This window comes from Leptopilina heterotoma, unplaced genomic scaffold (assembly GCF_015476425.1).
Source record: "Leptopilina heterotoma isolate Lh14 unplaced genomic scaffold, ASM1547642v1 Lhet_769, whole genome shotgun sequence".
Lineage (NCBI taxonomy): Eukaryota > Metazoa > Arthropoda > Insecta > Hymenoptera > Figitidae > Leptopilina > Leptopilina heterotoma.
The window spans coordinates 170,962-243,050 of NW_025111176.1; the positions used below are offsets into that span (position 1 = coordinate 170,962).

Consider the following 72,089-nt stretch of genomic DNA (forward strand, 5'->3'; position numbering starts at 1 on the left):
CTGCAAAAATTTCAACAATTTTAAGACCGAAAACAACCTTTAATGACTTCCATCATGAAAGAGCGGCAAACAATTCAAATTTAAAATTAAATATAGCTCTTGAAGTATGAAAGACAAACACAAAGCTATATAATATTAACCATACTGGCAATAAATCTCTAATTAACGCCTTAACAATTAATACTAATCAATTAATTACATTGCAATTTGATAAACAATATTAATAATAAAATTATACCGATTATATTATTTATATTAAATAAATAATATTGTAAAATAGCATTTCATACATTAATAATGATACACATATATATGAATAAACAATATGCTTTGATTAATAATTAACAATTAAATTATTTAAAAACTGCTAAATTAACAATAATATATAAATAAATTACTAAAAATTATATAACTTTTAAATAAAATTGTTTATATTGTGTTTATACAAACAATTTTATTTGACAAAAATTAAGGTCCTGAAAACATTACGTTATAACTTTTAAACAAATAATATGCTTAAACAATTAATTAACTAAAAATTGCTTCCTTAATATTAGTAAATAGCAACTAACCATACTATTTAAGCTATAACAATGCTTTAATGCAATTATGCTGAAATTTTTATTAGAATTTTAATGAACTTAGATTTTGAAACATAAATTAATAATTAAAAGTGAAAGAAGCTATCAATTTTAACAAATAAATTAAATATCTTAAATAAATCTATAAGCTCGTGGGTTTCATTTGTATCGACATCACAGCTGTCCTAATACAGAAACCTGCCTAATCTGAAAAATATTTTCGAAATTAATTAATAATTTCAAAATTATTGAAGAACAAAAAAAAACAGAACCTTTAAAAAAAACTTTAATATTTTACTGCCGAATGATAAATTCACTTTCTATAATTAAAATATAATAAATAAATAATGTTTATATATTTTTATATCTGCTGACTTAATAGAATTTTCAATAGAATTCAATCATTATAAAGGATTTTAAGTATTTTGTACGCAAACATTTAATTATTTTTATGAATAATGAAATTATTTTTAGTAATTCAATTATTTTCTAATTAATATAATTAAAACTCATCGCAGAATTTCAAGTACTTTTAAATACGATTTTAATACAATTTCTTCGAAAAATATAATTATTCTTAAAAATTCTTATTTGCTTTCGTGCAAAGAATTTAATTATAAAAAAAAAAAAAAAAAAAAAAAATTTTTTAATAAAATTCTTAATGAAAATTCAGTTTTAAGAAACATGCAATTATTCAATAAATTATTTATTTTTATATTTAAATAATTGAATTTTCATAAAATTTAAAAATTGAAATATTTATAAATCGGAATTTTCGTACTTTTAGCAAACAATTGTGTGAAATTGTTGTTTTAAAAGTTTTTAATGTGAAATGTTTGAAAGTTTTAATTCCTATGAAAAAAATAATAATAGATGTTTTTGATTAATTTCACAATTACCGAAATTTCTAAATATATGTAATAGATTTAATGTGGTAAATAATAAGTGTAGTTTTAAAAAAAACTGTCAAAAAAATTACAAATCAGCGAAAGCGCAGCAACCCTGTAAAAGTTATGTATGTTTTATCGTTTTTACCTCATACTTTCAACACAATAGAAATATTTAGAAACTAAATCACAAAAGTTAACAATTTTAAATGAAATAAATAAAAAGAATTTAGAGAAATAAAGTTAATTATTGAATAAATTCTACGAATCAAATAAGCAAAAATTAATAAATTGTTAAAATGTAAAAAAAGAATTAAGGAGAAAAACTCTTATATTTGAATTTGCAAAAGTGGTTGACAGAATGAAATAAATTAACTCCATAAATTGAGAATGTAACATTTATAAAAAAAAAAAAATTTTATTTATTTAAAAACACACACATTCACACTACAATTTTATGTAAATCACGTTCCACATGCACACAATTTAACTTTAAATGGATCCACCATGGGAGGATTTTCTTCTAAAATAATTTCCACATCTTTCGGTTTCACGTACCAGGAAGTGTTCAACTCTCTCTGGAATGAAGTACATGGTGTAGGATCCATCCTGAGAGGATTTTCCTCCAAAATGACCTCTGCATCGGTTGGTTTCACGTACCAGGAAGGATTCAACTCTCCCTGGAATGAGATATCAGGAAGGACCTGCTTCATCCTGGAAGGAAATGTTAAATTTAGGCTGAATCAATGGCGATTTTTCCAGCAAGGACCTAATGTCCTTTAGATACACCTTTGGCTTGGAATTTCGGATCGCAAACTGTCGACTTCACGGACAAATCCAACGGTTGATCATTGACCGAAGTTTCTGAAGAACCAGGTTGTGCTAAATAGACCTTAAACCCATGGAATTCTCCTCTCCATGGACGGCCAGGACGCTCCATGGCCTCATAACAGTCGATCTCCTGCATCGAATAATGTATTGATGCTGCCAACGAATGCCAAAGTTTAGAGTGATTGGAGGTATTTCATTAATTCCATTCTACAATTTCCTTCACCAGACACAAAAAACCGAAATAGAGGAAATTATTAAAATTAACAACTTATAAACACATGTCAAAGAAAAATAAGTAACACTACTAAGAAGTCACACTGCTTACTTTTTAATTGCGCGTATGTACGTTCTATCTCAAGAAGCCAAATACTGAAGACGTCCCAAGTACTATCATCCTTTATAGGGATGCAAAATGCTGAGGTTGACAATTTTAATCACCACTACGAGAAACAAAGAGTCAACGACCACCCTGAGAAAAACGAAATCCATACCTACCTTAAGAAGATGATAAAGAATCACAAACAACACATATCATTACACAACAAACACGTAAAATTATCACTTCACATTCTTATCTAGGCGCCGCCGAATGTAATAAGAGCGGAAGGATATTGATGTCACTGCAAACACTGTATGAAAATTATAATTTAGGTGATAAAAGACAGTCTCAATTTCAGAATTTTATAGTCGCGACATGGGTATTTAAACGATAAGAATAGAATTTCATCGAGACGATAAAAAAAGTAAGGAGGGAGGACTGTTACATCCCAGGTACATTTTTAAGAAACTGTTTATGTAACTGCGATGTAACTATTTTTATAACATATAATAAACACGATAAAAGCATTTAATATTCCGAAATTGAGATAGAAGTTATAACTGAAATTCTATACTTCGTCCTACATATTAGAATAATGATTAAAAAACAAAACCAGAGATAGAAATTGACAAAAATAAGAAACAATGCGTTGAGTCAAGGAGTGACTCACGCAAGCTCGCACTCAGCCGCTATGACCTCATTACGCAACCCGAGTTCTGTGAATCACTTCTTGTAACTCTAGCTTCACTTTTTCCATAATTGAGGTAGATATTTAGATCATTTGTCGAAATCGCATTCTTTCTTCTTTTCTCAATTATAAATAGAATTATAATGAATAAGTATTATTCTAAAGAATTGACACCTTTTACCCCCATAATTGTCTACAAACTCTCCCACTTTTTAATAATTTTATAGTATATAAGGCAAAGCTTTTTAACACAAATTGTCAAAAGTTCCAGTGCGGTTTTATAGACCTGTAACCATTGTAGAGCGACCCTTCAGTTATACTAAAAATTATTGTATTCTTTCTTTAATCGGCAATTCAGTGTGCGTTGTACTCGGTTATCGTGCAAGTTACATTTGTTTTTCACTTAGAAACAAGTTTCTTTCCATTAAAGGTGCAAGAAAAGCAAGTTAACACTTAGAATCAATAATTTAAATGTATTTACTGTCGTATTTTGCATATGAAGTTTCATTAATTATAGTTAACTACCAATTCTTTCTTTAATCGGCAATTCAGTGTGCGTTGTACTCGATTATCGTGCAAGTTGCTTTTCTTACACTTAGAAACGAGTTTTCTTTCCATAATTAGGTGCAAGTAACGATTAGTAACACTTAGAAACGGTATTAATTCTTTGAAACAATTGCAAAAACACTAAAGTTGTGAAAGTTACATAAGTGTAACATAACAAACTTTCTCAGTTTCATTCAATTGAAACAACGTTCTGAAAACCAAACTAATATCGACCAGCGCTTCAATTTAAATCTACGAATAAACCTGTAATTAAAAGTAAGTAACAATTGTATAATTTTGTAAACATTACTTGAATATTTAATAAACATTGTTAAAAGGGAATATTTATTGTTGTTGTAACTCAAAACCCGTAGTTTTGACAAGTACAAACGATCCTACTTAAAAATAAAGGTCAAGCTTTACCAACTTGACCATAATCAGCCTACCATTCCTCCAAAATTATTTAACCTAACCTATCAAACTCGCCTTCTGCTCGGGATGTAACAGTTTCATTTTCCTCACAGTCAATATTTTCGTCAGTTTCATTTATTTCATCAATTCGGAGAATTTTCAAATAATCTTGAACAGCCAGGTTTAAAAAGTGTGCCAAGCAACGATAATGTTGTTCACTGGCATTAAAATTGATCATAATTTTGGACAATTCTTGCATAAATGTAGTATTTGTCGCAGCGTTATCTACGGTGATCCCTTGTACTTTATTCTGTAAGCAATATTTACAAAGAACACTGTAGAATAATTCCGCTATATCGCGTCCAGTGTGATTTCCATTGGAAGAAAGAAAATCGATGACTAAAGAATGCAAAATCCAATCGTTATCAATAAAATGAGCCGTAATGCCATAGTACGATTTATGAGCCAGCGACGTCCAACCATCTATGGTGAAAGAAATTTTTGACGAATTCTCAAGCAAGATTTTCATAACCACCTCTTGTTTTTCTTTAAATCGTTTTTCGCATTGTGACTTCAAAAAGGAGCGTAATGGTAAGGTAACTTCTGGTTTTAAATAATGGAAAACATCCTGAGTCTTCTGATCTTCAAAAAACGAGAATGGCAAAAATTTCGATGTCATCCAATCGACAACCATACCATCAAATTTGCCTTGATCGAACGTCTAATTAAAAAAAATTAATTTTTAATTACAAATTCTCATTTTACTATCAGAAGATTGTCAATTATTATTAATTATGCTCAAAAATATTTTTAAAATACTTCAAAATACTTCAAAAAACCTATTAAAATTTAATTATGAAACACAGTAATTTTAAATTTAATCTCATGATAAAAAAACATCAAGAAAAAAAGAAAATAAAAAAATTCGGAGAAAGATGAAATTTTTTTGAAGATTTGAACTAAAATTGAAAAAGAAAATAATTTTTTTATTATTTATTTAAAAATTTTAAATTACTTGATTTGAAATATTATCAGAAGGATAAGTTTCTGAATATTCCTTTGAATGGTTATTTCTAAGATGACGTTTCAAACTAGACGTGTTCGAGTCTTTCATTTTAATAACCACTGGTTTTTCTTTACACAATCTACATGTACCATATTTCATACCATTGTTAATAGTGTAGTTGAATGAGTTATCTAATGATAAACCACCATTTTTACGTTTTCTCGATTTAAAAACACAAGCCTCACCAACATTTTGCCCGTCACTAAAAATATGTAAATTTAAGAAATGAATAAATAATATAAATAAATAATTAAATTAAATAAATTTCTAATTTAAGAACTTTTTATTTGCTTCAGCAATTTGTGTAGTTGAATCTTGATCTCCTGCAATTTCCATTTTTCAAAATTATTTCAAATGAAATATTTATTAAGTAAACATTAAAAAATTCACATGACAGAAGTTATCGCTTGTTATTACGGGACGATACGATACGATTATAAACAAAAGACTAATCGAGTAAAGAGATCGTAAAATTTTTTGGTAATCGAGTGAAGTCGAACGAGAATAACGATTTTCTCGGATCGTATGCAACTCTAACTGCCAAGGGGTTAAAATAAGCCTTTAAAAATTAAAAAAGGTTAATCAGTCTTCGATATATCATTAAAAATGTGAAGCCGTTTTCGACCTATCGGTGCATTGAAATTCAACTGTGACGAATCGATTCTGGCATTGCGCGGCTGCAAATAAGAAAGAAATCAGGGACGAATTCATGCGGGGGAACGATAAACTTTCGAGTTTCTTTATATTAGTCGTGAAACATCATTATTTATTCTTCCCTGCATATATCCGTCCCTGTTTTCTTTGCCATTCGCAGCCACGTGAAGCGAGAATCGTGTCGTCACAATTAAATTCCAATGCACTAATCGTCGAAACACGGCTTTACATTTTTAACAATATATCGAAGACGGATTAACCTTTTTTAATTTTCGAAGGCTTATTTTAAAGCTGAAATTCTAACAAAGATTTATCTGTTTTTTGAAAAATTTTATCTAAATTTTTTAAAAAGTTGAAGTCAAGAGACAAAAATGAGAAAATTTGATAATTTTTTTTATTTATTTCTAACTTTATTTACAACTTAAAAAATAGTTAACGAAATTACTTCAAAGACGGATTATTTTACAAAAAATTTATTTAGCTTTCTAACCGTATTTAAATTCTTTTTGTATCTCTTCTTATTTATGAGATAGGATTGAAAAAGAGATGGCATGTTTTTTCATAGAGTCGCGTGTAATCGTCCTGATACTCGTGGACGATAGTCTACTAAAATTTTGCGACTTTAGGGTATGGTACATTAAAGTTTAGTTTTTCTTTTTACACTAAAATATTACAATTTTTTCAGAGTCTTCAATGGTCAATTCAATTTCCTAAAAAAGTGCATTTGTTGTCTTGGAGAAGTTATCGGAGTCAGAAATTAATTTCAAAACTCGTTCAACTCATCTTATTAATGAAACCTTGGATGAAACTGGAGAAAGTTGGATAGATGGGTCCCTTAATTCTATCACTAGTTTTAAATTAAATTGTAATAAGCATTCAACACCACTGGACCGATCCCAAAAGTCATCATTCCAAAAAGATGCAAATACTAGTGGTACGTATCACTTTAAAATGCAATTCTAAACTCAAAACAAGTTATTTATTTCATGATAATTTATAGCTTTTTCACTATGCTAAATAAATTTTTTCGTGAGGAAGCAAAAAATGTTCACAATATTAGTATAATTTCCAACAGGAGATCGATTACGATTTTGATTTGACTTTCGCAGCATTTTAATTTTCTCAGCTCAGTTGACATTGGGTGGATATTAGGTAAAGTATAGTAAAGTAAAAAAAATTGGCGAAGGGAATAAAAGGAAACACACTCGTCGCGTCGGTCAGCCATTTATTTCGACAGGTTACACGCCTGCGAAACGTTATTACTTCCTTTAGTGTGAAAGCTTCACATTACGGTACTGAGTCCCTTACTCTACTAAGCACACTGCAGCGCGCCTTATAATCTTCGCCTGTTTTTTAAGGATCGTTAAAGTGAAATTTGGAACTGAGGCCCTTTCTACACTAAATTAAGTATTCTTAATAATAATCGGATCACCAGATTCTTTAGGTTAAATAAAGTTAAGGGTTGATTAACTTTGTCGCTTTTTTTGAGTTAATCAAAATTTTGGTTAAATTAAATTCTTAAATTCGTTCGTGTTTTTCTTTGTCGTTGTATCGAGAGTTTTAATGTTCGTTGTAACGAGAGAACGTTGTAACGAGATTCGTTATAACAAGAATCGAGTGTCGCACTGACAATATAAATATGAATTCTTATTGGTGGACAACAATGTAACTTTAAATTCTTATTGGTTGACAAGTGAAAGTTCCTTTCAGTCTTTGGAAATGTGTTATTCTCTGAACAGTTTTCACCAGTAGAAAGCTACGTTTTCCATGCATGTGTTATGAAAAAATAATTTGGAGAAAAATGAGTTTGAAAGTTTAAATACCAATCACACTATGAAATTATGATTTACCACTAATTTGCGATGCCTGGTCAATACATGACCATCACACGGGTAAAACCACCCTTAATTAAAACCTTTAATTTATTCTAAAAAGTAGATAAACTGACTCCAACCATTAAATTCATAAAATAAATTAACCTAATATGCACCCATCGTCCACTGAGCTGCCGCAATTTCATCATTTGGACCCTTGATGCTTAATATACTATTTTAATATAAGTAAATCGATTGTTTTCACAGCTTTATTGGGTTTAAAAAATGCGTGCATCGTGTTGGAGAGGTTATCTGTCACACAAACAGATTTTAATGATACTAGTCCTGTTCATAGTGGGGCGACTGAAGTCCTCGATCTCGTAGGGGACAGTTGGTTAAATGAGAGCATTTCTAATGACTACATGGATTTGAGAAATAACATACTTCACACAACGCCACTTAATGAATTGAAGGATTCATCTGCGACTAATCAAAATGTGAATGCTAATGGTATGTATTACATACATAATTTTTTCTAAATTACCGGTATTTCAACTTAAATATATTCAATCTTTTTTCTTTGAAATTGTGTAAATTAACGACAAGAAATTTTAATTCTATAATATATATTTTTTTTATTATGCAAACTGTAAAAGAAAAGTCCTATTTTTTTCTCAAAAAACATCTTTCTTTAAAATATAAGTTAAATTAAAAAACTCATCCGTAATGAACATTGTTATCTAAAAATAAACAAATAAACGAGTCTTTTAGGAGTCCTAGTTGCCAAGTATCCCTGGTAGACGGTATACAATAAAAATACTTTATTAGCGATTACGTTAAAATTTAAAAAACAGCATTATACTTAAGAGCATTTTTATAAATCTGCAATAGTAAAAGTTGTTTTTTGCAGAAGTAGGATCAGTTAAGGTAAATAGAAACAAGGGGTAAATCGAAACAATAGTTATTTCAGTTAAATAAAAATTTTAAAAAATAAATACGGCCTTAAACCTTAAGGCTTAGATCACCCCCATCAGATTCTACGTATTTTCACATTTTCCGTTTGTCAATTATCAGCAGTATATACAATAGTATATTATGCAACAAGTACGGAAAGAAGCTGTTTTTCGACGAGTGCAAAGTTTGCTGTTTCGAGCGAAGGAAGGGCAGCAATTTGCACGAGATCGGAAAATCTTCTTTCGTACGTGTTGCACACAGTACTTTGTGCAACACCTATTTACCAAAAAAAGTTATTTTTATACTTTTCTACCTAATCATTATATATAGTTTTATGTTGATTATAGTGTATATTATACTGTTTACAGAAAAGTGTGAAGGAAAGTACACTTTCCTGCACAGTGTGCGGAAAAGTAATCAAAAGTGTGCAGGAAAGTACACTTTCCTGCACACTTAAATGTTTAGAAATTGACCAATTTGGTCTATATTTACGTTAAAGAAAAGTATCTCTTTTGCAGCAGGTGTTGCACAAAATAATTTAAATAAATAATAATGCATTTCATAAGCTTAAAAATAAACCATGTCAAAAGTTGAAACATGTTACACAAATAAAGGTTCGTTCTCTCTTATTATCCCCTATTCTCTCTCATTTTCATATATAATGCTGAAAATATTGTTGTAGTTTGATAGAAACAATTTTCTCTCTTTCTATTATAAGAAATATTGTTGAAATTATTCTGTTTCTATTTACTCCGAATTTCCAGTTTTTAGAGGTTAATAGAAACAGTTTCCCTTTTTTATTATAGTTTGCAAAATGAAAAAATCAAAGTTGTCTTTTGTTGTTGTATTAATAAGAGATAATTGTAAATTATAATATGAATTTTTAGTTTATTTTTTTCCAAATACTAGTCAAAAAAGTGAAAGGGTGTCTTCTTTGATTTTCAATTTTTTATACAATAGGAAATATCTTTATAACTATAACACCGTTTTTTATGTAATTCTTTATATCTTTTAACATTTCTATACTTCAAATTGATTTTTTCTTAAATTTTTAAAGAAATAATCAACTTTTCTATTTACCACTAAATTTTATCACAGTTAAAAAATTTAGGGGTAAACAGAAACAGTTGACTATTGCTATTTAATTATACCTATATTTTCTACTACCTCATAAAATTGATGCACGGAAGTGAAATAATAACTAAATAGACAAAAAACCGAAAGTATTCCGATTTAAAAGAAAAAACTTATGTTATTGGTGAAACTTAGCAAATCTGTTTCATTTTTCCCCAACTGACCATAATCTTTATTTTCCGAGTTTTAATTATTAGAATTTCTACGAGTAATATTTACAACATATCAAATGTAAAAAGTAATAGAAAATTTAATAAAATTTACAATGACCATGTAAAAATTAAAATTCTTAAAGCAATTTTTAAAAGTGACTACTGTAATAATTACAGTTGTAACGTTGATTTAGAATAATCACGTTATAAGAAACCACATTGGATCCGCCGAAACTTATCTGATTAATTTCTGATAAATTATTTAAAATTAAATACGGTAGCCAGAATCGAACTCAACATTTTATTCCATTATTGGGCCTTTGAATTGTATAGAATCGATATAATATTCAAATGTTGAGTTGTAAAAGAATCAAATTGTTTATTTACAAAGGAAATTCTACACGTTCTGGTTGATTATAAAATACTAATTTAGGTATTGTTATTTAATCATCAACAGACCGAAAAGGCATCAACAATTTATAATAATCGGCATGAATCTACTGTCAACCGGCAATCACCTGTCACAGACGTTGGGACTATTGTCATGCTGCAGGGGCGAACCCATATTGCGCATGACCTATATACGGGACCGATGCAGGAAGCCGAGTAACCTATTTTCGACAGTTCGTGCCTGGCCGCCGATAGACTTTAAAGGTGACACCGCGGTTCAACCGAAAGTTCAGTAAAAATTAGAATATGGATTACCAGGCTTTGTTGGCCAGAATCAAAGGTTAGTGTCCAGTTTCCATCTTCCTCGTTGTTCTGGAGATAATACCGGTGTACGGTGTGACCGAGGAATAACGTTGAGACGAGCGACCGCATGGCAAGCCGATAGGACGCCGCCATTTTCGGTCGACCGACGAGTATCACCGGCGTGTGGAAGTTCTCATTCTCTCGCAAGTTTTATCTTGTTGAAAATAAAAGTGATTGATTTAATTGTTAATTGAATTTCTCGAGTCAAATTTATTTTATTTAAGTGTCAATTCATTGTGTCTGTCTCTCTCTTCTGTGTGCGGTACTCACGCCTGAGTTTTGTAAAATATAAAGTCAACTTCGTAAAGATGAAATAGTGAGCTCGGTTTGAGCTAGTCCGGGAAAGTTCCTATTTTGTTTCTGCTATCGTGATCCGGGTAGTTCACCTACCTGGCGCCGGGGAAGTTCCCTAAAACGGATCATCGATGGTGTATTATAAATTCGGAGTGTGGAATTTATAATTCGGTAACCGGAAAACCGGTAGTTGCCATTTTTGTAACGATTAACGGGTAAAACCCGTAAGCAACGGTAAATATCGTTACAACAGTGGCGCCCAACTCAAGGGCCGTGACAGGCGAGAGAGACGATATACGGATTTTCAGAGTAAGTGTGTAGTGAGAGAACCCAATGAGAGCCTTCACTGCTGGTGAGTAATTGAATTTTCTTTTCTTTTCAAATTTATTTCCTTTTTCGATCTGGCAGGTGCTATTTATTTTTCTTCTGGGGAAAATTTGAAAATTTATTTTTATAATAATTTTGTACATTGATGCTTTGAAAATTGTGTTTTTGTTGTATATGTTTTTTTTCAGCATGAAAGAAGATTTTTTTTTAGTACCTGCAGTGTCCCCTACCACCCTCGAGAAGAGTAGAAAAATTTTCTTTTGTCATTAAAAATTGGTAAAAAGTAATTTGTAATATTGCCAAAATTATTTTTGAATTTAATTGAAAATTTTATTTGATTTCTCGATAACTGAGGTGAAGGAGTAATTTTTGAAAATAGATTAATAGTATAGAAAAGAATTTTCTCTCTCTTTTAGACAAAAGAGATAATTAAACAGGCACGAACCCAAGTAAAAGATAAATAATAATTTCTCAAATTATTTTCCCTTTCTAGACATTTGTAATAAAAGAGAAAATTACTAGAAATTTTTGAAAATTTAAGGAAACGAAAGAAAATTTTCAAAAACAGTTAGAGAAAATATAATTAGATCATTTTTTTTTATTCGGAAAAATTACCCGGTAAGATTGGGAATTTAAGAAATTTTGAAATAATCCCCAGTCAGCTTCAAAATTTAGTGAATTGAAAAAAGAAAATATTTCTTAACCGACAGTAACTAAATTTAGAGTCAGGAAAGTTACCTAAATTCGGAGGAAGTTTACCGGTAATTTATGAAATTTTGTAGTATTTCAGGTAAATTGGAAAAACTTAGTTTTTGTGAAAGTAGGAAAGTTTCTTTAGTGACCTTAACTATATTTTCAAGCGGGAAATTTACTTGAAATTTTGGGAAATTTATGAAATTTAATAAATTTACCAATAATTCACCCTAAAAAATAATACAATTTACAGAAATTGCGGAAAATTTTCGGAAACCGAGTAGTGAATAGCGGTAATTTCCGAAGAATTTTTGGAAATTTATGGAAATTTCCAGAAATTAATAGAAATTTGGGAAATTTTTGGAAATTATAGAATTTCTTGTTGAATTTTATGGTAAATCGATAGAAGGAGTAATAATTTTCCCAGAATAACGGATTATTACGGGTATTACCGAGAATAAATAAGGAAAAATTTTCTTTTTCTTGATTTAATTTTTCTTGAATTTGGTTTTTTTTTGTTTGTTGTGTTGTTCCTTCCGTTCAACCCTGATTAAAGAGAAAGCAGGAAAGATTAGTGGGAACATCAGCAAAATAACCAAAGACCGAATAGGTAATTAACGGTAATTTTCGAAAATTTATAGAAATTTTGGAAATTTTCGGAAATTTATGGAAATATTGGAAAGTTCGGAAAATTATAGTAAATAAATAGAATAAAAATTAAAATACCGATAATTTACGAAAAATTTAGCTTTGGGGAGTAATAATTTTCCCAGAACAGCGGAGTATTACAAATATTGCCGAAGATAAATAGGGAAAAATTTTCTTTTCACTTATTTAATATTTTTTCTTGAATTTGTTCCTTGTGTTCTTTCTGTTTAGTCTTAATTAAGGGAAAATTATTCATAAATAGAATAAAAGATGTCAGATCAGGAGAAAACTGATCCAACCCAATCCGAACAAGCAATAAGGGGGGAAACAGATGATAGGTCACGAAATACACAACAACCACAGACTCATAGGGGGGAAATTGAAGAAAACGCGAGCAACTACGGTTTAATAGATGAACTGGCCGAAAAAGTCAAAGCGTTTGAGGAAATGAAAAAGCAACTCTATCAGAACGGTTGTAATACATCGGGTTCATTCGAAGAAGTACAATCTCGACTTGAAAGGTTAGTTGCGCGGATGCGGGGTAACGTTGACATTCCGTGGTATGATAGCGACGAAGCGTTTACAATACCAACGACACAAATACCAACATCCACTCCCATTACACCAGGTTCAGCAAAATTCACACAATTACCGCAAACACCGGTGACCTCGGATTCCCCAAACACGTTTACGGATAGTACTAACGGAACCGAAAGACCGTATAGACCACATAATTTCCATAGTAACTTTCCCCCACCGAATTCAAATTTCGCTAATGTCAACACGCGTCGCGGACACGCGGAAAATAGGGAAAACCGGACAGATAATGGAGTCAATGCTGAAATCCAAGAATTGCGTGAGTCGATACTCGCGATGCAACAACAAATGACAACGTTAATGTCGATAGTACAAAGACAGACAAAACAACCAGTCACGATAACAAGTACATGTCCCACATGTTACACAACGACAGCGGTAACAACACAATCCGAACCAGTATACCAGCCGGCTAATTACCAACACACACAGAATTATAGGTACGCCTACACAGACAATAGAATCAACTCGACAGCGCCACCTATAATTCCAACCACGACGGATAGTAATCCGGATCCGCGTTTCACAGGGTTGAGTTGGAGCCAACACTTAGAGTGTATACCACCTCCATCGACCACAAATTACTATACGGGATATAGACCATCCCCTCCACAACCATACGGACAAACGATAACGGAATCCGACAGACCGAGACAAATTCCATACTATCCAAAAAATAGTATGTTTCCCCAAAGGAACCCAACCTTCGCGACAGCGGAAAGACATACCGTAGGCGGATATGACCAAAGACAAAACACTCTCTACCCACATTACGTAAATAGACCGTCCAATCCTTTTTCGGAACAAAGCAGACCTTGGGAACAGGAAAACATGTATTGGCAAAGACAGTGTAGCATGTATAAAAAACCGAGAGATGTCGCGAGAACTGTCGAGAGCTGGAAAGTAAAGTTCAATGGGCAAAGAGGGTCAAGCGTAGACAATTTTTTGTGGCGGGTAGAAGAGGGAAGGGCCGCGTCATTCATGACCGATCAGGAATTACTAGTAGCAATGCCCTTCCTCCTTACCGAGATGGCAGCACATTGGTATCGCCAAAATAGGCAAAGATGGAATACGTGGGAGGAGTGTAAAAGGCAATTTCAAATCCGGTTTGGAGACTCCCGATACCAAGACCGTTTAGAAGAGCAGATTCTCTCTAGAAGACAGGGACCCGGAGAATCGGCAATAGATTACCTGATATGTATGTACGGACTATACGAACTGTCGACTAGACCAATTGACATGACAACACAGATGGACCGGATACATGCAAACCTTAGGGCCGAATACCGTAGAGCAATCCGTAGACACGAGTTTTACGATTTTAACGGTCTGGCGGATTTAGCTACCGAATACGAACGAGTAACCGCAATTACGGATGACGACACACCCCCACCCCCACCTGAGAAATCGCTTATTCCGGAATACGCGTTTCGAGGGCAGGTTGGGGCAAGTCAGAAACCGTCAAACATTGCGGCGCTAAAATCGGAAACGGAGCAAATACCGAGACCAATAAATACGGAAGACCCGCAAACGAATGCGGAAAAACTATGCGAGTTTTGGCCAAAGACAATGGATGCATTGGTGGCAGCTCTGGTGGGCAGTAAAAGGTTTTTCTCACCAGACAACCAACAATCTTCCAAACAGTCGGGAAATTCCAGATGGAATAAGGAAAAGAATTCCCAATCGAACAAAAACGCGAGTAATTCGGCTTCAAAAGATAATTTCGCGAAAAATTCCAACTCTCAATCGGACAACGAAGCGGAAAAAGAACCTAAAGGAGTCGAATGCTGGAACTGTCACGAAACCGGCCACTTCCAAACAGGTTGCGCTAAAAAGCGTCGTAGTAATTATTGCAGACGGTGCGGTAAAGACGGCGTTACCACTAAAACCTGCGAAGGGTGTCCGGGAAACGCGAAAAAGGAGGAGAAGTAAAGGTCAGCTCCTCCTCCTCAGAAGACATAGAAACCTCAACAAAAGTAATCGAAACAACCGTGGAACAATCCAAACCCGCAGTAATAGAAAATGGTCAGAAATCCACGGAGGGCGTTAACAAAAAGTCGAAAAAACGGAAAGCCACCCGACAGTATGAGGCCGACCAAACTGTTTTGTTAAACGACCGCGTTGAGAGTCACAATGGTACAGATCCATGGAAAAGTAATCAGGCAATCATGGCACTGTTAAAAGCGGATATAGAACCTAGGGTAGAATCCGAACAAAAACCGTTGCGCTTAGAAATTAGGGAACCGCCAGCGGAAGACAAAGGCTTCAGTTTGCGGGTATTCACGAATATAAGAATAGGTAATACCCCCAACGTACAAGCCTTAATAGATAATGGTGCATCACGCACAGTGTTAGGCGATATCGGAATAGCAATCGCCGAAAGATATAAAGCAGATTTACAACCAGCAACCGAAAAAGCGGTCATGGCGGCCGACGGCACGGTGCTTTCGGTAAAAGCCGTTTGTTACCTCCCAATAGAAGTAGATCGGGTATCTCGCATGATGAAAGTGTTAATAGTTCCAGGAATGGGTGAACAAGTTTTCCTGGGAGTAGATTTTATTCACACTTTCGGCGTGATACACGATGGCAGCCAACGAAAATGGTATATGGCTGACTATCCAGATTCCATACACTGGTATACCGAAGAGGGGGTAGAAGCAATCACGGTACAGGACGAGAACGTCGTGCCCGATCCAGAAAAAGTATGCGGGTTAATAATAATTACCGACGAAGAACGTGAAGACTTAAAACATTTCGTTTCAGGCCTTCTTAGAATTATTCCAGACGATCTACCGGCAACAGATCGAACCGAACACGTTATCGATGTCGGGGATCACTCGGCAATAAAACAGCGCTATTATAGGGTTTCCCCGAAAGTTTTAGAAGCTATGCACGCAGAAATATTGAGAATGTTAGCGGAAGGTATCATAGAACCCTCAAAAAGCGGTTGGTCCAGCCCTATAGTAATGGTCAAAAAAGCAGACGGTACCTACCGCCTATGCATAGACTTTCGGAAATTAAACCGTGTAGCGAAAACCGACGCGTATCCATTGCCGAAAATGGATATGATTTTGGAGAAACTTCGAGCTGCGAAATATATCACGACCCTAGATCTAAAATGGGGGTATCACCAAATTCCCCTATCACAGAAAAGTAGAGAACTCACAGCATTTACCGTCCCCGGTATGGGTCTATTTCAATTTAAACGTATGCCGTTTGGACTCTCAGGAGCTCCAGCGACATTCCAGAGACTAATAGACTCCCTCATAGGGCCGGAAATGGAACCGTTTGTCTACGCGTATTTAGACGACATCGTGATTGTCACCGAAACACTCGAAGACCATAAAAAGTGGTTAAAAATCGTGATTAACCGATTACAAGAAGCGAACCTTACGATTAATCCGGAAAAGAGAAATTCGGAGTAACATCCGCCCGATATTTAGGATTTATCGTAAATCACGAAGGCTTACAAGTTGATCCGGAAAAAGTAGAACCGATCACAAAGTACCCCGAGCTAAAAACGATCAAACAACTTCGACGTTTTCTCGGAATGGCGTCGTGGTACCGACACTTTATCCCCCAGCTTTCAACTTTAGCCGAACCACTTAACAAACTGTTACGCACCAACATCCCGTGGGAATGGGGCGAAACCCAACAAAACGCGTTCGAAGAACTCAAAGAACTGATCGCGACCGCGCCAACCCTAACATATCCTGATTTTACGTTACCGTTCGAGCTGCACACCGACGCGAGTGATTTCGGTATAGGTGCAGTTCTTACTCAGCGTCAAAACGGAGAAAACCGGGCCATCGCATACGCGAGCCGAACGCTTACGGGAGCAGAACGGAAATACTCCGTCACCGAGAGAGAATGTCTTGCGGTAATTTGGGCAGTAAAGAAATTCCGCTATTACCTCGAAGGGTTTCATTTTACTGTCATCACTGACCACAGTTCACTACGTTGGCTGCACAATTTGCATAATCCAACGGGTCGGCTGGCTCGGTGGGCGCTCGATCTCCTTGAATACGATTTTGAGGTAGTGCATCGGAAAGGATCTGAACACCTTGTCCCGGATGCGCTCTCAAGAATGTACGAAGAGGAGATGGCGCTGCCAATAGCTGCCTTGACACCGTTTGAAGATCCATGGTATTGCCAACGTGTGAGGGAAGTTAATGAAACCCCGAGAAAGTTCCATGGCTTGAAAGTAACAGACGGTAAACTCTACCGATACCGCCCAAATCCGTTAATCGACTCGGTAATGGACGATATAGATGCTCGGAAATTAGTGATACCTGCTGAACAAAGACAAGAAGTGTTCAGCGAAATTCATGAAGAACCCCAAGCAGCACACCTCGGTATCGAAAAAACGTACCGCCGAGCAATGACATTATACTATTGGCCGGGAATGTACCGCGACATTAAAACTTGGGTCGGTACGTGCGACATTTGTCAAAAGATTAAACCCGACCAAAGACCCGCGGCTGGCCTAATGGGTAGGCGAATAATACAAAAACCATGGTCAGTAGTAGCCACGGACGTGATGGGCCCCTGGCCCAAAAGCACATTAGGCTACCAATACCTCGTAATCTTCGAAGATTTGTACACGCGATGGATAGAATTAGCTCCAATGTGCAAAGCTAACGCCGAAACAATAATCAAAGCGTTCAAAGACCTAATTTTAAACCGATGGGGGGGCACCCCAAGTTTTGGTATCGGACAACGGAACCGAGTATGTTAATCAGGCATTTGAAGGGTTAACGGAAGCGTATGGGATAAAACATTCATTTACCCCGGTATACCACCCACAGGCGGACCCTGTGGAACGAGTGAACCGAGTGGTGAAAACAATGATATCGGCATACGTTTCTAAAGACCACAGAAAATGGGACGTCTATCTTAAAGACCTAAGATTCGCATACAACACGGCAGTGCATGGAAGTACAGGCGTCAGTCCGGCATACCTAAACCTGGGTAGAGAACCCAAACCGTACAACAACCTTCGCGACCGAACGGAAGAGACCGAAGTAGACCTTACACCCGAGAACGAAAACGAATGGTTAGAGCGGATAGAAAAGTTAAAAGAATTACAGGATTTAGTCTCCTTACAAATGGACAACGCGTTCAACAGACAAAAAGTACAATATGACAAAAGACGCAGACACGCTACATTTGTCATAGGAGATAAAGTCATGTTAAAAAAGCTAATAACCTCATCCGCTAGCAAAAAAAATCACACGAGCGTTCGGTGGTAAAAATCAGGGACCTTTCACAATAGTACGAATTTTAGGACCTTCGGTTTATGAAATAGCAACAGAAGAGGGTAGGTCTTTGGGAAAGTACCCAAAGACCTACCCTCTTATCCGAACCCTCTATTATCCGTACCGAAAATCATTTTATCCGAACTTTTTTTTGTTCTCCCGAATCATTCAAAGGAAAATAACGAAATTTATGCCAGAAAAATCTTTAAAAATTCTGAATTCTATGTTTTATTCATATATTATTTTGAATTAATATATATTTACGTATATATACTTATGTATATTTAAAAAATGGATTAAATGAAATATATATATACTTCAACTGTCGATTTTTTACTTTAATTATATAAAAAAATTAAAATCTCTATTATCCGAACTTTCGATTATCCGAACCGGGCCTTGCCTAGGCTAGTTCGGATAATCGAGGTTCCACTGTACTATTATTATTACTACTATCCATTGGAACTTTCACTAGAAACTCAGCATTTTTTTCCGTGTGTCGATTAATAATGGAGGTTAAATCCTATCAAAAATAATCTACCTGACTTTTAAGTTTTCGACGTCTGAAAAGACATTGATAAATTTCTTGTTCCTTTGAAGACAGTATGTTATAGATAGTATGGACTTTATTTTTGCTATAGTAATGCATTATTTTTTAAAACTTTAAATTGTTGGTTAATATTTTTACTTTAAAATTTATAGATTTAACATTTGTCAATTTACACGCCTCTCTTCTAATATTTGTAAAGCAATGTTATTTCAACTTTTGTTTTTATTAAATTCCTACAATGTTGTCTTTACTAACTAAGGTTTAATTTGTATGTTTAAAAGTAGAGTTATACTTAGCTATACTAAGTATATATATGTGGACGTCCACATGAAAAGGGCCCATATTGTCGATTCTAGTTTTCGAGATAATCGCAATTTAGTAATTTTAGAGAAAAATCTTAATTTTTTATTATTTTTTATTATCAATCTACATGTTTTGACAAGTCGAATCATGCGGTTTTCATTAATTTAACGATAATTTAACTGTTTGATTTTATTGGTTCTTTAGAAAAATGAAAAGGGCCCATTTTGTCGGTCATTTGCAAAAAAATCCGTATATTAAAAATGGAGGTGTGGAAAAATTTAAAACCTCTTGATTTTTCATTTTTAAGGTGTCCTGGACTGTAAACAATTCTTATCTGAATAACTTCCCAGAAGAACCAGAGATATTAATGTTAGAGTCTTTTTGTAAATATCGAAATGAAAATTTGGATATTGCGCAAATATTTTTCATAATAGAGACTGTCAAAAATTTGTAAATAAGTTGAATATCTATTCTTTTTCTTCAAATGACACAATAAAATTGTACCTAATCATTAATCTTGTAAAAAAATGGTTTTTAATAGAAAAACTGTCCTTTTTAGAAAAGGGCCCATATTGTCGGTTTTTCGTATTTTCAAAATTAAGAAGGGGGAGGAGATGGTTTTAAAAATTTTAAACCTATTGGTTTTTAATCTGTTAGGTACCCTGGAATGTAAACAATTCTTATCTAAATGACTTCTCAGAAGAACCAGAGATATTAATGTTAGAGTCTTTTTGTAAATATCGAAATGAAAATTTGGATATTGCGCAAATATTTTTCATAATAGAGACTGTCAAAAATTTGTAAATAAGTTGAATATCTATTCTTTTTCTTCAAATGACACAATAAAATTGTAGCTAATCATTAATCTTGTAAAAAAATGGTTTTTAATAGAAAAACTGTCCTTTTTAGAAAAGGGCCCATATTGTCAGTTTTTCATATTTTCAAAATTAAGGGGAGGGGGTGGTTCTAAAAATTTAAAACCTGTTGGTTTTTTATCGTCAAGGTGCCCTGAACTGGAAACAATTTTTATCTGAATAACTTCCAAGAAGAACCAGAGATACAACAATTAGTTGGTATCGCAATCTTTAATTCCGTTTTTCTCAAAATGAGGTTTTTGGCGATCTAAACTTTGAAATTCTGTAACTCAGCGAATTTTTAACCAAAAAAGTTCTAAGACCACTCAAAATTTTCCAAATTTTGTCAGGAATACGCCCATATAAATAACTCCAATAGCGCTAAAATGGGCCCTTTCATGTGGACGTCCACGTATAATTACTAATACAAATAAACTTATTTTAGAGGCATTAGAAACGTAATACCTATATATTTGATGTGTTCATTTGTACAGTGAGCTTTCATCTGTAAAGATCAATTAGTTTGTTTAAATAATGGTAGGGTTGTGTGTGGTGCAACATTTCTTTGTTTGTTCACAAGGCATATCCAAAATCCAAATTTTTAATCCTAATATGATTGTAGGTGAAAGTGTCCACCATTGAACCGGGATTTTTATAAAGTCCTAGTAATAAATAAATTTTGCTTAACGGTATTGCTCCATTTCAAACAATGGTCGCTTTTTAAAAATAGCTGCTTGAACGCGTTACGTAATTTTAAAGGGAGTTTTCTCCCAATTTAGACAGTTATTGCAAAATCGGAAAAAATACCAGTTATCCTGAATTTTTGTTCTTTTATTTGCGCACAAGAAATTGAAAATCCAATATAATACACGTCGTAGGAAGTAAAATTGGAAAATGTTATGTGCACATTAGGTGCTGCCCTCTAGCTTGAACGACAGGGACATACTCGAAAACAGTGAGGTGTACAACTGTTTTCGGCTGTTACTAATACAAAAATTATTATTATTTTTTTTATTATTTAAACAAACTAATTGATCTTTACAGATGAAAGCTCACTCTACAAATGAGCACATCAAACATATATTACGTTTCTAATGCCTCTAAAATAAGTTTATTTGTATTAGTAACAGGCTGTTTTCGGCATTCACCCAGGGTTAACCCCGACTTAACAATTGTCCAATTATCAACAACATTCTGTTGGATTTAACCAATCACCGTTAACAAGGAGTTAACCCGGGTCGAGTGCCGAAAACGGCCATGGTGTTACGGCATGGTCATAGCTCGGCTGTCTACCAGCGCAGACAGCCGTTACGAGAATAAGAGAGAGAAAACATATCATTTGAGTTTTCTGACTCTCTTACTCTTATGTGATTCTATGACGATCTGCAGGCAGGCAGGCAGCCTTGCCGAGGTGAGACCGTATCTTTATGCAATTGCAGACAGTGGTCAATTCAATACTTTTGAATGCTTTTTATGATTTTTAATTCTTTTTAATGCTAATACTATATACATACAATTTTCATATTATAGTATTCAAAAAGATTCAAATGTTAACCTTTAATTATGACAAAATTATGTCAGAATCCTTCAATTATGCCAAAAACATTTTATAAAACTAAATATTGTCGACATTTATTTGAAATATTATCGTACTCTACATTAACAGAATTAGCATAATTTCTAGAATCTTTAAGTTGTTTATTGCAAACACAGTATTACTTTAAATACTAATACTCTCAAATGTTTCATAAAGAAATTTAACGATATTTCTGTTTTTATCAAACGCGTGTACTTATCCGCTACTAGCCATAACCAAAAACTTTGTCCTTGCAAACAATGGCAATGATCTAAAGCATTCAGTACTACTTAGTTTCTAATGCACAAGAGAGCTGCGACGTTTAATAACAGCAGCTCCGCTGGGTCTGCCCTGTAAAAAAAGAGCGTCTTGGTTTAAGACGTTTACGTGGTCACTTCTAAGACGTTTATAAGCGTCTTATTTGCCTTCTAAAATGCATGTATTTGGAGGTTATGTTTTTCATTTAAGACGCTCAAATAAGACGCTTATTTACATAAGACGCTTATAAACGTCTAAATGTATTATTTTGAGACGCCATTTTTTGCAGTGTGTCTTTCTCAATCACAATATCTACTTCGAATTGCTCAGTGGGGACAATAAAGAGACTAGATTCTCTCCTCTTCTACGCAACTCGAAGTAGATATTGAATGCAGTTATTGCATACAGTGCTCAATTTTTCTGCAGTGGCTACTTTTGGACTTACCCTATGAAAATTAAAAACCAAAAATCTGTCTAATATTTTAAATGCTTATTTTTAACATTATTTATTATTAAAAAATGAATTTTTTTTGTTTAATTGAAATATTTAATTTACAAAATGCTTTTTTAATATAATTGTATAATTATGTTTTTACAGTTTCAATGGACATGTCAATGTGCCTAAAAAGTCCATGCATTTTCTTAGAAAAGTTATCGATTTCTCAAAAAGACTTAAATAACAGCAGTCCTGCTCACAGTGGTGCCACTGAGATCCTGGAGTTTGTAGGAGAGAGTTGGTTAAATTATTCTAATAAATCTATTGAAAGCAATGAATTGGATAATAATATACTCCATTCAACGCCAGTTAATGCATCCAAGGATTGATTTTTGGCTCCTGGAGATGAAAATGATCATGGTATGTATAACGGAAAGTTTTTTTTAACAAAGTGTATGTTTTTGTATATAGAAGTAAGCAAAAAGCTCAAAACGCGATCGAATTTTTTCGAGCTTTTCGTTTTTCGAGCCAAGTCGAGTTTAACTCAGGTCCAGCAGAATATATGGGGTCCGGTGAATATCATTTCACTTCGAGTACACAAATATTTATAAATGCACTTATTACACGTCCTAATAAATCAACTAAGGAAACAACACACAAATTAGGAAATTGAAATTTTATTTTGAAATAAGAAATAAAGTTTCCTTTTAAGGATTCAGTCTGTAATTTGATGTCAGTTCATAAGAATAATCATCTATTTACATGCGAACTTAAAATGTGTTAGAATAAATTGTTCCCTCACAGCACCGGGATATTCAGGATAACCCAGAGCCGCCCTGGGGATATTGATTTGTTTGCGGAAGTTTGGATATCTATGGGCATCCCTAGGATATCCCAGAGATATCCAAACTTTTAAAAACAAATCGATATCCCCAGGACGCCTCTGGGATATCCTGAATATCCAAATGTTGTGTGGGTTCGGTTTTACTTTTTTCATAGGAATTTATTAATTAATTTACAAATTTTAAAAAACAATTTATTAGGAAAAAGTGGAAAAAGAAATAAGTAGTAACATTTTTCTACCGGATTAAATTAACAGATAACCTATAAATTCTACAATATGATAGGATTAGAAAAAAATTAACACATTTAAATAATTTAATAGTATGTTATTAAAGAATAGATTAAAGTTATAGTAAAATTATTTGTATTTTGTAATTATGATATGCTATTTAATGCAATCATATTGCGTATTCGTAGGTTAACCTCAAAACTGTCATATAGTATAACTTTTTCACAAACGCATTGTACACTGAAAGAAATGCTTTGACATTATCAATAAAAAAAGTTTAGTTGGGAAATTCTTACTAACCTACAAATAAGCTTCTTTTATTTTAGCCATACGCATCATAATAACAATAAACACAATTTTGAAAAATATAACTACCCAACTGAAAAAGTCCGTCTGGATTTTCCACATGTAAATTTACGCAGAAATCTATGCGGATGAGATTTGAAATAATTCACATGAAAATCCACATAGAAATTTTCTATTTTTTCACTTTTTAAATATTTTCAGAAATAAACATTAAATTCGAATTCTGAGACCCCAAACAGGTCTCCTCACTAGTTTCTGCAGTTTTAAAGAGGTTTTTCATATTTTTTGTTTATTAAAAATATAGAAAAATCCATGCGGAAATCCACATGGAACTCCATGCGGATTTCATGTGGATAGTTTCAAATCTCCATATGGATTTCTACATGAAAAGTCCATGGGAAAATCCAAACTATTTTTTTCAGCTGGGTACTACTTTGACTGACCATAATTTTTATGTCAGTTTTGCCCATTCCGCTTTCTAGCTGATTCAACCATACTGAGTGTTCAGTATTAAAAACCCAGATTTTGTGTGTGAAACAGAAGGTTAGGTGCGTTTGTTAAAAGCGTTGTGCGCAGACACAAGAAGACTAGAGACAGGAGAACCAACTCGAGTACTTCCGATGGTCCCGATTTTAACGGACAACTGGGCGTACTACTTCGAGGCGCACTAGTCTTCTGCACATCTCAACACATGCATAACTGTGTATATATATATATATATATATATTATATATTCTATTATTTAATTCTGATAGTTAATACCTTTCCCTTTACATTTTGTTTAAACAATAATATATATATATGCATATGCATACACACATACACATTTGTTTTGTTTATAAAATCAAGAAAATAGCTAACTTTATAAAATAATGACATTTCATTAATTGATTTACCTGAAAGTCATGAAAATAAAATAGTTTAATTGCTGAAATTGTACTTTCAGACGTAAGAAAAGGCTTACGGTCTTTGAACCGAGTTCATTTTCTGCGCGATTTCGAAATGCTGATCATTCATCCTTAAGAAATGAATTCTAATAAAATATAAAATTTTGGAAAAATTTTTGTTACGGAAATGGCGTAACAAATTGGATGATCAAATTTAAAAATATTATTAAATACTTAAGGTGGCCCACAATTCCCCAATCTCCCCTACATGCATATATACTTAAATTAAAAAAGAAATATTCACAATTCCCAAATCCTCGCAAAAATACACGCATACAATATTTTCAAGTTTAAAATCATCGAAAAAATACACTCATACAATCAGAATAAAAAAATTTTTTAAGTCCAAAATTCTCGCAAAAGTACACACATACAATCACAATAAAAAAAAATATTCTCAAGTCAGAAAACCTCGCAAAAATGCATGCACATACTTGAATAAAAAACAAACATTTTCAAGTATAAACTCCTCGCAAAAATACACGCATACACTTAGAATAAAAAACAAATATTTACAAGTTCAAAATCCTTGCCAAAATCCACGCATACAATCAGAATAAAAAAGAAAAATTTTCAAGTTTAAAATCATCGCAAACATACATGCATACAATCAGAATAAAAAAATATTTTTAAGTCCGAAATTCTTGCAAAAATATACGCATACAATCAAAATAAAAAAATATTTTTAAGTCCGAAATGCTTGCAAAAAAACACGCATACAATCAGAATAAAAAACGAATATTTCAAGTTTAAAATCCTCGCAAAAATACACGCATACAATCAGAATAAAAAACGAATATTTTCTAGTTTAAAATCCTTGGAAAAAATCACGCCTACACTCAGAATACAAAAGAAATTTTCTCAAGTCCAAAATCCGCGCATAAATACAAGCATACAATGAGATTAAAAAACAAATATTTTCAAGTTCAAAATCCTCGCAAAAAAACACTCATACAATCAGATTAAAAAAGAAATATTCACAAGTCCCAAATCCTCGCATAAATAAACGCATACAATCAGAAAAAACAAATATTTTCAAGTCCAGAATCCTTGCAAAAATACACGCATCCACTCCGTATAAGAAACAAATTTTCTCAATTCCAAAATTCTCGCAAAAATACACGCATACAATCAAAATACGAAAGAAATTTTATCAAGTCCAAAATCCTTGCAAAAATACACTCTTACAATCAGATTACAAAACAAATATTTTCAAGTTCAAAATCCTCGCAAAAATACACACATACAATCGGATTAAAAAAGAAATATTCACAAGTCCAAAGTCCTTGCAAAAATACACGCATACAATCAGATTAAAAAAGAAATATTCACAAGTCCCAAATCCTTGCAAAAATACACGCACACACTCCGTATAAGAAACATATTTTCTCAATTCCAAAATTCTCGCAAAAATACACGCATACAATCAAAATTCGAAAGAAATTTTATCAAGTCCAAAATCCTTGCAAAAATACACGCTTACAATCAGATTACAAAACAAATATTTTCAACATCAAAATCCTCGCAAAAATACACACATACAATCGCATTAAAAAAGAAATATTCACTAGTCCAAAATCCTTGCAAAAATACACGCATACAATCAGATTAAAAAAGAAATATTCACAAGTCCCAAATCCTTGCAAAAATATACGCATACACTCCGTATAAGAAACAGATTTTCTCAATTCCAAAATTCTCGCAAAAATACACGCATACAATCAAAATACGAAAAAAAATTTAATCAAGTCCAAAATCCTTGCAAAAATACACGCTTACAATCAGATTACAAAACAAATATTTTCAAGTCCGAAATCCTCGCATAAATACGCGCATACAATCAGATTACAAAACAAATATTTTCAAGTTCAAAATCCTCGAAAAATACACTCATACAATCAGATTAAAAAAGAAATTTTCTCAAGTCCGATATCCTTGCAAAAATACACGCTTACAGTCAGATTAAAAAAGAAATATTCACAATTCCAAAATTCTCGCAAAAATACACGCATACAATCAAAATACGAAAAAATTTTCTCAAGTCCAAAATCCTTGCAAAAATACACTCTTACAATCAGATTACAAAACAAATATTTTCAAGTTCAAAATCTTCGCAAAAATACACACATACAATCGGATTAAAAAAGAAATATTCACAAGTCCAAAGTCCTTGCAAAAATACACGCATACAATCAGATTAAAAAAGAAATATTCACAAGTCCAAAATCCTTGCAAAAATACACGCACACACTCCGTATAAGAAACATATTTTCTCAATTCCTAAATTCTCGCAAAAATACACGCATACAATCAAAATTCGAAAGAAATTTTATCAAGTCCAAAATCCTTGCAAAAATACACGCTTACAATCAGATTCAAAACAAATATTTTCAACTTCAAAATCCTCGCAAAAATACACACATACAATCGGATTAAAAAAGAAATATTCACTAGTCCAAAATCCTTGCAAAAATACACGCATACAATCAGATTACAAAACAAATATTTTCAAGTTTAAAATCCTCGAAAAATACACACATACAATCAGATTAAAAAAGAAATTTTCTCAAGTCCGATATCCTTGCAAAAATACACGCTTACAGTCAGATTAAAAAAGAAATATTCACAATTCCAAAATTCTCGCAAAAATACACGCATACAATCAAAATACGAAAAAAAATTTCTCAAGTCCAAAATCCTTGCAAAAATACACGCTTACAATCAGATTACAAAACAAATATTTTTAAGTCCGAAATCCTCGCATAAATGCACGCATACAATCAGATTACAAAACAAATATTTTCAAGTTCAAAATCCTCGCAAGAATACACGCATACAATCAGATTAAAAAAGAAATATTCAGAAGTCCGAAATCCTTGCAAAAATACACGCATACACTCCGAATAAAAAACAAATTTTCTCAATTCTAAAATTCTTGCAAAATTACATGCATACAGTCAGAATACGCAAGAAATTTTCTCAAGTCCAAAATCCTTAAAAAAAATGCACGCATACAATCAGATTACAAAACAAATATTTTCAAGTCCAAAATCCTTGCAAAAATACACGCTTACAAGCAGATTACAAAACAAATATTTTCAAGTTCAAAATCCTCGCCAAAATACACACATACAATCAGATTAAAAAAGATATATTCACAAGTCCTAAATCCTAGAAGAAATACACGCATACACTCAAAATAAAAAACAAATTTTCTCAATTCCAAAATTCTTGCATAAATACACGCATATACTCTGACTAAAAAACAGATTTTCTCAATTTTAAAATTCTTGCAAAAAGACACGCATACAATCAAAATACGAAAGAAATTTTCTCAAGTCCAAAATCCTTGCAAAAATACACGCTTACAATCAGATTACAAAACAAATATTTTCAAGTTCAAAATCCTAGCAAAAATACACACATACAATCAGATTAAAAAAGAAATATTCACAAGTCCTAAATCCTAGAAGAAATACACGCATACACTCAAAATAAAAAACAAATTTCCTCAATTCCAAAATTCTTGCAAAATTACATGCATACAGTCAGAATACGCAAGAAATTTTCTCAAGTCAAAAATCCTTAAAAAAAATACACGCATACAATCAGAATACGAAAGAAATTTTCTCAAGTCCGAAATTCTTGCAAAAATACACGCATACACTCCGAATAAAAAACAAATTTTCTCAATTCCAAAATTCTCGCAAAAATACACGCATACAATCAAAATACAAAAGAAATTTTCTCAAGTCCAAAATCCTTGCAAAAATACACACTTACAATCAGATTACAAAACAAATATTTTCAAGTTCAAAATCCTCGCAAAAATACACACATACAATCAGATTAAAAAAGAAAGATTCACAAGTCCTAAATCCTCGCAATAATACACGCATATTTACGTGCCGAAAACAACACGCATATTTCTTCACGGAATCCTTTCAAATTACATTCATATTTCCTCGTATATTTTTTGATAGGGAAATAATTTAAATTTTCAAATCAGTAAATATTTAGAAGTCATCATGGACGAATCGCTTATTTTAACGCTATCTGGAAATTCTTCCATCTTAGAATCTCAATTTTTCCCACCTATAGAGCTATCTCCCTTTAAAAATTATGCTCTTGGTCTTGTTGAATTTTTGACATTTAATTCAATTCCAAATGTAGATGAGGGAAAAAATAAATTTTATGTAGATAATGAAGTTATCACTATACCCACAGGAAGTTGTGAAATTAATGATATTGATCATGTTTTGAATTTTATATTGAAAAATAAAGGAATAAATTTCAGAGTCATACCCAATAATAATAACATTAAAATCAAACATCAATCTTTTGCGAGCACAGTTGTCCTTAAATTATTATCATATCATGGCTGTCAGTGAAACGTGGTTAACTAAAGATATTATGGATAGTGTTGTGAATATTGACAATTATGTCTTGATCCGTAGAGATAGGACTGGTAAACGTGGTGGAGGAGTTGCGGCATATATAAGATGTAACTTTCAAACTAGGGTTTTATTCTCATCTCCAACAAAATTTGATAATAAGCCTGAATTTATAATTATTGAGATTTCTAATCGTGGTGTAAAACCTTTGCTTCTTATTGTAGCTTATAGAAGACCTAATGGCGATAATCTAAACGATTTCGAGTATCATCTTGCTAGATATCTTAATGCATATGACAATGTAATTATATGTGGAGACTTTAACTATGATCTAAGTAGGAATACATATCAATCTAATTATGCTAGGGCTTTTTTCGAATCATTTAATTTATATATTGTGCCTTATGCTGCAACTCATCACACCACTAACTCTGCTTCTTGGCTTGATTTATGCATAGTGGATAATGTGAACAAATTAGCTAGTTTTTCTCAAACTCATGTTCCTTTTGTGGCTGGTCATGAATTGATTGATTTTTAATACAAATGGAAACAAAAAGTTCAAAAGAGTCATTTCAAGCCATGTCGTAATTTTAAAGGTATAAATGATACTGATTTTTTAACCACTTTATCTGACTCGGATTGGCATAACTATACTGTGACTAATCTGATTGATGATAAATTAATGTTTTTTAATAATGTAATTACTGATGCCTTGAATAAGAATGCTCCTACATATATTCAGGGGACAAAGAGGAAAAAAGCATGCCCTTGGATGAATGATGAAATTAGGGATTTTATTCAAAAGAGAAACTCGACTTTTAGAGCATGGAAGAGGACTGGTGATATTTTGATTCGAGATAAATACAGGTTCTTTAGAAATAATGTTAAGCTCTTAGTCAGTAAAGCACGCGATGATTTTAATGCCACCAGGCTTAAGGGTGCTTCTGATCAGAGGACTCTCTGGAGGGAATTGAGGTATCTTGGAATTATTGAGTCAAGTGAATGTGATATCTCTCCACTTTCTTTTTCTGTTAATGATATTAATGCTTACTTCCTAAATATTTGTGGAGATTTGTCTTTTAGTATATCGCCTCAGTTCCTTTCAGATCTTCTTCTGTATATTGAGTTTAATGATTCTCACTTCTTTTTTCAAGACATAAGTCCCTCTGCTTTGTTAGAAGCTCTTAGAAGCCCCAGGGATCTTGTCTAGGCCCTTTATTGTTTATTCTTTTTACAAATGAGTTGGGGAATGTTCTTAAGCATTCTAAGTATACGCTTTACGTTGATGATTTGCAAATATATAGACATTGTAGTATTGAGGAATTAAATGACAGCATAGCATTGGTCAATAATGATGTTGATGCTATTTGTGATTAGGCAAAGTCCAATCATTTTAGAATGAACATAAGTAAGACATATGCAATGATAGTTGGCTCGCCCGGACGTGTAAACAGGTTGAACTTAAGTAAAATTCCATCAATCTCTGTTGAGAATACTACAATATCTTACGTTCAATCTGTCAAAAACTTGGGCGTCATTTTTAACCCTATCCTCTCGTGGGATAAACAAGTTGGACACATCTGTCTAGAAGTGCTTATGCAACTTTGAATCAGCTAAAGACAAACAAAAGAGCACTTTCTATTAAGTTAAAAATTCAGCTTGTCTCTTCTTTGGTTCTTCCTCATTTTGACTATTGCTGTGCGATCTATAGTAATATTACTGATGAACTCAATTATAAACTTGAGAAACTCCTTAACTCATGTATTAGATTTATTTTTGATTTGAGAATGGATGATTATATATCTCCTTATCGTGAAAGACTGGGATGGCTTACAGTTAAACATAGACGCTTATTAAATATTGGTTGTTTAACATATTCTATTCTAAATTCTGAAGAACCTGGGTATTTGTTTAATAAATTTGTTTTCAGACAGGAGATCACTACCAGGGAGATTAGAAGCCCTAATGTTCTAAGAATTCCTCGGTGTAGAACTAGTCAATATCAAAATTCTTTTATTGTTGTTGCTGCGTCACTATGGAACTCTCTTCCCTGCTCTATAACAAGTTCACAGAGTCTTTTCGTTTTTAGAAAAAAACTTTTTACATATTTATTGCTTCTTGATATATAATTATGTTCTTTTCTTTTATGGATTTTATTACTTTTGTATTTATTTTTATCTTGTGGCACACGTGTAAATATGTATGAATATGTGTATTTAAATTCATATATGCTATTTATGTTGCTTATGATGTGTTCATAATATGTAGTTGTAAGTGGTACAGTGTGACAGTATGAATTTTTAATTGAATTTCTTATTATATTATATATGTGATCATTGACCGCTCAGTCATTTGGTAATTTATAATTTCTGCTGTATAAATTTTGCTTTATTCAGTATTTGTATGCACAAGATTATTCTATTTATTATTGTATTATCTATCTTTCTTTTTTTTTATTATGATTGTTGAATGCTGCTCTGTAAAAATTGTTCTCATGGTTTCCTTGAACAAATAAAGAAATTCTAATTATAATTCTAATTTCGAACACAATGATTCTATTGGTAGCTTGCTTGGATTTCACCGCGAAAATTAAAAGCTAAAGAATACCATGAATCTGATCAACCAGTTTCAATTACACAGGCACACAAAAAAAAGTGTCGTGGCCGAGACACTACAGTAGTATATTCCCATGTATTTTTGGGCCGCTGAATCCGAATCTGAAGTCCGAATGCTCAAATTGGTTCTTTTTTTTGAGTTATACTCAAAAAAAGACTCAAAACACGAATTTGAACCAAAAACATTAAAAAATTTTTTTGTGACATGACAATAGCATATTTCCATGTATTTTTTCCCGCTGAATCCGGATTCGAAGTCAGAATTGACAGATGTACTCAAAATTATGAGCTAAACTCAAAAAACGACTCAAAAAACCGAATTAAAATGACGAAAATGAAAAATTTTTTCTGTGACATTGCAAAAGTATATTCCTATGTATTTTTTCATGCTGAATCCGAATTCGAAGTCAAAATTGACAGATTTGCTCAAAATTTTGAGATAAACTCAAAAAACCACTCAAAAAAAGACTCAAAAAACCGAATTAAGATGAAAAAAATTTTTTATGACACTACACTACTATATTCCCATGTACTTTTTCCCGCTGAATCCGAATTCGCAGTCAGAATTGACAGATTTGCTCAAAATTTTGAGATAAGCTCAAAGAACTGATAAAAAAAGCGATTTAAAATAAAGAAATGGAAATTTTTTGCTATGACACTACATTACAGTATTTCCATATCGGATCTCGCATTTAAAGTCAGAATTGACAGATTTATGACTGATTTGCTCAAAATTTTGAGATATACTCAAAAAACTGATAAAAATGTAATTTAATATGAATAAAGGAAATTTTTTGCTATGACACTACACTAGTGTATTCCCATGTATTTTTTCACTGTGATTCCAAAGTCAGAATTTTCAAAGTGGCTCAAAATTTTGGATTTCATTAAAAGTGCTCAAAAACATGCATGCTTGTACCTGTAACCAGGGGTTGAGTTCTAAAAAATTTTATGTCATTCTGATAATTCTAACTTCGAATTTGTATTCAGCGTATATAAAATTCATGAGAATACACTACCGAATACCAAAAAAATGAACTCTTTTGCATTATATTAAATTTTGAGCATTTTTGGATTTAACTTAAAATTTTAAGTCAATTTAATAATTTTAACTTTGAATTTAAAAGCAGATGTAAAAACATGAGAATATACTAATGTAGTGTACTAGCAAGAAAAGTAGAGTTTCTTGACTTTAATTTTTGTAACTTAACAGATTTTCTTGTGTGTCTCAAAATTTTGAGCCATTAGAATAATTCTGACTACAAATGCGAGATCCGAGTGTAAAAATATATGGAAATACTGTAATGTAGTGTCATAGCAAAAAATTGCCATTTCTTTATTTTAAATCGCTTTTTTATCAGTTCTTTGAGCTTATCTCAAAATTTTGAACAAATCTGTCAATTCTGACTGCGAATTCGGATTCAGCGGGAAAAAGTACATGGGAATATAGTAGTGTAGTGTCATAAAAAATTTTTTTCATCTTAATTCGGTTTTTTGAGTCTTTTTTGAGTGGTTTTTTGAGTTTATCTCAAAATTTTGAGCAAATCTGTCAATTTTGACTTCGAATTCGGATTCAGCATGAAAAAATACATAGGAATATACTTTTGCAGTGTCACAGAAAAATTTTTTTCATTTTCGTCATTTTAATTCGGTTTTTTGAGTCGTTTTTTGAGTTTAGCTCAAAATTTTGAGCACATCTGTCAATTCTGACTTCGAATCTGGATTTAGCGGGAAAAAATACATGGAAATATGCTATTGTCATGTCTCACAAAAAATTTTTTAAATTTTTTTGGTTCAAATTCGTGTTTTGAGTCATTTTTTGAGTATAACTCAAAAAAAAGGACCAATTTGAGCATTCGGACTTCAGATTCGGATTCAGCGGCCAAAAATACACGGGAATATACTACTGTAGTGTCTCGGCCACGAAACTTTTTTTTTGTGTGCCTGTGTTATTAAAATAAATTCACTAAGAGTAGAGTGTAACATAACTACAGGGGCATATATTAATGGGGAAAAAGTGCATACAATCCATGAATTTTTTCCTATTGTACCACCAGGATATAAAATAGTGGAAGTGCCAAATCACGTCATTTACTTGCCAGTCGCTGTAAAGACAATAGATCACATTCAGCTGAAAATTGTTGATCAAGACGGAAATTTAGTTAATTTTCGAGGAGAGACAATAACAATTAGACTTCACGTCAAGTCTTTAAAATAATGGGCATTGCATTTTATAGTAAAAATAAAATTGGTTATGGTTATAAAAATAAAACACCATGCCAAAAACAAATCAGTCAACTGCGAATCCTGAAAAGGTTAACACCTCAGAAACTGAAGCTGCTCAAAAGTCTCGGTCTCAAAATCGTAAAAAAAGAGGATAAAAAGATTAAAATTTTTTTGTAATTGTGTAAGTTTATTTGTTTTTAAACGAATATTTTTTTGCTATGGAGGGGGACATTTTAAATATTGATTCACCAATTATTTTTGATGAATCCATTGCTCATTATGAGGTGCATGCGCAACAACCATATACCTCATCAACATTCAACAATAGCGATGAAATTCGCATTACTGTACAAAACCAGGATCATTGCTTACTTCTAAGCAAAAGCTCGATTCACATAACAGGAAAACTTGTGAAACCTGATGGAACAGCCCTTGAGCGTACAAATTTAATTTCTAATGGAATATGCCATTTATTTAAGGAAGCAAAATATGAACTTAATGGTGTAGAAATAGATAAGAATAAGAATGTAGGTCTTACAAGTTTAATTAAAAATTATATTTCTCTTGGTGCCAGTCAGAATAAATTTTTTGAAAATGTTGGCTGGTTAGAATTTACCGATGAACCAACCTTAACAAATGCTCAAGGTTATTTTGATGTTTGTATTCCTTTAAGTATGATTTTTGGTTTTGCAGAAGATTATCAAAAAGTCATTATTAACGCAAAACATGAGCTTATTTTAATTAGATCAAGAACTGATAATAATGCAGTTTTGCAAGTAGCGCCTTTAGAAGAGTATAAAATTGTAATTGAGAAAATCGAATGGTTATTACCATACATAAAATTATCAGATGCTCGAAAATTTAAATTATTGAAATATATTGAAAAAGATCCATCAATTCCTATCAGTTTTCGAACTTGGGAATTGTATGAATATCCATTGTTACCAATTACTCCTAAGCATATTTGGAGTGTAAAAACTTCAACACAATTAGAGAAACCAAGATTTATTGTTTTAGGTTTTCAAAGAAATAGAAAAAATAATACTGTTTGTAATTCTAGCCATTTTGATCATTGTAATTTATCTGATGTAAAATTGTTTTTAAATTCGCAATGTTATCCCTATGGTAATATGAATCTCAATATTGGTAGAAATCAGTACTCAACTTTGTATGAAATGTTTACTAATTTTCAAACTTCATATTATGGTAAAGAATCACAACCAATTTTAACTAAAAAAGAATTTTTAGAATACGCTCCTTTAGTTGTCGTGGATTGTTCAAAACAAAATGAGTCATTAAAAAGTGGTCCTGTAGACATTCGCTTGGAATTTGAATCACAAGATAATTTTGCAGCAAATACTTCAGCCTACTGTTTAATTTTGCACGATAGAATTATTGAATATAAACCAATAAGTGGAATTGTAAAAAAAATTATCTAATTTTAAAAAATGTATTTAAAAAATTTTTTTGTATTATTATAAATAAATCATTAGTAAATAATATTATTATTTGAGTTAATTTTATTTAATATTCCATAAAAAAAATCACACATAATTTAATTTTTTTTTCAAAAAATGTGTTTTATACAATTATTTTTTTTAATTTGCAAAAAAAAATTTTTTTTAAAATATCTATTTTGAAAATTTAACCAAACAACAAATTGTTTTTAATAAACATTAAAAATTTTTTTTATTACTGAATAAGAGAAGAAAAAGAAAAAAAAGATTATGAAGTAAAGAAACGCCTATGACTAGTGATCGACCTTCGGAGAAATTTTGTCGTAGGTCAGTTATGTGTAACTTGAGAAGGTCGTTCATTGACACACACTCATACTCCAGTTGATTCAAACATTTTTTATTCTTGCGATTACATCATCATTATCATCATCTTAAGCTTTTTAAATGTAGTACATGAAAAAATATTTCTCAGTTTCTTTAAAAATGGAGTACTTGATAGACGTACAAGGGTTTAAATTGCCGGTCAATAAATTTATTGTAAAAGAGTTAGCTGTTGCCTCGATTAACAATGATTTTAAGCCGTTTAGTTTAATTTGTCAACCGCCTTGTTCGTGGGATACTATCTCAAATAAATATAAATATACCAATCGCTGGTTGGAAAATAATTTTCATGGACTTTCTTGGGATGATGGTGATATTCCATATATTTTTATGAAGAAAATATTAAACAGTATTTTAAAAAATGCAAAAACGATTTTTGTGAAAGGCTATGAGAAAAAAAGTGGATAGAAAATATAATTATCGAAAGTAATATTAAAGTTATAGACATGGATGATTTGAATTGTCCTTCGATAAAAAAATTAGTAGATATAACAACAGCTAATACTTGTTTTCAACATCCAAATAAAAAAAATCTTTTATCTGCGCTCTTCAAAATGTTCTAAACTTGAAAAACTGGTTGCATGAAAATTGTAACAATTATAATAATAAATATAATTAATTTCAATAAATTAAATGTGATTCTTATTTCACCTCAATGTATTTATTTATTTATTTATTTATTAACAGGCAAAGTTAATTAAATTAAAAGTGTAAGAAGTTAACAATCTTAATTTTTTCTTTAATTATATAGTTACTTTAAAAACTTTTTCAAATTCGATTCTTTTAATATCATGGTCAAGGACAAAAAAAAATTTGATAAGCGAAAGAGGAAGTTTATACTTACTGTTACTGAACGATCTTATAGTGTTTTCAAGTCTCCGCTTTCACTATTAATTAATTTATTTTTTTTCTCTTTATGATAAAACTTAATTAAAGAATTTATTTTGTTAATTAAATCTTAAAAAGTTTATACGAAAAAAGAATTTTCCTTATTTTAAAATAGAAAAAATACTCTTTTAAAAATATTACTTATGTATTTAAAAATTGCCAATTTATGTTTCGATTATTATTTTTAAGAATGAATTATTAACCTGAAATAGACAAAAAGGAAATTTCAAAAATCATCCTATAAAAATAACATTTTTTTTTTTTTTTATTTTTCAATGCATTCGAAGAATGGAACTATAAACAAACAATATTTTTTTTGTTTATGAAAATGAAGTTAAATTTAATAAAATGGAGTATAAGAAAATTTAAAAAAAATATGGATAATAAAATTAATAAAAAAAATGCGTAATAAAAGTGAATAAAAAACTATGTGTAATAATATAAAAACACACTAGTATTCTTCTCCCCCCTCCACGTTCTCCTCTTTTACTTCTTCTGGCTCCTTTTTTATAATTAAATTTAAGGGTTCTTTCTCCTCCATTTTCTCAACTACTTCCCCTTCTTCCACTTCTTCTTCTTCTTTTGGAGGTAGGATAGATAACACTGCTCTTTTTAATTCTTCTTTTTCTTCTTCGTTCCCCATCTCCTCATCCTCCTCTTCATTGGGGGCTTCAATAGCAAGCACATCATTTGGGTTAATATTATTAAACTGAATATCGGTCTGCCCCCATGTTTCATTTCCTTGCTCCATCTCCTCCATTTCTTCAGTATGTACAGCTTCCGAATCAATAATTTTTTATTTATTATTACAAACGGGTTTACAAAATCATACCCTTTATAAAGGAAAAAAAGAAGACACTTATTCATTACAAAAATAGCGCTGTAAATATTACTCAATTAATAACAAAAACGTGTATGAAAAATTGAACAAAGTTAATCAAGTTTTGCTATTTATGTGCTTTAAAAGCTCCTGCGCAAATCGACTTTTAGAAGCGTTAAAAAAGTCTACACTTTGGGCATAATTAGCCTCTCGACAAAGCCGAGTAAGAGGTGAATTGCTTCCCAAATTTGTGCGACTGAAAGGCACTTTAAAAATTGCACTATTTCTTAAAAATATATAAGGAACTGACAGCGAGATTCCAGATAATAATGATGGACAATCTATTTTTCCATTTAGGATTCCATAAAAAAATTCTAAATCGGCCTTTAAAAATCTACTACGAATTGATGGAATCCTAAACTGCGACCGCAACTCCTCATAATCGTGACTAAAATAGTCATAAGGCACACTAAGCTGTCTAGCAGCAAATCTCAAGAAAATATTCTGAACTCTCTCAAGCCTCACCTTCTGATATTCATACTGGGGAAAGTATATTTGTGATAATAAATCCATGTGTGGCCTGACGAGAGCAAAGAACATTATCCTGAGAACGCGCAGATTAAAAAAGACCGAACCAGATCGCACAATCTGACCGAGAGCTTTTAACGATTTACCAATAGCAAAATCAATATGATTATTATACGTGAGAGCAGGGTCCAGCATCAGTCCCAAATCTCGCTGTCGATGAACCTTCTCGAGTGGTGCTCCACTGATATTGTAATAGAAATTTATTATTTTAGTTTTTCTATGAAATGACATTATATAGCACTTATTTATATTTAATGGCAAAAAATTCTTGGTGGACCACAAGTAGACTCTATCCAGATCATCCTGTAGTTCATAAGTACAAAACAAAGATTGTATAATTTTAAATATTTTCAAATCATCTGCATAAATGAGAAATTTACTATTAAAGAAACAACTATTAATATCGTTCATAAAAATAAGAAAGAGAAGAGGACCAAGATGAGAGCCCTGCGGAACACCAGAAGTTGAAAAAAATTCATATGAAAAGGTCCCATTCACTCTAACAACTTGTCGTCGGTCACACAGGTAGGAAGCCAACCATTTTAAAGCCAAATCCGAAACACCATAGGCACGAAGCTTGCAAAGAAGGACATTGTGATCAATTTTGTCAAACGCCTTTGAGAAATCGGTATAAATTGCATCAACCTGCAAACCAGCATCCAAGGCGCTTGACAGATACTGAGTATAAATGCACAAATTAGTTAAAGAAGAACGTCCCCTTCTGAACCCGTGCTGCTCCTCAACTAAAACATTTTTAAAGGCAAAATACATTTGGTCGTAAATTAAGTTTTCAAATAATTTCGGAATAGCACTAAGGATAGTTATGGGTCTATAATTCTTTATATTCGATTTATCATCAGTTTTGAAGACAGGTGAAATTATGCCCAACTTCCAATAGTCCGGGAAATAACCAATTTTCAAAGAGTAATTAAATATTAATAAAAGTGGATCAACAATCGAGGAGCAACACGACTTCAGAAAAGAGACTGGTATATTATCATGGCCTGGCCCCTTGTTATTGTTTAAAGCTCGTATTTTAATCTCAATGTCCCTCTTAGAAATCTCATAAAAACTTAGATCAACACTCTGACTAAACTCAACTGGAAAAGGGGCACTATTATCAGATTGGTTATAAACTGATTTAAAAAAATCAGCAAAAAGGTTAGCAATACTCAAACTGTTATTTGCTTTACTTTGACAAAAATACATTTCATCTGGAAAAGTTGAAATGTTTTTATTATTTTTAACAAATTTCCAGAAGAGTTTCGGATTACGCGTTAAGTTCGCTTCCGTATCAATTATATATTGATTGTAAGTCGTTTCCGAGAGCTTTTTACATTTAGCTCTTAAAATTGAAAAATGCTCATAATCAGATAACTCTCTTGTGCGTTTATATGTTGCATGAGATGCTTTCTTTTCAATGATTAAATTCTTTAATTGATTAGAAAACCATATTGGGTAAGTTGAGGGTCGATTACATTTAGTAGGAATAAAAAGTTCAAAGGCATACTCAACATGTTTATAAAAAATCAAAACCATTTTATTTATAGCATCTTGTCGAAAATTATCAGAGTTATCTGTTATGTGCAAATCATTTAAAACATTTAGTTCATTTACAAACTCCTGATTCCAGTCAATTGCCAGTAAATAATTATCAATGGATGCAAAGTTTGCTTTTTTAAAATTGAAATTTATGGAATAATTTGGTAATTCGTGAAAGGCAATAGGTACTTTAATTTCATATATAAGGGGAGGGTGATAATCATCTACGGGTAACAATGCGTCGTCTGATAATTTAACATTACTATAGTCAATATTTGTCAGTATAAGATCCAAAATAGAGTTACGATTGTTACAAAATAAATTAAGTTGTCGCAGGTTAAAAAAATCTAAATTGTCCATAAATAATACAAAAATTTCTTTCTGAATAATAGTATGACCAGGTTCAATTTTATGCAAAACACAAGACAATTCATAATCATTATATATCCCCCACTTAATTAAAGGCAAATTGAAATCACCCAGTATATGAAATGGTACATTTGGCATGTCATTACAAATCAATTCGACAGTATTAAAAAAATCTCTATAACTATTCACACAAGAGTTTGGTGGAAAGTATACTACACCGAGAATATGCCAGACGTCTGAAAGCTTAACTCGAATAAACAACATTTCAATAGTTTTACATACAACCGGTATATGGGCACTGGAAAATTTATTATTCACTGCAATAAGTACTCCACCACCACGACGCGATGTGCTAGTCAAAGAATTTCTGTCAAATCTATAGACTATAAAATTCGTACAGCCTAATTCACCACTGTCAATACCGTCATGCAGCCAAGTCTCAGTGAAAACAAAAATAGGATTGGAAAAGGATGGAAGAGATTTGTGTAAATGTAGCGTTTTAGTACGTAAACCTCAAATATTCTGATAATATATTTCTAGTGAGCAAGTGTGAGGAGAATTACGTGTGTGTTGAGGGGAAAGTGGTGTATTGCTACGGTGGGCACGTTCTACATCGATGACTCTGGAACAGGTGGCCTCTCCCTCCTTACAATTTTCAGCTCTCCTCCCACCTCCCTGATAACCAAGTCTTGCTCCCCACTCCTTCGACGGTCCCTCAATTCCATTTGAATCTCCTTCTGCTGCGTTCGTTGAAGTGGGGTTAGATCCCTGGACAGTGAAATGGTCAGAGTATTTTTCCCCACTAATAGAGTTTTCTGCTTCCAATAAGCGCGTAGCATTTCCCACATCAAAACTTCGTTGTCATATGTGATCTGAATCGGCCGAGGAGATGCTGAGCTCTGTTGATATTTACCAAGTCTTTTAAACTTAATTAGGAGAGGATTATGCCTATCATTAATGGACTTAAGAAAACCATTAATTTTCCTAGAATCTGACTCATTAACATTATTCTTACTTTGATCACCATTATCCAGTGCCTCAGGACAGCCAAACATTACGAGGTTACATTTTCGTTTTAATCTGTCAGTCACTTCAGCAACGCATTTCGAAGAGATTGATGTTTCTGATACAATTGCATTATTATTTAAATCTTGAAACTCCTGGAATTTGTCTTCATGATTCTCGATTCTCTCCACAGCATCATCCAGTCTGCTTGAATAGGAAGCAACAGTAGTAGTCAAAAAAGAAATTTTTTCATCAACAGCACCAATCTTACCACCAATAAATTTCTCAGATTCAGTTTTAGCTTTAGCATAATGATCCTCCAACATTTTACCAAGCTGCTCAATATTGAAACCAGAAGAAGAAGCTGGGGACAAAGATCTCGCAATTGGTTTGAATGGACAACACTTCCTCTTACCACTCTTTTTACTAACCGCAAGGGAAATACATTCCGGATGATAGAAAACACCACAAGGACAAGAATTAGCATCTCCAACAATAATGTTAGTACATTGACGACAAACTCGAGGATCTGACATATTTAGTCTATATCAGCTGAGCATAGGTAGGGATCTATGAAATCAATACGCGGCACTGAACTTGGGTCCAATTTATACGGTTAGGTAGTACACAAGCACTGCACTTGGGTCAACTTTATATGATTGTATAGTACTCCACAAAATAATAGAAAACTTTACGTTTTAATTTGTCAAAAACAAAACCAGTTTCCAAAAAACCAATTCACTCACAGCAAAGAAGATCGTCCAGACAATCCAAAAAAGCAACAACCGGAAACAAAAAGTTACTCAGAGCACACAAAAAAGCAAAAGATAATAGAGCAGATCACAACACGTGTTTACTACCAAGCGCCTGCGCGTTTATATCGAAATCGAAACCTTCTCCCACCAAAGTCGTAATGTCAGGTCTTCTTTGCATTAAAAATGTGTAATTGCCAACCTCTTTTACTTCAACGACAATGTTCAAATGTTCTAAGAAGTACTCGTCTCCATCGATGGGATTGTCGTTGAAAAGCGAATACCGCCTAACACCTGCAGCTAATATAAGGAAATCGGACAGCCTTTCAATATCCAAACAATTTTCAATCCATTCTGATGGAATGTGAAAGTAAAGATGGAAGCCAATATAATTTTGATTATTCTGAAACAAAGAATAATAAAAACAATTGTTAATAAAAAATGGACAATTTAATATAAAAAAAATTAATAAATAATAGAAACAAATGTTAATAAAAAATTGTTAAATAATATTAAAAAATTAAGAATGAAATATATTGAGATAAAAACTAAATTAATTAAATTAAGAACTAAATTAATTAAAGTAAAATAAAATGAACATTTAACAAAGAAGGGTATATTATAAAAATTACTATTAAAAATTTAATCTATAGAAAGAAATATTTACCAAAATTTCTTGAAAGTTCATGTCCACTCGTCGCACCCAATATCCATTTAGAAGCGAATTGACTTTCGCCCTAATATTGTTGTATGATAAAAATACAGGTGTGGAGCATTTGGTTATCCCATTAAATAAATCTCTTGCTCGCATTGATAAACCCGTAATGCATAGCTCCTTAAACTGATCCACGTTGCTGGAACTTTCCAGCCATGCACGTGGAGCTTGAACGATAAGTTGCACAGTGTGATAGCCCTCCATTTTTTTAACTTAGAAAAAATAAAGACTTTTAGTCATTTCAAAATAAAGTTTAAGTCCCAAAACTTAAATTAAAAAAAAATCTTTTAGGAAAGGTTTAAAAAATTTTTTTAAAAAAAATTATTAATAAAAATTATTTTAAGTAGCAAAACATATTTAAAACAATTAAAATAATACCTATTTGTTTTTAAAATATTTATCTAAACCACGAGTAAATTTAAAAAATACTGTATAAAACTAAAAAAATTCATAAAAGCAATAAATTTTCTAAAAATATTAAATTAATTTTTAAAAAAAATTAATAATTAAATTTTTTTTTAACATTCAAAATAAATTTATTTAAAAAAAAATAATTTAATTGAAAAAGAAATAAAATTTTATTTAAAATTAAAATTAGTAACTAAATTTAAAAATTAAAAAGTTGATTAAAAAAAATGTGTACAAAATTTCTCTATAAATTCAACGAATCAAATGATTAATAAAATAAAATAAAATTTGAAATAAAAACTAAATTTTTTTTATAAAAAAAAGGAATAAATTTAAAAAACCTTTTTTCAGAATATAAAAAAAAATAAAAAAGTTAAAAGTTAATTTAAAAAAATTTATTTTAAAATTAAAAATAAGTAACTAAATTAAAAAATTAAAAGTTGATTGAAAAAAGAAAAAATGTGTACAAAATTTTTTTATAAACTTAATGAATCAAATGATGAAAAAAATAAAAATTTAAATAAAAACTAAAGTTTTTTATAAAAAGAAATAAATTAAAAAAACCTTTTTTTCAGAACATAAAAAAAGTTAAAAGTTAATTAAAATTAAAAAAAAAAATTTTTTCACAGTCCGTAGCAAAAAAAAGTGTAAACTCATCGAATCAAATGATAAATAAAATAAACAATTTGAAATAAAACTAAATTTTTATGAAAAGGAATAAATTAAAAAACCAAGTTTTTTCATAACATAAAACTAAAAAAAGTTAATTAAAAGAATTTTTCATAAAATTTCTTTTTAGAAATAACTGTTAAATTATAATGCTCATTTTGATTAATTGGAAAAAATAAATCCACTGCACTTTTTCGCTAAAATTGAATAAAACACTTTTCACGTATTCCAACAGCTCTTAATTAGGAGGTCACTTTTTAAAAATCACTGCACTGCTCTTGACGCGACGTGTCAAACTTCAATAAAAGAGATCACTTTTTCTAATGAGTCCTCTATATGGAGCCGGACACTTTTTATACCCGGCCCGAATGTTTAGAAAATGAGGAACAGAGACATAAACTTATGTTGAAAGGAGAGAGAAAAGTCTGATAACACACAAAGGGCTTTGCCAAAAGCATGGTGACTAATAAGATGAAGAGTAAGAGCATGAGAAAAACATATAGAGAGAAAGAGAAAGGTTATTAGAATATATATATATAACTTTTAATTCTTTTTATTGAAATTACTGATTTTTTTTCCATTAATTATTTAACTAATTTTTTGTACCCCCAAGGAAGCGTATCTGTATTTTTCGGTAAAAGTACTCTTTTATCGTCAAACCAACTTAAAGCTTCTTTTTTTTGTTTTACAGTGTAAACTTGATGTTTTTCACTGCGAATTGAATATTGATTTTTAACTAGATTTTCATTGGAAAAAAGTGTTTTTTTATAGTCGTCAAATGTAATTTCTTTTAAAGCTGAAGACCTGACGCCTTTAGCTTTTTTTTCTCACGATTTTCGTTTAATATTTTATATGAATATAATTTTGATCTCAAGCCGATAAACTCGGTGAAAATTTTTCCGTTGCATTCATCTTTCATTAAACCGAGCACTTTATTATTTTTTAATTGTATACCATAGCAGTTATTTTCTGGATAATCGGAAGTATCGAAATAATCGGAATCTTGCTTAATATAATCATAGATGTTTGGAATTTTAATATAATAAATTAAACTATCAGTATCTGTGTACAATAATTTAGATTTATCAGCGAAATTTTTTTTAATATAATTATAGTGAAAATCGTAAAGAAATATTTTCGATATATCAAGAATGCTAAATCCCACGTAAATCGGTTTATTAAATGTAATTTTAACTTTAATCATCTCTATTATAACTAAATTCTTTTCTAAAATATAACAACTGTTGAAATTCGGTTTACTAATAAGAGCTTTGGCACCATATCTACCTTCCCATTTTGTAACAATACGAATATTTTTATGGTTTCTTATATTTTTCATTGTTTTCCCAAAAACAGAATTATTCATTAACTTGTAAAAATTCTTTTCAAATATATTTGTAGACTTTTTTCGGAATTCTGTATTTAAATCAATATACTTTTTTAGCCATTGAGATTGTTCAAATTTTAATATTCTATGAATTTTCGTTAATTTCATTCCAAGTTTTAAATAATATTTTAAATTTCTATAATGAATTACATATTTTGTTCTAGAAAATAAATGTGGTATCAATTTAGGTAATTTGCTGTCTGGAGCGGGGGGAATAAAATGTTCTGGGCATAAGGGCAAATCTTTATGCAAATCATGCAATTCTGCAGGATATTCTAAATCTACTTCTAAAATATATCCAAAAGAAGAATCGTCATCAATTCTATCCACATCAAATCCTAATAAATTGGTCTCCCATTGAAAATCAGAATAGGGTAAAAAATGACTCATTGCTGTGCCATACAAATTATTTATATCAAAATACATTATATAAGACTCTTCAATTTCTGAATTAAATTCTGGCCCCATAAAACGATTGTTTGCTTTCGCGTACCTATTTAAGCATTGAGAAATTCCTCCGCGAATACCTTTTTCTATGAAAAGTAACATTTCAATATCTCGCAATAACTCTAGTTTTATTTTCTTGTATTTTAACATAGCATCAAATGCCAGTCCTGGTGCAGTAAAATAGTGTAAGGGATCTAAATTATATGCTGACAAACATGTTTTTCGAAAATTTTCAAAAATGTCGGCTAAAAGTAAAACATCTGTTTTTAAATATAAATCAGAATATTCCCCCAAATTATTTAAATTAAATGTATTCCACACTTGGCAAGCATGCTCATAATCTTCATTTGATATGTTTGAATTATTCAATTTCGAAAAAAATGCTTCTATAGGCGGCAATTTATTTTCCTCTAATTTTTGCCAACTATCAATGTATTCGTACGGAAAAACCCCTTTTCGGACCAGTAAATTAAATTCATCAATATTACTGCAATATTTCGCAGTAATTTTTTTTTCGTCATTGTTTAAAAAAGTCGCCAACTTATCTAAACTACTAGGCATAAATCTAAACGAATCTAAAAATTTAAAACATACATTCTTGCCATCTACGTATTTAGTGAACGATATATATTTTTCTTTATTTATTGGTAAAAGTTTTACAGGTCCGTCAAAACGAGTGCACAATTCTTTAATAAAAAAATCTGCCCGCGCAAGCGCGGACACATTCTCATCCGCGCTTCGCGCGGGGGCTCGCTTCGCTCGCAAGTTTCAGCGCGCCTCGGGGCGCGCGAATATTGATCGTCGCGCTTCGCGCTCCGGCGATTATTTTACACGTCGCGCTTCGCGCTCCGTGTGATGTTGCGCGCTTCGCGCGCAAATGGCTCGCTTCGCTCGCGGTGGTCTGCAATTGTTGTGCATTATTTGTGTTATTATTCTTGTTTCCTATTAAATGTTTCATAACACATTTTTTTTTCTTAAAGTTACTACGACTTTAAGGATTACATTCTCATCACATGTTTTTGTTTGCTGATGATTGCGAGATAAAGTGGATTTAAATGTATATTTTTGGTCTTGATGATTTAAATTGTAAAGTTATTTTTAATTATACTAACTCTCTTAGCAGAAACATGATTTGCAGAAGCAGATAAAATATTCTAAAAGTATTAGTATCAAGGTTTTTGTGTAGTGTAGACCGGAGCGTAATGGCTGACTTTTCACTCTTTGTTGATGTACTCGGACATTTTTGTTTTAATTAAGTGTTTATCTCCTAGAAAAGTTACTCTGGCATCTCAGCTTTCTTTTAAAAAAACGAACGTCCCTAAATTACTCTTACTTTTTTTCTACAATGAACGAACACTTCGTCGGTATCGTAGGTTGCTCTTTATGCATAGCGTTTTGCATTAGCCAATACGCCCTAAGGGTACTTGGGAAATATTTTGTAATTTTTATCAATACAGTAAGTGTGAATCAAAAATCTCAAATTGACCCTAAAAAAATGTTTCAAGCTTAAAACGCGATTTTAGTTTCTTTTTTAAAGTTATTTTAAAAAAATTAGAACGAAAAAATGAAAATTTTGAAAAGTTACTTTCATATGTGAAATACAGTTTTTCTACTAGCAGACGACAGGGAGTAAAAGTCATTCACTTGTTCGACTTATATGAAAATGGCGGCCTTTTTTTCCATGAGCAAAAGTAACGCATGGTACTAGCTGTTTTTTTTGCCCATGGGAAAAAAAGGTCGCCATTTTCATTCAAGTGGACAAATGAATGGCTTTTAGTTCCTGTTGGATGCTATCTAAAAGCGCCTATTTTGTGCCTGAGGTATAAAAAGTCAATTTTTCACCAAATCTAATACCTTCTTATGTGATGAGAATGTAAAAATGTGCATCGTACTCTGATAAATTATGAAAAATTACAGGAATCGAATGAGAATTTTTATAATTAATATTACAACCCTGGTGAGCTGCACCCCTATATTTTCCCGTGAAATGACAGTGATCGCGATGTTTAGTATCATTATCTTCAAATAAATCTTCACAAATATGACAAATTTTTGCAGTTCTAAATTCTAATTCTTGTTGAAAAGATAAAGTTTCCATTGGTACTATTGTTTTTAAATACAAGTCAACTAAATCAGCAATACTTATTAATTTTTCCATAAACCATGAAATGCAATCCTGCCCTCTATAAGTTTCAAACACTGATAGTGAATCATCAAAATCACATTTTAGATAATATGCAACGCTCGTCGGAATGTTTTCTATACGCCCCGGATATTACTTTATTATCATTAATAGGTTCTAAAAGACTTTCAGTATCGGCATACAGTACAAATGGCACCTTTTCTTTGAATCTGAAATTTTAAAATTTTTAAATATTCTCCTCTTCTGTCGGTAAAATAACCTTACACTTGTTTAAATTCATACAATCAGTTTTATGTTTGAGAAATGAATTTTCATAATTAAAATGACATAAACATCTATCGCATAACCAAGTTCGACGGTTGTGTTTTGTAAATTGTGACTTTACCAATCGCGACAAATTGCGAATCCACGCAAAATAATAATTATTACTATTATTATCAATATCGTTTATTTTATCACTTTTATTTGTTGCAGAAAAAGTTTCTCCTTTATTTATCATTAGTAAGTGAATAGTATCTTTTTTAGAGAAATTGTCACTTAAATAAAAAGGAACAATCTCTTCTTTATTTTTACCAACTTTTTCCAAACCATTAATATTTATCTTCAAACTATTCATTTTTTCGAATTTAGACACATCTTTCAAACTTATAGGAAAATTTATTCCCTCATATTTTAAAACATTCCTAAAATCCGGATAAGAACTAATCAGATTCGCGTTATTTTTTACTGGAAACAAAGCTGCCATTACTGACCAAAGAAAACAGTAATTGTCTGCATTTTTTATATTTACAACAGCATGTTTTTCTATAATAAAGTTTGTCAATTTTAAATTTTCCGAACAGCCTACTTGAATTGGCGCATGTCTATTTATGTTCACCATTAAATTTAAAATCTCTTTTAATGACCAACCTGACTTGTTTTCATTAAATTCCTCCACTTCTTTTAAAATATATTTATTTAATTCATTAAGAATTGCATCCAAATCTGAGAAGGGAGAAATAACTTCATTTTTCGTATTAAAAGATTTTTTTTCTTCTATATTTTCACCGCTTTCAATAGTTGTAAAATTACCCATTAAAACAAAATTTACTTTTAAACTACTATTTTCTCTAAAGGCTTTTTTTAATCGAGATTTTATTAATGATTTAGACTCTTCTAAAAAGTTGAATAAATCTTTGTGTTTTAAATTAATCACCATTCCTGTTTTAATCCTATTCTCAAAAGCTGATTCTAAATTTTCCCATTTTATTCTTTTTTCCTTTTTTCCTGTGCTACCTCTACCAGTTTTTTGAATTTCTTTAAATCTTTCACAAATTGTTTTTAAAATTCCAACAGTTGTTAAAATTCTTTTTCTTTTACTTACGTTAATCAATTCTTTTTTTGATTTCAAAATTTTATTTAAAAGATTAATATTTTTTACCGCTAATTTCATCCACTTTTCCGATTCAAATAATAATTTTTTTTTACATTTAATATTTTTCACTATATCATAAGCATTCTCAATAATTTCAATGAGTTTATAAAAATCTATAGAATCCATCTTTTCCGTTCTTTTTTCGTTAGATTAAAAAAAATGTTTTTTGTTTAACAAACACGAGCAACCAAACAAGCACCTTGTTTATACAATACTAATAATTATTAACAAATGTTCCCTTCCTTTTATACTAATTTTCAAGGTTAAATAAAGGTTAAATAAAAAATTGTTAAAAACAATTCCTGGAAATACAATAGTCATTTCCTTTCTCACGATCTGAAAAATGAAATCATACGATGACTAATATTCTAATTAAAAAATATTAGTGTAAAATAATACTTTCTCCAAATTGAGATAAAGGCTTTATTCTTCAGTCTCCAGTCGAAAAATCAAAAACATTTTTTTCTCAGCTTTTTTCTCCATAGCACGTAACAATACACTCGCTCTTCATACAGCTGAAAAATTTAAACGTAACCTATAAGATGGAAAACTCCGCACTCAAATTTCAGGCCGGCGATCTCTAAAAGTAATAAACCTGTCAACATGTGAAAGATGTAAAAAGATTGTTTCTTTAAATCTTATAATCGCACAAAGATGAATAGAAAATTTGATACCTGGGTCAAATTTTCTCAAAAAAATCAAAGTTGGCCATGGGTCTTTCAATTTTTGTTAAACTTGGTATAAAGGTAGTGTTTTATGACAGAAGATTTTAGCAAAAAAAGATTTTTAAAAATTTTCAAAATTGTGGATTTTACCGGGGAATAAACATTAAAGCACATTTTTTTTGAAAAACGAATAACTTTTGTCCATTTAGTTACATTTTGTTTATATTTTAGGTAATAATAGTTGATTATATAACAATTTAAAGTGCAATATTAAAAAAAAAAATCCATAATTTGCCCGGAAAAAAAGTCAAAAAAAATTTGGATTTCATTTTTTCGGCCATAAGCACCCCTTCGATTTTTTTGTAACTATAATATTTGGATTCGTTATCTTCTCCAGAATTTTTTGCAAAAAAAAATCTCTGGAGACTTTAAAACTAACCGAAATATCGAATTTTTTGTCTGGAGGTGCACAAATATCGATCTCGCGTAAACACGCCTGAGATGTGCACCAAACGTTTCTAAGCGTGAATTTTCGCATTCTAATATGTTTTTGTTAATTTTTAGTAAAGAAGGAAGGTTTAAAATCAAGTTTTGCAATTATAATTTTGTTTTTAAACAATTTTGAATCTCAAAATGTGTATGTAATATATAAGGGGCAAATTTTCTCAAATGTACCAATGTCAAAATTGCAAGTTGTTAGATCGGGCTAATATTTTTACAGTATTTAGAACTATGAATGAGTACTTAAAACCACCTGGTAATTATGAAATTTTTTTAAAAATTGTAGGGGGGAGGGGGTTGAAGAGTTTGGATAAGTATAAACAGTGAGTTTTATAAAAAATCGTAGCTTTTATATAATAAAGAAAAAATAATTGTGACCTATATGTTTTTGGTAGGTTTTTTTCTGCTCTTTCAAATGGTGAGAATTTTTTTTCAAAAATTCAAAATTTAACCCTTCTTTCGAAAACTAAATTTTTTTTTATTTTCTTCAAAAAAAGTTCCCTTTTTTTTTCTTGTACCAAAATAAAGCTTATGATGTGTACTTTCAATATGTGAAACGAAAAAATGACGTTTTTTTGTTTTTGAATTATTAATTAATTAATTAATAAAAATTGAAATATTTTACACTATAAAGTATTTTGACTAAATTGCCGTTTTACAAATAAATATTTATAAAAATAAAAATAAAGAGTTAGTTTTTTTTAAACAAATGTTTATATAATTCTACTTTAAAAAAATATTCCAGTTATTTGCAACGATTGTTTAAATAAAATATTCAACACCTTATGCGTGTATCACGCTTAATACAGATATTAAAATAATTAAAAATTATTCTGATAAAAAAATTATCTCTTCTTACATCAAAAATGTAAAAATTAAAAAAATGTACTTTAGAAAATGTCAAAAAATATTAAGCCTTGAAGTTTAGTTAAAAAAGTTTAGAAGTTTAGTTTTTTAGAAAAAAAAATTTTTATTTTCAAAAGAAGGGTTAAATTTTAAATTTTTGAAAAATAATTCTCACCATTTGAAAGAACAGAAAAAAACCTATCAAAAACATACAAGTCACAATTATTTTTTCTTTATTATATAAAAGCTACGATTTTTTATAAAACTCACTGTTTACACTTATCCAAACTCTTCAACCCCCTCCCCCCTACAATTTTTTAAAAAATTTCATAATTACTAGGTGGTTTTAAGTTCTCATTCATAGTTCTAAATACTGTGAAAATATTAGCCCGATCTAACAACTTGCAAATTTTGACATTGGTACATTTGAGAAAATTTGCCCCTTATATATTACATACACATTTTGAGATTCAAAATTGTTTAAAAACAAATTTATAATTGCACAACTTGATTTTAAACCTTCCTTGTGTACTAAAACTTAACAAAAACATTATAGAATGCGAAAATTCACGCTTAAAAACGTTTGGTGCACATCTCAGGCGTGTTTACGCGAGATCGATATTTGTGCACCTCGAGACAAAAAATTCGATATTTCGGTTAGTTTTAAAGTCTCCAGGGATTTATTTTTGCAAAAAATTCTGGAGAAGATAACGAATCCAAATATTATAGTTACAAAAAAATCAAAGGGGTGCTTATGCCCGAAAAAATGAAATCAAAATTTTTTTTGACTTTTTTTCCAGGCAAATTTTGGATTTTTTTTTCTTTAATATTGCACTTTAAATTGTTATATAATCAACTATTATTACCTAAAATATAAACAAAATCTAACTAAATCGATAAAAGTTATTCGTTTTTCAAAAAAAATGTGCTTTAATATTTAATGCCCGGTAAAATCCACAATTTTGAAAATTTTTAAAAATCTTTTTTTCCTAAAATCTTTTGTCATAAAACACTACCTTTATACCAAGTTTAAAAAAAATTGAAAGACCCATGACCAACTTTGATTTTTTTGAGAAAATTTGCTACGAAAAATGTTTTCAAAATTCACAATTTTCCTTTTCTTGTCTTAAAAAATGCATTCCATTGTTAAATAGAAGCTTATAATTGGTGCAATTTAGTTGAATTATTTTGGAGAAAAATACTTGGCAGTTTAAATTAATTTTTTCAACTCGCTTAATTACCGGAAATTTGAATTTGCTACGAAAAATGTTTTCAAAATTCACAATTTTCCTTATCTCGTCTCAAAAATGCTTTCCATTGTTAAATAGAAGCTTATAATTGGTGCAATTTAGTTGATTTTATTAGAGAAAAATATTTTGCAGTTTAAATTAATTTTTTCAACTCGCTTAATTTCCGGAAATTTAAATTTGCTACGAAAAATGTTTTAAAAATTCACAAATTTCCCTTTTGTCGTCTTAAAAATGCTTTCCATTGTTAAATAGAAGCTTATAATTGATGCAATTTAGTTGATTTAATTTGGAGAAAAATATTTGGCAGTTTAAATTAATTTTTTCAACTCGCTTAACCCCTTCAGTGTGTAGCTAAAATATAACAAAATGGTCCCAAAATGTGTAAGACCTTCTTGTAAATAAATTTTCATGACAATAGGTACTAAGGGGTTTTTGGGGTCGCTGATTACGATTCCGGTGTTAGTTTTCAAAAATTCAAAATGGCGGATCCAAAATGGCGGACACGATTTTGAAAAATTCATTGGATTCGCTTAAAAATCGTTACTCGGGGATTTTCTTGGTCGCTGATTACGAATCTGACATTAGTTTTTTAAAATTCAAAATGGCGGATCCAAAATGGCGGACACGATTTTGAAAAATTCATTGAATACGCTTAAAATTCGTTATTCGGGGGTTTTCGGGGTCGCTGATTACGAATCTGTTATTAGCTTTTCAAAGTTTAAATGGTAAGAATAATTAAAAGAATTTATCCACTTTTAAAATTTTTCAAAATTTTTGGCGACCATTTTGGATGAAAAATTATTTGTTTTTAAAATCTTACTTCAGATTCGTGATCAGCGACCCCAAAAACCCCCGAGTAAAAATTTTTAAAAGAATTTATCCACTTTTAAAATTTTTCAAAATTTTTGGCGGCCATTTTGGATGAAAAATGATTTATTTTGAAAATCTGACTTCAGAATCGTGATCAGCGACCCCAAAAACCCCCGAGCAAGAATTTCTAAAAGAATTTATCCACTTTTGAAATTTTTCAAAATTTTTGGCGGCCATTTTGGATGAAAAATGATTTATTTTGAAAATCTGACTTCAGAATCGTGATCAGCGACCCCAAAAACCCCCGAGTAAAAATTTTTGCGAATATACGTTAAGATGTTTTCTTGTTCGGGCCATGACGTGTATACACGTCATCCACTGTTTGGGCCAGTTTTTTTCATGACGTGTATACACGTCATCCACAGTCAAGGGGTTAATTTCCGGAAATTTGAATTTGCTACGAAAAATGTTTTCAAAATTCGCAATTTTCCTTTTCTCGTCTCAAAAATGCATTCCATTGTTAAATAGAAGCTTATAATTGGTGCAATTTAGTTGATTTATTTTAGAAAAAAATATTTGGCAGTTTAAATTAATTTTTTCAACTCGCTAAATTTCCGGAAAATTGAATTTGCTACGAAAAATGTTTTAAAAATTCACAATTTTCCTTTTCTTGTCTTAAAAAATGCATTCCATTGTTAAATAGAAGCTTATAATTGGTGCAATTTAGTTGAATTATTTTGGAAAAAAATACTTGGCAGTTTAAATTAATTTTTTCAACTTGCTTAATTACCGGAAATTTGAATTTGCTACTAAAAATGTTTTTAAAATTCACAATTTTCCTTTTCTCGTCTCAAAAATGCATTTCATTGTTAAATAGAAGCTTATAATTGGTGCAATTTAGTTGATTTATTTTAGAAAAAAATATTTGGCAGTTTAAATTAATTTTTTCAAATAAAAAAAAAATAAAAAAAATAAAAATTTTTAAATTTTTAAATAATTGAATATTAAAGAATTTTATTATTTATAAAGATAATTGAAATTTGGACCAGAATTTTTAAAAAAAATTTTAACATAATTGAATTTTTGCGAGGATTTTTATTACTTCTAAAAATAATTTAATTCTTCCAACCAATTTTATTTAAGTTTATAAAAATAATTAAATTTCGGTGAAGAATTTTACTATTTCTAAAAATAATTGAATTCTTGAAAAAAAACATTGTTAAATTTTTTTTAAATAATAATTGAATTCTTGCGACAAATTTTTTAAAATTCTTTTTAAATAATTGATATTTTTTGACATTTTTTATATCAAATAATTAAATTCCTGTGGAAATTTTATTATTTATGAAAATAATTGATTTATTTCGAAGAAATTTATTAAAAATTTTGTAAATTATTGAATTCCTGTGAAATTTTGCCAAGAATTTTATTAAAGTTCTTAAAAATAATTGAATTTCGAAAAAGAATTGTATTATTTATAAAGATAATTGAAATTTTGACGAGAATTTAAAAAAAAAATTTTGAACATAATTGAATTTTGCAGAAGAATTTTATCATTTTTAAAGATATAATTGAAATGACCACAATTTTTTTTAATTTTTGAACATAATTGAAATATTACGAAGAATTTTTATAACTTTTGAAAATAATTGAATTTCTGGAATTATTTGTAACTTTTCCAAAATTCAATTTTTTTTAGTATTTTTAACTGAAATTTTTTATCAATCTATGATAGTTTTTGTAAAATTAAGTAATTTAAAAAGAAATTATTGTCTGAAATAGAAAAATTTAAAGTTTTGTATTAAAATTCATGATAGTTTCTTAGTTTACGAGGCAAAAAAAAATCAAAATTCAGTTTTTTCATGAATTTTTAAAATTCAATTTTTTACAGTACTTTTACTAAAAATCCCTGACTTTTCCCTGACTTCCCTGACTTGTGGCAACCTTGTAAATAATTTATCGCTTACATAGCTTTCCTCTTTTGAGGCCTCCTTTGGGGTCGGAGGCTGCTTGCTTCCATTGTATTGCCGCTTGAAAGCAGGCTGCTTGAGAGGCTGCTTTTCTGGTTGCTGACTCTGCTGCAACGGCAACTATATTCACAATAAATTATTAATAACATACATTTATACAATATAAATATTGTTAATATTAGTTTTTCAAATCTTTCAAGGTGTGATAAAATTAATTTTCATTATATTTTTTTTGTTGTGAAAACAATTTTGAGAATATTTTAGTTTTGAGTTTATGTACAGTGTCATCATCCTCCTTAATTATTTACATGTTTCTGTGGAAACAAAGAAGTTATTTGAACTAATTCATGAAAAAGTAGTTTAAATGATATTAAGAAATCAATAAATGAGAGCTTTTAATCTTTTTTTGCAAAATTCATTAAAATAATGTAAGATAGATGAAAATGACAAAAGACAATTTTTTAGATTTTTTAAAGACAAATAATTTTTATTCAAGAAATTTTTGAATATCTAATGTATTTTATGAGAAAAAAAGACGTTTTTAAAAAAAAATTGAAAATTGTTTTTTCTCTTATATTACAATCGGGCACAACTTAAATTTTTATGTAAAATATTCTTCCCTATGAGCACAATTTCCAAAAAAAATTTGAGTAAAGAAAAAGGTGGGGTTTTTGAGAAAACTCAATTTAAAGTTTTTTAGAAAAATTCACTTTACGCACTGAAATTTACTTTACGCACTGTTTTGTATGTTTTAATGATTGTGCATGTATACATCGTATGTGTATATAGTAGGTATGTATATGTTTTTTTATGTGCGTTTCATTTATTGACATATTAGTATATAAAAAAAATAAAAATTATATACTACATACATACAAATGAATAACAATTCCCCCCATAGCTACTACACTTGTATAGCAATATAGCCCAAATATTATCAATATTTTTGCGAAATTCGGTGAGAGGGGGAGGTGAATGTTGCAAAAAATGTTGTATGACACTCGTGCGTAAATCAGATTATAATTGTGTGCAGCACTCACCTTCGGCTCGAGCTGCAAACGTCACACTCGTATAATCAACGATTTTACGCACTTGTATCATAAATAACTATTGTTAGAGGGTGAGTATAGCTAGTGATTGAACGAAGGATTTTATTTTTTGTTGATTAGAACAAATTTTTCATGGTCTAAATGGTTCTAAAAATCATAACTTTTGACAAAAAACGCTTCCAAAAATTCAAATTTCAATTTTTTTTAAATCCTTTGTTTAATCACTAGCTATACTCACCCACTAACAGAAAAAATTTTGGTTTTTGATTTTAGATGAAACAGTCATACAATATTGTGTCCACCGCAAAAACGATTTTTTCTGAAGGGGTCTTTATAAACCTTGTGCTACGGCCCTGAGTTTAAATACTTTTTTTTCAAAAATATTAAAAATTATTTTTAATAGATTGTATTTTAAGAAATTAAAGTGAAAAAATAAAAAAAATTATTTAATGTATGAAAAAAAGTAGTAAAAAAGCATATAATTTCTGACAGTTTTGTCCCATGTAACCCCTTAAAAGTATTGAAAATTGAAATATTTTTAAAAATTTCTATTTTAAAACGTTTAAAATTAATAATTACTCACGTTATTGTAAAAGTTTGCATTTTGGAGCACAGGCGGCGGATGGTTAAATTGTTGTTGCGACATCTGCCATGGCAATGTGGCTTGTTGAGGCACCTCCTGGTAGGAATTTTGTGTCATCGGATTATCAATGAAATATTTCGACGGCTGATGTTGCAACAGTGGCAGCTGATGCTGTTGCATCGTCGTCACTTGCTGCAGCATCGGTTGCTGCGACTTCTGTTGTTGCATCAATGTTGGAAAATGTTGCTGCTGATGCTGTTGCAATGGTGGTGACGGCAGCTGTTGTTGAATCGGTGGCATTTGCTGCTGATGTTGTTGCAACGGTGGCTGCTGCTGTTGCATCGGTGGCATTTGCTACTGCTGCTGTTGCATCTGTGGCATTTGCTGCTGTTGTAACGGCGGCTGCTGCTGTTGCATCGGTGGCATTTGCTGCTGTTGCAACGGTGATGGCAGCGGCTGTTGTTGAAACGGTTGTTGCTGTTGCAACGGTGGCTGTTGTTGCATTTGCTGCTGTTGCAACAGTGATGGTGGCGGCTGTTGCTGTTGAAACGGATGTTGTCGTTGCAACGGCGGCATTTGCTGTTGTAACAATATCGGCGTCGGCTGTTGTTGCAATGGCGGAATTTGCTGCTGTTGCAATGTCGGCGTCGGCTGTTGTTGCAATGGCGGAATTTGCTGCTGTTGCAATGTCGGCGTGGGCTGTTGTTGTAATGGCGGGATTTGCTGCTGTTGCAATGTCGGCGTCGGCTGTTGTTGCATCAGTTGTAGCGGCGGCTGTTGATGTACCAGTGGAGGCTGCTGCTGTTGCATTGGTGGCGGCGGCTGCTGTTAAATTCATTTGAATTTTAAAAAAGGTTTTTGAGAATTTTTAAATCAATTTTGTTTACAATTCAATTTTCAAAAATTTTAATTATTTTAAAATTCTTCCTTTAAGGTTATGTTATTCAGTGATCAAGTGTTTCCATATTAAAGTGTATATATGGCACGTGATCACTGAATAACAAGATCTTAAGGTCATGTTATTCAGTGTGACGTTTTTCCATAGTAAAGTATTTGGGGCACGAGACATGTGAAGAACATAACCTTAATATTCAATTATTATGTAAAATTTTAATTAAAATTCATTTTTAAATAAATTTTTATTAGAAAAATTAATCATTTTTGATTTGTTTATTCGTTTGAATTTATTAAATAAGAATAAATAATTTATTGAATAACCAAATGTGTCTTTTAAACTGAATTATCATCAAGAACTATTTCGACGAATTTCAATAAACTTTTTGAGTATAATTACTATTTGTTAAAAATTTGATCAAAATTGAAATTTAAAAAATTTAAATTTAAAAAAGAATTTTATTATTTGTGGAAACAATTGAATTATTGCTAAGCAATTTATATTCAATTACATTTTGAAATTTTAGACGACAAAGTTATCAAATTTTTAAAATTGAATTTTTTAAAAATAATTTCCAATAATTTAAAACACTTTAAATCAACTTGTTCATGAAAAAAACCGTAGAGTTGCATTCGAGCGAGAAATTACGATAAATAACCTAATCGATCCATACACTCGTTCAATTGTCATAATTTTATCGTATCGTCTCGTACCGTTTCAACAATCGCTCGTAAGAACGATCGAGCCCGAGAAATTTTCATTGTAAATGTTAAAATCTTCTAACGACATTTGTTTTAACCTTCCTATTTGACATTTATTTTTATATGTACAAAATTTTTAATATTAATACAATTTTGCAGTTTAGAATTGGATTTTTTTGGTGATAAATGAATTAATAACCTATTTATTGAAAATATACAATAAACTTTAAGAAATTAAATGTAAAAAAAAACCTTTCTAACAAGAAAGTGTTTATAAATATAAAAATTATTTATTTACTTTTATAATGTAAATTAATTAAGTATATTTTTTAGTATTACTAAAATTTAATTTATTAATTGCAAAAATAGTGTATATAAAAATATAATAAAAATTATAATAAAATAACAATTATATTTAATTAAATTGGTATATGATTCTAATCAACACTTATGTTGCAGCAAGTGTAATAATTTAATAATATTTGATTTTTGAATAATTGTCGGATATTTCATTTTGATTAAGCGATTATATTGAAAAAATAATAATAATTCATGTAGCAGAATTTTCAAATATAAACAACTTTATTATAAATTGACAAATAGGAGCCAGAACATTGCTCGAAACATTTTCGTTTAACTCTTTTCAATCAATGAATCAATTTTCAAAGTAAGAGAACAATTATTCCACGAATTAAGACACATTAACTGGGTAATAGAATTATTTGATAAACGGTTCCTGTGCTTTCTAATGACAAGAGAACTGCGTGAAAATAGTCTTTCCGATGGAACTGATGTCGCACTTGTACATAAAAAGTCTCGAGACATTCTTGCAAGGTTTGGTAAGATTGTTGCATGTTTTTTCCACCATTCGAGGATGTCGGTATTTTTTCCAGCTCGTTTTTGAGAACAATAATAATCAATTTCCCATTTCCATTCAGGAGATTTCGAATTTTTTGGAATAGAAAAAAACATCCTCTGATTCAGAATCTGACAAGAACAGAATGTCCATATCGAATTTGTCTTCAGTTTCTAAATTAGATTTATGAACTTTTGAAACTTCTTCTTCTCGCTCAAGAGTTACCTATTATTAATACATGAATTAATAAAAATTATTTTTTAAATTATCAAAAGTTACTAAAGGTGATATAAATTTTGTTTTTCAAGGATAAAATAAAAATAAAAACTTGAATTATATTTCTATAGCTAAAATAAATAGTTAAAGCAGTTAATTTTAAAAAAGTAAAACATTTAATAAAAAATGAAATTTTAAGAAAATAAACAATGTTTTATGTAAGTTATTTAAATGAAAATATTATTATTATTTATTATTTTATATTATTATTTTATATTATTATAAATTAATATTATTATTAATTATTTATTATATTTTAAATTAAAAATTTAAATTAAACTACTAAATCGAAATAAACTATATTTTTTTATTTAAGGTTAACTGTTTATCTACGTATAAAGTTAATATTCAAAAATACCTTTGTTTGGTAATATTGCGATTTATAAATCTGTTCAAATATTTTGATCGAGTTTTTAGCCATTTCTTTACCCCATTCTGTCAATTGAAATGTTTCAATTTTATGTCGAGGGTCTAAAATGAGAACAACGCAATATACCCAATGAAATTTTCTATAATGTTTTAAAAGTTTTTCAATAGCTGCTTCTAGAGCATCTAACAGAATTTCTTCTACATGCGTTCTGCCATCTTTCAAAATCAGGATATTTTTCGCAGCTTCAAGTTTATCTAGCAGTAAATTAAATCCTATAATTACTGAAGGCAGGGTTATGTACTTTTCCCCACTCAACTTAATCGACAAAACATTAAAATATTCTAAAAATTTTGACGCTTCTTCTAAAATTTCCCACTCTTTAGCAGAAAGCACGAATTTTTGCAAATCGGAGTTGTTCTCACACAGCATATTTAGTGCTGGTTTCATTCTGAAAGCTAACGTTAGCATATTATAGGTAGAATTCCATCGGGTCGTTACATCAATGTTTGGAGCTAGAAATTTAACATTGCATACAGTGCAACAAGAACTTAATTTATTACTCCTTTGCTCCGAATTCTTCAGAAGACTAAATAAGGATCTAAGTTTAGAGAGAGGAGAAGTTCTTCCCAAATCTTCAGAGTAAAACTCTTCATCATTTTCGGTGTTTTCGTCGTCAGTTTCATTTTCCTCACAGTCAATATTTTCGTCAGTTTCATTTATTTCATCAATTCGGAGAATTTTCAAATAATCTTGAACAGCCAGGTTTAAAATGTGTGCCAAGCAACGATAATGTTGTTCACTGGCATTAAAATTGATCATAATTTTGGACAATTCTTGCATAAATGTAGTATTTGTCGCAGCGTTATCTACGGTGATCCCTTGTACTTTATTCTGTAAGCAATATTTACAAAGAACACTGTAGAATAATTCCGCTATATCGCGTCCAGTGTGATTTCCATTGGAAGAAAGAAAATCGATGACTAAAGAATGCAAAATCCAATCGTTATCAATAAAATGAGCCGTAATGCCATAGTACGATTTATGAGCCAGCGACGTCCAACCATCTATGGTGAAAGAAATTTTTGACGAATTCTCAAGCAAGATTTTCATAACCACCTCTTGTTTTTCTTTAAATCGTTTTTCGCATTGTGACTTCAAAAAGGAGCGTAATGGTAAGGTAACTTCTGGTTTTAAATAATGGAAAACATCCTGAGTCTTCTGATCTTCAAAAAACGAGAATGGCAAAAATTTCGATGTCATCCAATCGACAACCATACCATCAAATTTGCCTTGATCGAACGTCTAATTAAAAAAAATTAATTTTTAATTACAAATTCTCATTTTACTATCAGAAGATTGTCAATTATTATTAATTATGCTCAAAAATATTTTTAAAATACTTCAAAATACTTCAAAAAACCTATTAAAATTTAATTATGAAACACAGTAATTTTAAATTTAATCTCATGATAAAAAAACATCAAGAAAAAAAGAAAATAAAAAAATTCGGAGAAAGATGAAATTTTTTTGAAGATTTGAACTAAAATTGAAAAAGAAAATAATTTTTTTATTATTTATTTAAAAATTTTAAATTACTTGATTTGAAATATTATCAGAAGGATAAGTTTCTGAATATTCCTTTGAATGGTTATTTCTAAGATGACGTTTCAAACCAGACGTGTTCGAGTCTTTCATTTTAATAACCACTGGTTTTTCTTTACACAATCTACATGTACCATATTTCATACCATTGTTAATAGTGTAGTTGAATGAGTTATCTAATGATAAACCACCATTTTTACGTTTTCTCGATTTAAAAACACAAGCCTCACCAACATTTTGCCCGTCACTAAAAATATGTAAATTTAAGAAATGAATAAATAATATAAATAAATAATTAAATTAAATAAATTTCTAATTTAAGAACTTTTTATTTGCTTCAGCAATTTGTGTAGTTGAATCTTGATCTCCTGCAATTTCCATTTTTCAAAATTATTTCAAATGAAATATTTATTAAGTAAACATTAAAAAATTCACATGACAGAAGTTATCGCTTGTTATTACGGGACGATACGATACGATTATAAACAAAAGACTAATCGAGTAAAGAGATCGTAAAATTTTTTGGTAATCGAGTGAAGTCGAACGAGAATAACGATTTTCTCGGATCGTATGCAACTCTAAAAAAAAGTAATTTAACAGAATTGTTAGTTAAAAGTATGACAAATTTCGATTTTCGAAGACTTTAAATTCGAAACTTTTAACGAATTATTTTTCAAATTTCTAAATAGAATTGAATTTCTTAAAAAAAACGAATTGTCTATTTCGCCCGTCAACTGGCGAAATAAGAAGAACAGTTTATTTCGACCGTCAGAGAAAATACATGGCAATAAAAGACAGGCGAAATAAGAAAATTATATTATTTCGAGCGTCAATGACTTTTAATCATTTTAATAAAACTGAACGAATAAGAAAACTAAATTATTTCGCCCGTCCAATAGAAAATGGTATATAATTTAAATTTCAGTTTTATAAACGTATGTACAAGGTAAGGAAGACATAAAAGCATAATACATACGTTAATAAAAGTGAAATTTAAATTATATACCATTTTCTATTTGACCGGCGAAATAATTTAGTTTTCTTATTCGGTCAGTCTTATTAAAATGATTAAAGTCATTGACGGGCGAAATAATATAATTTTCTTATTTCGCCCGTCTTTTCTAACCACAGTTTTAAAATAGCGGGCGAACTAAACTATTTCTCTTATTTCGCCCGTCTTTTATTGCCATGTATTTTCTCTGACGGGAGAAATAAACTATTCATCTTATTTCGCCAGTTGACGGGCGAAATAGACACTTCGTAAAAAAATTGTATCATTTCTAAATTTTATTTTTTGGTATTTTTACAAAAAATTCTTTTATAAATCCACTACTCTTTTTAATTTACCAAACTAATTTCGAAAGAATTTTAATTATTTAAAATTTTTAAAAATCTTAGTTCTTTATTATTTTCATTTAGATTTATAAAAAATCATTAAAATATTATTAACACATTTTTAAATGATTATTAAATTTTTTTGACTAATTTTGTAAAGATTTTTAAGAATGATAACATTTTTTTAAAAAGGAATTTGATAAAATTTTTTATTAAAAACAAAGGAAACCCTGCGATAAATTTTATTATTTATGAAAAACAATTGTATTGCTGAAGAAATTTTTATTATTTACAAAAATAAAAAAAATTGCGAAGAAATGTATAAAAAATTTGAAAATAATTGCATTGTAGGGAGATTTTTATTTAGAAAAATAATTAAATGTTCTGGTGGATTTATTATTTAAGGTTATGTTATTCAGTGTGACGTTTTTCCATGGAAAAGTATTTGGGGCACGTGACATGTGAATAACATAACCTTAAATCTTATTTGAATTGAGGAAAATTTTTGAAAATAATTTTTTCAAGAATTTTATTTAAAAAATTGTTGAAAATAATCAAATTTCAGAAAAGAATATTTTATTATTTCTAAAGATTATTGAAATATGGACTATTTACTACAGTGAAGTACTGTGCAGTAATTCTTTTGAAATTAATGTTCCTAAAGTTCGGAACGTTCAAATGAACGAAATATTTATTTTTTCATTATAAATATTTTCAAAAATTACTGATTATAATAAAAATTCAAAGTATAAATTTAATATTTCTAGAGTTAAAATTAATAAGTTGAAGCTAAGTGACAATATTATTTGAATATACTTTTAATTCGAAGAAGAAATAAATAAATTTCGTTCATTTGAACGTTCAGAACTTTAAGATAATTGAAATTAAGGAAAATTTTTCTAAATAATTGAAATTTTGCCAAGATTTTTATTAAAATTTTGAGAATACTTACTTCACGTTTGTTTGAATTGTTAGTCCCACGTTTCTTTGGATTATAAGTCCCTTTTTCGCCTGTTTTTTCGGCTACCCGTCTTTTTCCTTTTCCTTTGCCTGTGTTGCCCATTTACTGCTATAAACAATATAAATTAATTATATAATTTAAATTAATCGATTAATATAATTATAAATAATTAAAATTAAATTAGATTAATTGTTTGTATTACAAAAAAAAGTTGAATTCTGATAGAGAATAAAATTGATTAATTTAATTAATTCATAAAAATAATTTTATTATTTATGAAAATAATTCAATTCTCTTACAGAATTTAATCAAAATTTTTGAAAATAATTTAATTCCTGCAAAGAACTTTATTTTTATTAAATGGAAACACGTTTACTTACTTTTCCAACGTCCCCAAAGCAGCAGCAGCAGCAGTGACCACAAAATCGACTGTTTCGAACTCTTTCAAAAACGCAACTGACCAAAATTCGACAATCGTCTATAGACGACGCCAAAACGTAGAAGTTAGGAGAGGGAGTATTTCTTGTAGTGACCAATCACTGCATTGCATAAGGGTCCACTGTGAGTTCGCGCGCATGTCTCTTAGCGAATTTCTACTATTTAAAATATTTTCTAACTAGCAGAGCTACGCGCGCTAAAGCGCGCGCGATAATCCTGCTTTTGTCTTATTTTATTTTTTTTAAATGACTTCAGGCTTAGCCAATGTCAGAACACACACTCTTATATACCAACTTGTTTTTGCGTTTCTACAGAACGACTTTAAGGTTAGGAGTACTCGCATTTGCCTGGACCACCCGTCAATGGGTTTTCTCGCCAGTGGAGAGGGAAACTGTAGAAAACCTCTCCGAGTACAACCGGTTTATCGACAGTCGAATTCTAATGGTGTGTACTGGACAATAATCGACGGTGCACATCATTATACTTCGACGTCAAACCTCCCGCTCAGATTATCTCACTTGCCGGAAAAATCCCAGGCTAATGGGCGCGAACCAAGTACCCTTGGTCCGCCCACCGAGCCAGGCATTTATCCGACCGAGCTAATCTGTCGGTTGCTTTTGTCTTATGATACTTAGGACCTTATTTCATTGTTTGTATATAAAAGTGTGACTAAGACTTTAAGATGTTTTTTTCTTTTGCGAAAATATTAGAAAAGATTACAAATTTTTTTTTAAGAATATTAAAAAACATATAACACGAAAACTAAAAATTAAATTTAACATACTAAGCAGTTTCAAGACATAAATATAATAATATTTTTTTATTTTTATAATTATTTCCTTAAATTTTCAGTTTGCTTGTAAACTGTATTATTTCAAGAATTCGTTATAAGCGAAGAAAATTTGAAAGTCGGTTACAAAACATACTTTTTTAAACTCGTATAAACTATGCTATATTGTATGTTAATATATTGAACAGCTCTTTAAACGTCTGGCAACATTGCACATAATTTTCTACTCAAAACTAAATGTAAACAAGTGATACCAAACATTTGCAACCAAGCAAGTCAAATCACAAAATAATGGTTTCTGTTTCGATTAGTTTAGTCAAGCGATAGAAAAACTTTTTATAAATTCATTACACATTAAAAGAATTATTTTATTGAAGTATTCTTCCTTTTTTGTCAAAAGATTGACACCGAGATTTATTGATAGTCATGATATAAGCCGCGGTATAAACTTAGGGTCCGTCCATAAACCACGAGGACAATTTTTAACCAATCTTTGACCACCTACCATCTAATATGGAACAACAATTTTTACTTTATGTAATTGACCTTAATTTTGTCACTTGGTGGTTTCTAAGGTCGCTGATTACGAATTTGATGTAAGTTTTCATAAATTTAAAATGGCGGAATTTTCTTTTTAATTTATGCAATTGACCTTAATTTTGTTACTCGGGAGTTCTAATACCAGTCAGGTAGGTGTAAATGTCCTAGGAGCGCTCACTGACAATTGACTTCTGTTTTAGAACTTGCACCGACTCATAACCAGCGAGCGTGCATAGAAATTTTTTTTAAATTTCTCTTCCCTATATTATATTAGCCGCTTTTCTTTTATGATTTAAATTGTTTTGTTTCATTATTTGTTTTTCATCTACATTTTTCGCTTTTCTGTAATTATGTTTTCTTAATCTATCATTCTCTAGTCTTATTTTTTTCTGTTCATCTGTTTCTTCAAACCTTGCCTTCCTTTTCCTCTCCCTGTCTTTGTCCTTGTCTGATTCTTTTCTCATCAATTTTTCAAATTTAGTAATAGGATTGTCATTTAACTTTTTTCCTTCAGTATTTAAAATTTTATAATCTTCATCACTTAAATTTTGTGGATCTTTTGTTTTAATTTCTATTTCTAGAGCTACTTTAATTTTTTTACCTTTTAAATTGTTTTGCTTTATTACTTTCTCTTTATCTATATTTATAGTTTTTTGGTAATTACGTTTTCTCAGTTTATCATTTTCTAGTCTGATTATTTTCTGTTCATCTGTTTCTTTGAGCCTTTCCTCCCTTTTCCTCTCCTTATCTTTTATTGCTCGATGTCTCTTTTTCTCATAGTTTTCATTTTTATTAAGCTTCTCCTCTGAATATTCTGTAGATATACCTCTATTCACATTATTATTACTAATACTGATACTAGTTTCACAAATAGAAGACGAGTTTGGTATTTCTATGAGTTTTGTAGCTCCATCCGTTAAAAGACGTTTCCAATCATACTCAACAAAAAAGGTCTAATAACATTTGTCAATTCCACGGAAGGAAATGAAATTAAACGATTATTTTCAAACATAAAAATTAGATTTCGTCTTATTTCACTATGAATATAATTAACAGTATTTGGCAATTCATTGTAATACAAAGATGTTGCAAACGCAATTGCATATATGCCACAGTCAATTCCATTCGGCTGTAGATTAACAGTTGAAAAAACTACCGGTGTTTTGAAAGGATATAATCTAAGTTAATATTTTTTTTGATCTTCATTTAAGTATCCCTTATTAAGACTGTTATAAATATATAGCATTAATCCATCATAATAAGTACAAATCCAATGACCAGATTTGCAAGCACCACTAAAAAGTATTTGAATGTGCTTCTGATTTTTATCAATCGGAATAATGAATTCAGGCGTAATTAAATATAAAGTACTTTGCATGTTAAATGCTAAATTTGATTCTCTTCTCAACAACTTTCCAAATTCAGTAATATGATTGTCATTTAACATTTTTTCTTCAGTATGTAGAACTCTATGATCTTTATCACTTAAATAAACCTTTTCTTCTTTGTTAGACATGATTTTTTAATAAAATGAACAAATAATAGAATATTTTTCAAAAACTTATTTTTAGAAAACAGGTTTAAACTTAAAACTTCTAAATCATAACTAAATAAATGAAAATAATGAATGAATATAAATAAATTTTTATAATTTATTTTATATTTTATTTTTTATATAAACATTTTTTTACATTTAAATTTATTTTATTTATTATATATTTTAATTTTAATAATAAATAGTCATCTAACTTCTTATAAATCTCATATTTATCTCATAAATCATAAATTCGCATAAATAACATAAGTCACATAAATCTCATTTTTGTCCCATATAAATCAAATAATTTTCATAATTACTGTAAAAAAAATGGTACTAATTTAGTACAAATTTTGGTACTGAATCTTCATTTGGTTCTATTTTAATACCAAAAATCAGCTCTAATTTAGAACCATTTATTTAATGTATTTACTCAATAACAAAATTATTTAATTCAAAATTTTTTTTTAAAAGTAGATTTATTTTCAAAAACATATACCTCGTTCTTAATCGCCCTCTTTTTCACTCATTAATCTATCTGTGAGTAAGAAAAGAAAAATAATTAGCCAATAAGGAAATAAGACGCCTATTTCGTATTTTGGCTTGAAAGTAAACTTCCCCACTTTTCCTTCCTCCATCAAATTCTGTTCCTCTCTTTCTACCTGACCCGAAAAATGGAGAAAACATGATACCCCCTTCTAAACCCAAAAAGTGGGCATTACTTTCTTAACTATTCGTCTCTCTTTCGCTCCCACTCTAAACTAAAAGGAGAAACAATACCTCCCTCCCTCTCTTTCTCTCTCACTGTAAACAGAATATATAAGGAAAGACTAACTTAATATATATAGATATAATAATAATATTCGCCTCTCTTTCGCTCCTACTCTAAACTAAAACGAGAGGCGATACTTCCCTCTCTTTCTCTCTATCAAACTTTCTCTCTCACTGTGGACAGAATGTACGCGATCTGGACAGACTGAATGAATGAATACGAAGTTTATTATAGTTAATGCATAAGTATAGGTGCCTGCGTTTGTTTGGAATCAGCTACCTAGAATCAACCGCTTTTTTTCACTTTCAATCGGTTAAAAGAACAGGTCATTACAAAAACAAACATCAGGGCTGTAGAGAGTTTTTCTTTCTTTTTTCAAATATCGCAATCTCTCTGGTTTTTGTAAAGACAAAAACGATATGTTTTTAATTAAATTTATGACTTTTTTGGGTTATTATTTCGGGTGTTCGAAACATTTTTTTAATTTGAAATTAGTTATGACGTGAATTATTTTCTGTAAATAGGTGACAAACATAAATAACAAAAAATATATATATTTATAATTTTATACACAGAAAAAAATTTTATGCATTGGAATTTTTAATGATGTAATTTTTTCAAGAATTAAGATAACGAATTTTTTAAATAATTGATATAACTGACAATTTTTTATTATTAGCAATTCAGAAAATATAAATCATTAAATTATTTAAATTGATACATTTTCGAAAATTTTTTAAAGAAATTAATTTTTAAAAAACACAGTTTTAATTTAAAAATTTAGGAAATATTAGTTTTTTTCAACAATTTAATTAATTTATCATTCAATCATATATAGCTCAATTATATATTTAAAAATTTTTATATTACATTTTTCAAAGATAATTGAATTTTGAAAAATTATTATTAAAACTAAGAAATGAAATAGATTTGTTTTTAATATTGTTATGAAATTTTTTTAAAAATAATTTACCTGTAAAAAAAATTGTTATGACATTTGAGAAATCAACATTATTAAAAAAAAACAAAATTGAGCCGCCAGAAAGTAAAACCACACATAAAATTTCTAAAGGCGTTTGAGTTGGCCCCTGGTGACAGAAAAATCGATGGCCTTGAAAATTTTTTTTGAAATCACTTCCAAATTGGAATCCGCATGTTTTGTCTTCTATAAAAAAAATTGATAACTTTTACCATTTTCGAGAAAAATGCAAAAACTGGATTTTTTGGAAACGCATTTTTCATTGAATTTTTCACTTCAACTCGCTCTAAAACATAAAGTTATGAATATTTTTTCACAATATTTTCAGGGAATATAGTTTAAACTAACCTTAAAACAACAAACTTTGACGAAAAGTAAAATATTTTATTTAAAAAAAGTTATTAATTTTTTTCTTACACAGTGTCAAAATTATTATTTACAATGTTTGAAGGCTTGGTTTATCTGAAAAATTTTTAGTAATCAAAAACTTCCAGTGAATAAAACGTTTATTAAGGTATAATAAACATTTTTGCAAAGTAGTTTTATTCTAGAATTATTCGTTTAGTAAATATTATTAAAAAACTATTTTCTGTCAAACGCGTGCGAGTCAAGAGTCTAACTTACGTGTTGAGTTAGCAACGCTATAAGTCTCAAGGTTACGTTTTCAGTCGTGTGTTTAGTCCGCGCATTTGACAGAAAATAGTTTTTTAATAATATTTACTAAACGGATAACTTTAGAATAAAACTACTTGGCATAAATATTTATTATACCTTAATAAACATTTTCTTCACTAGAAGTTTTTGATTACTAAAAATTTTTCAGATAAACGAAGCTCTTGAAGATTGAAAATAATAATTTTGACACTGTGCAAGAAAAAATTAATAACTTTTATCAAATACAATACTTTATTTTCATTCAAAGTTTGTTATCTTAGGGATGGTTTAAACTATGTTTCCTGTGAATTTCATGAGAAAACATTCATAATTTTCAGTTTTAGAGCGAGTTAAAGTGAAGAATTTAATGAAGCTCCACCATAAAGGGCCAACAGAAGAGACGCATTTCGATTCTCTAAACCAAAGTTATAACTTTTATTATATAGAAATAGAATTATATGTGATAGAAAATGGTTTTATCCATGTTTTTATGTGTCCTAATCATTAAGTGTCATACAACGTAAATAAGCAAAATATATAATAAAAAATTATAATTTAGACAAATTTGCAAAAATATTAATTTGTTAATGGTAGAAGTTTTGTTGTAAAGAATTTTATATTTCAGAATTCCATTTTATTTGAAATTTTGATTTTGTAAATTTTTATTTATTATGATTTACACTTGAAATAATTTTCAAAATACAAAATTTATCGGTTGTCGAACTTTCATTGTGCAGAATTTACATGAGATCAAAATTTAATTTCTCTAAAATTTGACTAGCTTCAATATTTATTTAACATAATATTTGTTTAAATAATTTTTTAATTGTAAGAAAAAAACATTGAAATGAATTTTTTTTAGTTACATTTTTATTTCCTCAAATATAAATTTACATAAATTCTATTTGAGCATCTTTTTATTTGATAGAGACTTCAAATAACCTAAATTCAATTGCATTTCATTTTTTATTTTTACAATTTCCATTTATCAGAATGTTGATATGCTACAAGTTTTATTTTATAGAATTTAAATATGACAAAATAACCATATGCTCGATTTTCTGCTTTATTGACATTTAAAGCATACGAAAGCATATTTGTCAGAAATTTAATATGCTCGACAATACTCCATTAGTTAGAGAGAGACAACATATCCATTCGATGGAGTCTTGCCGGACAAGTTAAGGCCTGAGCAGAATAAAACGGGAAGCGAACGCAAGCATGAGATAGAAAAGGACAGAAGTATGTTTGTCCTTTTCTATCGCATGCTTACGTTCACGTTACGTTTTTATTCTGCGTTAGGCTTTATACATATTTCTGTCAACTGATTTTTCGTAAACTGCGATATCAGTAAAGTTGAAATTCGTGCATATGCATAGAAAAGTCCATCACATTTAATATCTATAAAATAAAATTTCTAGTATATCAACAATCTGAAAAATAAAAATTCTACTAAGAAAGAATTCATTCTAATGAAATTAAATTCTAATTTAATGTTAATTCTGTACAATGAAAGGTCTATTACGGATAAATTTTGTATTTTGCAAATTTTTTTTCATGACAATCATAATAAATAAAAAATATTTATAAACATTTATAAACTTTTTTTATAATTTTTTTCAAGTTTATGTCAAAAAAGCAATGTTGGCAAAGAGCGTTGTGAACAATTTTTCTATACTCAGCCAGCACTTGCCGCTGTGGCTTGTCCAAGCTTTGGCGAAACAAAAATTCTGTACTGCGCCAGCACTAATTGTCGAGGCTCGGCTAGACTACGCCGAACAATCGTCTGAGTACTAAGCCAGTGGTAAACATCGGCACTACACTGGCATTTCCCATTGGGCTATTATCAGTCGTAAATTTGTTTTCTGTTAAAAAGAATAGAATATAATTAAGAATTTCAGTAATTTTTTATTTAATTTAATTAAATTAATTTCTATAAATTTTAAAATAAATAAGACATAAAAAATAAAAAAATAATTATAGAAATAGGTTGATAACAAATATAATAATAACAAACACTTTCTAGGCAAACAAAAAATTAACCAATTAAAGTGGTAACTGGAAAAATCGATGAAAAGAGAAAAGAGATAAATGGTTTTGTTCAAGGTGATTTCGGTCAGATTTGTAACAAGTTGTAATGTGCTTGTTTTTTTAATCGGCTTTACGTGCATATATATAATATGGCGCAAATTAAAACCTATTATACCCACACAGCACATGATATTTCCTAAATATTTCCTGAATATTTCACTGAAATATTTCAATCTTTCAGTGAAATATTTAGGAAATATCATGTGCTGTGTTGGTATTTTTCTTCATTACAGTAAATGATTTATTTAATTTCAATTTAAAATACTTTTTATTATTATTTTTTAAGTATTTACTGAAAAAGAATTATAAATATTATTCATATTCAATACATAAAAGTTTTAATTCCGTTTTGCGTTTTGCTTGAACGGAATTAAAATGTATTTAACTTGGCTGTTATCTATTCCTTACGTAGACTTACAAAGTATTGGAAAAATCAGGTATTAAATGGAATTTATTTTTTTAATTCCAATCAATTCCAGCCTTCTTGCC

General features: G+C 30.2%; 2 protein-coding genes across 2 annotated transcripts; both read right to left on the reverse strand.

Annotated features, from left to right (window-relative positions):
* Positions 1-37,807: 37,807 nt before the first annotated feature.
* Positions 37,808-38,509, reverse strand: LOC122510881. The gene has a single exon (XM_043625822.1). It carries the CDS (start codon positions 38,507-38,509, stop codon positions 37,808-37,810), a length of 702 nt encoding a protein of 233 aa, XP_043481757.1.
* Positions 38,510-44,528: 6,019 nt separating this feature from the next.
* LOC122510882 (nuclear transcription factor Y subunit beta-like) lies at positions 44,529-57,154 on the reverse strand. The gene is made up of 3 exons (XM_043625823.1): positions 56,804-57,154; positions 55,169-55,291; positions 44,529-44,744 (listed from the first exon to the last, which is right to left on the reverse strand). Exons 1-3 carry the CDS (start codon positions 57,152-57,154, stop codon positions 44,529-44,531), a joined length of 690 nt encoding a protein of 229 aa, XP_043481758.1.
* Positions 57,155-72,089: the final 14,935 nt, after the last annotated feature.

Excerpts from the sequence above, each read along its gene's own strand:
- LOC122510881 (XM_043625822.1), bottom strand. The coding sequence starts at position 38,509 with ATGTCATTTCATAGAAAAACTAAAATAATAAATTTCTATTACAATATC.
- LOC122510882 (XM_043625823.1), bottom strand. The coding sequence starts at position 57,154 with ATGCCACCGATGCAACAGCAGCAGCCACCGTTGCAACAACATCAGCAG. Across the intron at positions 55,292-56,803 it reads ATGCAAACTTTTACAATAAC|TTGCCGTTGCAGCAGAGTCA; the intron begins GTGAGTAATTAT and ends TTGTGAATATAG. Across the intron at positions 44,745-55,168 it reads CCTCAAAAGAGGAAAGCTAT|CAAGATTCCGATTATTTCGA; the intron begins GTAAGCGATAAA and ends GATTATATTAAG.